Raw genomic sequence first — 72,089 nt, forward strand, 5'->3', positions numbered from 1 at the left:
GAAAGGAAAGATGATGGCAATGCGTTGGCGTGACAAAAAAGACGTGTGCCTAATGAGTACAGTACATAACACCTCCACTGCCACGGTCCACACAAGAGGTGGGAAAGATGTCAAAGCCACAACTTGTGATCGACTATAACAACACCATGGGAGGAGTCGATAGAGCCGATCAGGCGATGACATTCTATCCAGCAATGCGGAAGCAACAAAAAAAATACTACAAAAAAATATTCAGGCATCTCCTGGAACAATGTCTGTGGAATGCCTATATACTGCACGGAGGAAAGAGTGACAAGCCTCTTGTTCACTCTGACTTCATCTGGAAGGTGGCGCAGCAGATTTTTGTGAACTACCAAACGCCATCAGTGGCCGTGAACAGATCTGGACGTCGCGCTGTTGACGTTGTAAACCCAGAGAGGCTGACTGGTCGTCACTTTATGGATTACATCCCGCCAAGCGCAAAAAAGGCAGCACCTACAAGGATGTGTGTAGTTTGCTGCTCAAAGCGAGATGGAAATGGAAAAAAAATCCGAAAGGAAACCAGGTTCCATTGCCCTGATTGTGACGGTGGTCTATGTGCAGTCCCATGCTTCAAAATTTACCACACCCAGGATGTTTACTGAATTTTCTTTTGTTTGACAAATTTCATTATTAATTACATTACTGAATAAAATTATATTATTTATAAGATTATAACTCATGATTTTATTTTTTCGAACTTTATCACATCTGAGAGGTCTACTAGAGTCTTCTTTGGTCAGGTTTAAGTAAGTAATTACTAAGAATTGCAGGCCTACAATACATAACACCAAATTTCCATGCAAAAAAATGGTACCACTTTTGGAACAAAATTCCTGACATAATCATACCGCCAGGGAGGTTAACAAACACAATGGGCTCTGCCTGTGATACAATTAGCAAACACAATGGGCTCTGCCTGTGATACAATTAGCAAACACAATGGGCTCTGCCTGTGATACAATTAGCAAACACAATGGGCTCTGCCTGTGATACAATTAGCAAACACAATGGGCTCTGCCTGTGATACAATTAGCAAACACAATGGGCTCTGCCTGTGATACAATTAGCAAACACAATGGGCTCTGCCTGTGATACAATTAGCAAACACAATGGGCTCTGCCTGTGATACAATTAGCAAACACAATGGGCTCTGCCTGTGATACAATTAGCAAACACAATGGGCTAACTTAATCACTCACAGGCAGAAAACACACGTTTTTCCCAAAACACAGAAACCACCTCAAAACCCCACATATCCCCATGGATAGCTCTGATCTGGGCGAAAAACATATCCAAAAATCACCCAGATCCGAGCAGGGGTTCCCGAATTCTATGGCCGACCGCAAGCGTGGCTTTCCTGTCCAAAACAGTTCCACAGATTTAGGCCTCATGCACACGTTGTTTTTGTCGGCCTCTGTTCTGTTTTGGTTTTTTTTGCGGATAGGATGGGGACCCATTCATTTCAATGGGTCAGCAAAAAAATGCTGATAGTTCATCCGTTTGTGTTCCCCTTCAGCAAAAAATAAAATAGTGCATGTCCTACTTTTTTTTACATTTGTGGACAAAGATTGGCATTTATTTCAAGGGATCTGTGGGAAAAAAACGGATCCTCCCAAAAAAAACGGATGCCGCATCCGTTTTCTTTAGCGGATGCAAAAAACAACTGTCGTGTGCATGAGGCCTTAGGCTGTGCGGCCGGTCTGTCTTCTCCTTCAAAGTTAGTATATGGGCAAGAGGCTGGCAAACGGGCCCCTCCAAAACCCAGTGGCGAGGTTATTTTCGCCACAGGTGCCATAAAAAGGGTCTTGTAAAAATGTACACACCCCTTAAGGGCTCATGCACACGACTGTACGTATTTAGCGGTCGGCAAAAAAAAAAAAAAAAAAAAAAAAAAAAAAGATGATATCCGCATGGCATCCGTTTTTTTGTTTTTTGTTGTGTGGATCCATTGTAATAATGCCTGTCCTTGTCCGGTAAACGGACAAAAATAGGACATGTTATATTATTTTTTTGGCGGAACGGACATACGGACACAGAGTTATTTCCATTTTTTTTCGAGCCCCATTGAAGTGAACGGTTCTACATACAGACCTGTAAAAAAAATAAAAACGGATACGGAAACAAAATCCGTTTGTATGCGTGACCTAGTTCCAGGTGTCACAGGGGCGGCTTATTTTAGGGTCTGAATTACATCTGCAAATAGCAAACCGAAGCTGGAACCTCCATTTAACCCTGTCCTGGCCAGACCCCCGTCTGCAGGTTGTGCCTGGTATTGCAGCTCAGCCCCATGCTCTTAAATTTTTTTTCTTTTTTTTGTTTTAAATAAAATAAATAAATCTTTCCTTTTTAAGCATCCCATCGCCGTGCTCCCCCTGGGCTTGCAGTGGTCCATTGTTTACATGACTGCTGCAGCCAATCACTGGCCTCTGCAGGGACCAGTCCAGTCACGTGACCGATGACAGCTGCAGGGCATTTAAAAAGGGGACTCTACCGCCCCTGCTCTGTGTAATCTGGGAAAACCCCTTTAAATGGGGCAGCGCTGCAGTACCAGACACAACCTGTGGATTAGGTGGCGCTGTTTCTGCAAACAAAAATAAATAAAAGCATTTTTTTTTTTTTATTCCAGTAAAATACCATATTTGTAGTAGTGGTATTTAAGCGGTTAAAAATAAAACGCATCCTTCAGACATGTAAACAAGCGCCTATGAACGAGGACCTCCATATGGGACCGGCCGCCGCCGCCGCCTTCCCGCAGGTTTTCTCGCCCACATTTGCGCCTCCATATCCCAGTTCACCTGCCTCCAGCCAATCGGCTCACGCATCGACCGTGAAAGGGCGTGGTTTATTGTCTCACAACAACACAGCCCGTCTCAGCCAATCAGCAAGCGGCGTGTTGAGGATTGTCACCAATCAAGGAACGCCTTATGTTCGGCGGACCAATCAGGGAGAGCTGTGTGACCTCCACCGTCCAATGAGGTGAAAGGGGCCGGGCTTCTACCCCTTTCGCGTCGGATCGTCTGTACGGTGTCGTCTTCTTGCAGAGGACCGCAGGATGGCGACAGCGGCGAGCAGCGCGGAGCGGGGGGTGCTGGTGAGTGGCCGGGCTGGGGGGGTCCCCTGCGGCTCCGTGACGTCATACAGCGGCCCCCTGGACGTCATTATAGCGCTCCTGGTCTCTGACGCCAGGCACTGGCCTTAGGAGCTGATAGTCTATGAGCTTCCGTTATTTTAAGCCTCCCTGACCTGATTTGCGCAGTCGTCTTCCCAAAAAAACGTAAGCTGCTGCGATAAAACCGCAAGTCACCTCAAATGGTCGCCGTTCCCGTTGTTACAGAGGCCGCCACCCCCTGTAGAAAACGACAGCGCCGCGCAATTCTCCATTAAGCGCACCTGGTATCACGCACTCGTCACCATGGCGACAGTCTGCGCAGAAATGAGCCACCTCTTATTTACCGACGGGCGACCCCATGTTCAATTCCGCCGCAGGGTCTGCGTCCTGTCCGATCGCCGTTACGCCGCCTTCCCCCGCGGTAAACAATGACGACCTCAATGGGCTGGGTTCACGGATTTTACTTCGTTTAACAGAGACGTAGAAGGGGAGAGAATCGTAGGGGCGATCTCATCCGACGTAAATGGCGCATTTTCCGGCGATGTAACAATATTTCAAATTCGAGTCTTTTTAGCCACGCCCGCTTTGGCCAGATTCATGAACTGGCGCAATGTGGGTACTGGTGGTGAGAATAGGAAAAAGGGCATAAATTTAGCGCCATTTTATTTATTGCATGATTGAAATCCTCCCCCCCCCACATTGTCCCGTGGACACCATGAAGCGACCGCCATTGTGTCACCACATCAGACATATCTCCCTCCAACTATCCCCCCCCTCCCCCCCCCCGAGGATTTAAAGGGGCCACTACCCCTGAGCGGCTGATGTCACACGTGATGAGGGGGGAGGTTTCTGTCATTCCTTTATTAAGCCTTTTCCAAATGTGGGGGGGGGGTCTCCTGCTCAGAACTCTGGGCCCATTACACCCCCACCCCACCCCTGATAGTAGGGATATGGCATGTCCACAACACGAGTACAACTACTCCCCCCCATCCCTCAGCGTTCACTTCCAGTCGGCCCAGTTCTGGGACGTTGGGGCTCCGGCTCCTCCCTGTCACCAGTGATCTGCGTGCACTACTACAACCCACAACATGGACTCTGTGTATACAACACACAGCATCCAGTTCACACCAGACACCCCCGGAGGCGACTGGTGCCCAAAATACCGGAGATCTGAATGGAAACTTCGCCGCTGACAGAAACACGGGGGCAGCTGTGCCGAGAGGGAGGGGTAGTTAACTGATTCAGGCCTCTTGCACGCGACCGTATGTATTTTGCGGTCTGCAAAAAATACGGATGACGTCCGCGTGCATTCTGTATTTTGCGGAACGGATTAGCTGGCCCCTAATGGAACAGTCCCATCCTTGTCCGTAATGCGGACAATAATAGGACATGTTCTGTCTTTTTGCAGAACGGAAATACGGCAAGTTTTTTTTTTGCGGACCTATTGAAATAAATGAACGGATGCGGAAAAAAAATGCGTTTGTGTGCAAGAGGCCTCAAGAAGAGATGTGACAGTGTGCAGCATGGCGGACAGCTTTGTAGTAGGTAATAGCAGAGGTCCTGTCATCCGGTGGCAGACGAGGCGCGGCGTTATCAGCTGCCTCCACCTCCGCAGCCGTATTTATATTGCCCGAATGCATGTGAAAAATTCAATCATTTTGCAAAAAGTTCTAGTAAAAAACATAAAAATCCACGTGTTTCTATGGTAACAGACTATAGTCCGCCCCTTCAGTCCTGACAGTCCAGAGGTTAGTATGGAGTAGGGCAGCCATCTCCAACCTGTGGCTCTCCATCTGTTGCGAAACTACAACTCCCAGCATGCCCAGACAGCCAACGGGAGTTGTAGTTTTGCAACAGCTGGAGAGCCGCAGGTTGGAAACCACTTCCACAGCAGGTTAGGGGACGCATCGCTCTGCATAGGAGCTGCAACCCCCAAACGCTAGGAGGCTTTCCATGAGGACTTTGCGCCGGCGCCTGTTTCCACGGTCCGCCCGCCCATTACAGGGGGGCGCGTTCTTATAAATCAGAGGTCAGCCACCTTCCGCACTCCAGCTGTTGTGAAACTACAATTCCCAGCATGCTCTATTCTGTCTATGCAACTAGGCATGCTGGGAGTTGTAGTTTCATCAGCAGCTGGAGTGCCGGAGGTCACCTACACCAGTTATAAATGCTTGAGTCGCGCCGAATTCACGCTGTCCTCCGTTTTCCAGGAAGAAGAGTTCCGGTGGCTCCTGAAGGAGGAGGTGCACTCGGTTCTCAAGCAGCTGCAGGACATCTTAAAGGTGAGGGGGGCAGGAAAATGACCGACTAAGCAAGATGGCCGCCGGGAGCCGCCCAGACACGGGGGGCGTTACCTGGTAAGAGGGCAGCTTTTCTTTCATGGTCCTGATGATTGCTGGATGTCTCCTGCAGGAGGCGTCCCGGAGGTTCACCCTGCCCGGCGGGACAGCGGATGGCGCCACCAAGCAGGAGAACTTTGTATTGGGAAGCTCCAGGTGAGTGCGGGAGGGTGGGGTGAGTGCGGCTGGGGGGGGGAGGGAGGGGGGTTTGGGGGGCGTCGCTCCAGTGTGGCCGTAGCGGTGACTCTGCTCGTTCTTGGTTTCCAGCACGGACCAGGTGAAGGGGGTCCTGACACTGCAAGGAGACACCCTGTGCCAGGCTGTGAGTATGTGACAGCAAGTTATAGAAAACGGAGGCACGGCAACGCCAAAGTCTTCTGAACGTTCACGGCTTCGCGCGTTTTCTTGGCTCCGCAGGAAGTGAACCTGAAGGTGACGAGGACCAATCAGCTGCTTCACTTTGCCTTCCGGGATGACAAGCAGTGGAAGATGCAGCAGGTAGGTCCATCGCCTCCGGGGGGCGCTCACATATTGGAACCAGGGACGTCCCTATGTGTAACCCCGGCCCACGCCCTGACATCGCAGTACGGCCCAGGGCACCAGGTAGTGCCCGTGCAGTCACTGGCGGGAGGACAACCGTAATACACACCGCTGCCCGTCTTCACTGGATCTCATGTATGCCATTACAGCGGATGGTTCTGTCCAATGGTTTAAAGGGCATCTGTCAGCAGTTTTGTACCTATGACACTGGCTGTTACATGTGCACTCGGCAGCTGACGACATCCGTGTTGGTCCCATGTTCATATGTGCTCGCATTGCTGAGAAACATGAGGTTTTATTACATGCGAATGAGCCTCTAGGAGCAACGGGGGCGTGTCCTTTCTGCTCCAGCTCTCTCCCTATAACAGCTCAGGAGGCAGTTGAAGGATGGAACTGAGCATGTGCGACCAGCTCAGCAGGGTGGACAGAGAAATAAGGAAAAGAACAGACAGCAGGTGGCGCTATACGGTTCAGTGGATGTAAGAAATGTTTCGTTACCTGGAATTACAACAGTAACTCCTGACGGAGAAGCTGCTCCCGGGACCAAAGGAGAAGCACAACCTGAAGTGCGAACTCACACCAGTCCCTGTAGGGGTCCACGCGGGACTGATGTGGGAAACTCTGCTTTAACCCCTGAAAGACCGGGCCTATTTTCATTTTTGCATTATAAAAAAACTGTACATTTACGTACGTGTACATACGGTACGTTTACATACTGTACATTTGCATACGTGTACATACGGTACATTTGCATACGTTTACATACTTTACATTTGCATACGTGTACATACGGTACGTTTACATACTGCACATGCCCCTCGTTCGCTGCCTCTCCGTTCATGGTCTGTGGCGCAGAGCGCTGTACGGCGTTAGACTTTGTGTGGAGTGATGGTGGAATCGGGGGGGGGGGGGGAGGCACTCGGGGCTCCACATTCTCGTGATCATGGGGGGGAGAGGGTATAACATCAGCAGAATACAGAGTAAATGCCGCCCTGTATGAGCCCCACATGATGCAGGGAAGCTACTTGTCCCTGGAATGGCGGAATGCAGAATCCCTATCTTTTGTGTGGTCCTGACGGGGTTAAAAGCTCTCTGAGCAGGAATGGAGCCGGATGCTGTGCCGCCATCTTGTCGCCTGTACGTGATGAAAAACGCATTTTGGTTTTTCAGATTCAGGACGCCAGAAATCACGTCAATCAGGCGATCTACCTGCTCACCAACCGGGGGGAGAACTACACCTTCCAGACCGGGTCGGAGGTGCTGAAGGTGAGAGCCGGGGGTGAGTGCTCCCTGTCCCTGTCATCCATGTTGACGTCGCCCGTCCGTGATCTCGCCCTCTTCTCTGCCCCGCAGCTGATGGACGCCGTGATGCTGCAGTTAACCAGAGCCCGCAACCGCCTGACCACGCCGGCGACCATGACTTTACCAGAGGTGGCCACCAGCGGCCTGACGGTAATGTATAAGTTCCTGTCGCACTGCTTCCACCTTGTGGAACTACAAGCCCCAGTGTACAGGTGCAGGACATGCTGGGACTTGTAGTGCCGCAGCCACTGGAGAGCTGCAGCCTGCTGACCCTCCCAGTGCGTGCCTTCTGCCGCTGCGCTCTCTTCCCGTCTCTTACGTTTGCACAGCCTTCAGGCGATTATATATATAGATTTCTATTGCCTGTGGGTCACCCGCCTCACGTTTTATGTGACGTCTCCCGTAGAGAATGTTCACCCCGGCGCTGCCTGCGGACGTTCTGCTGAACTTCTATGTGAACGTGAATAAGCTGTGCCTCCTGGTCTACCAGCTGCACGCCCTGCAGCCCAACTCCGCCAAGGTAAGACACTGAGACGACACCGCTGCTCTGATAAGGGGGGCTCTGCAGCCAGGAGATGCTGTGGAAACAATCAGCAAGCCGATGATACAGATAGTGGCTCCGGCCCCCGCTGCCGTAATCTGACTATGGTTTCCTTTCTTCCTAGAACTTCCGACCAGCGAGCAGCTCCGTCCTGCATAATCCGGGCGCCATGTTGTGAGTATATAGCCTTGAGCGACGTGTGAACCAGGCCATGTGTCGTGCGGGACCCTAAGGGGCGGAGCATGACACTAAAATCCCTGTGTAATGCTCCGCCCCTTTAGGTTATGCACTAGACGCAGGCATGCTCAACTTGTGGTCCTCCAGCTGTTGCAAAACTACAACTCCCATCATTCATGGACAGCCAACAGCTATCAGCCGACAGAAGGGCATGGTGGGAGTTGTAGTTTTACAACAGCTGGAGGGCCGCAGGTTGAGCATCCCTGCACTAGAGATGATCAGTTTTGCCTGAAGCCTCCCTTCATGAGCGGCTATGGGGGGCTCTTCTTCTCTAGTCGCATCCAAAGCTTAACCAAGGATTTGTCCGGTTTCCTGCCCCCCCATGTCTGACAGAGGGGTGGAGCCAAATAATTGCCAAGAGCAATTAGCAGAGTCCTGGACGCAGCTTTGGATGTGATTGGAGAGGAGGACGACCCCTCTTCTGACCGGAGTGCTGTTTTCTGTCGCAGCGAGCTGAACAACCAGCGCTTTGAGGTCAGCCACGTCCATAAGGTGGAGTGCGTGGTGCCGTGGCTGAACGACGCCCTGGTCTTCTTCACCGTGTCCCTGCAGCTCTGCCAGCAGCTGAAGGACAAGGTATGTCTCCCGTCCGTTATACAGCATGGCCACTGGGGGGCGCCGCACAAGTAACGCCCACATTATTTCCTTTGCAGATCTCCATATTTTCCAGTTATTGGAACTTCCGGCCGAATTAAGTCTCGGCTCCAGGCAAGGACTATCCAGGGGCGCCACCAATGGGACCCTCCACACGTCCTCACCCCCAGGGGCCCGCCGCTTCCATGCTCGGACAGTGTGGAAACGCGATGCATGAATGACGTCCGTATTTATTTAGTTTTCTACAAGAAGGGAAATCGTCCTTTACTCTCAGTGCAATAGACTTTTCCTCCCCCACCCCCATCATGCTGGACCAAACATGGTCATTTCCTGCTTCTGGGAAAGCTGGGTGACCACCAATATGGCAGCGGTCAAGGCGCCGAACAAAGGTTGTCACCCAGATTTCCCCGTCTGCACCAGACCGGAGTCACCGTGCACTACATGTCATAGAGATGCTGGGGAATACTTAAAGGGGGCCTCTACATAGTATTATTTACCCTGATTTATTTTTTCTCGTGCTCTGGGATTGCCTTGGAGCGTGCACGTCCTGTCACGTGACCGCCACTCTTTATTCTAAATGGCGGTCACATGAGTGTTGATGCTGCCATGGCAACCCCAGAGCGCGCACGCGCATTTTTTCTAAAACCTTTTCTATATATTATTTTTTTTAAAGGGGCAGAAATGTTTAACTGTTGCTGCACTGGCCTGGTTTTGCCACAGGGTGGCAGTATTGCATGCGCGGCTACAGTGCTCTGTGTAGGGTCTGATGCTGTAAAGCTGCAGTTACTGCACTCGGACACCAGGTGGCGCCACAGTGACATGTTTTTGCCTGCACTGTATTGTCATTCCCTTTTCTTTTATATTTATTCTGTCTGTTTGTTATTTCGTACAATGGAGCTGTTTGTGTGTAGCCATGAGGAACAAGCCGGCGCTCTCCGGCCGTGCCGCCGCCACTTCCACGGCAAACTTCGTTCATGAGTGTTGTGTGTTTCTTCCTTTTGTAAATAGCGTGTCTGAAATAAAGAGAGAAGCCGCACGTCTCAGGTTAAAAACCTTATTGCCTCGTCTTGTCTGTGGCCAAAGCAGATCAGAGCCGAACCACGCGGATACAGGCTGACGGCAGAATGGGAAAGGGTAAAGCAAAAACGGTAAAACAGTTTGTGTGCTGTACCTATATCCACCACCAGGGGGAGCTCACGACTATACAATGAACTGAATCATAACCCTAGACTCGGTATTAAGCTCCCTCTAGTGGTGGCTGCAGGAAGACAGAATATTAGCGAGATGGCCGTGCAGGGGGTTTGGTGCTCTGTATCAGAAAAACGAAAAAAAAATCACAGCCCTTAAAGGGGTTTTCTGACTTATTTTTAACTGATGACCTATCCTCAGTATCTGATCAGTGGGGGTCCGACACCTGGGACCCCCCAGATCAGCTGTTTGAGAAGGCTGAAGTAGTGAAAGGAACACCAGCTTTTCCTAGGCCAGTGACGTCACGTTCATCGGTCACATGGCCTAGGAGCAGCTCAGCCCCATAGAAGCGAATGTGGCCGCGCTGCAATACCAAGCACAGCCACTAGGCAATGTGCGGCGCTGTGAGGAGACCGAGGCGCTTACAGGAGCTCCGGGTCCTCAAACAGCTGATCGGCGGGGGTGCCAGGTGTTGGACCCCCACTGATCAGATACTTAGAATAGGTCATCAGTAAAAAAGGTGGAAAACCCCTTTAATTTTAGGCCTAAAACCCAAGCGCTGTTCACAGTTGGATGAAGGTCGGTCCTTAGACTTCTGCGTATAGAAGAGGCCTAATGAGAATCGCGTCCCCGCTGCTGCTGGTTAGAGAGGTTTTCCTTTGATCTCCGGTTCCTTTGAAGCTGGCGCTCTGCCGTCCTCGTCCTCCTCTTACGCCCCTTTTTTTTGTTTTTTGCAATTTTCTGCCATTTACTTCAGATGGAATTATGAAAAAGGCCCTTTTTTTTGCTTGGCTGGTATGAGGCACACAGCTCCTGCGGATACCGGACTCCAGATTGGGGCCGACTGGACTGGAGCGTATATGGCGTATAAAGTCAAAATTCTGCAGGATCCTTTTTTGGAGGCTGCGGGGATCAGCAACCTCTGTCACTCCAGCTGTGGTGAAACTACGACTCCCAGCATGCACATTTGCTTGGTGGTTCTCACTGCCATAGACAGTAGGAAGCATGCTGGGGGTTGTAGTTGTACAACAGCTGGGGTATATAACGCATCTCTGCTCTCCCTGCGCGGTCATTGTGAGCTCCCACAAGGCTGTGCTCTCTTCCACCAAGATTTGACTTGCAGCTTTCAGTGTGAATGGAGAACAAACCTGTTATCATGTTTATTACAGTCTGCTTGTGGATAATTAACACGTGCGTTCCGTGCTTCTCCCAGAACCTCCGCATTCCAGCTTTTATTAGTGCCGACCTTTGAGATGTGCTGCAGCACCCCTCCCCCGTCAGCGCCCCTCTCCCCCAGTCAAACTCCGTGGCCCCACACAGGAGAACATGGAGCTCACCTGTTATTGACTACTGTGCAGGGAAGTAAAACTCCCATCATGTATCCCATGAGCCACAGTCCCTCAGTTGGAACTGATGAGCACCTCAGGTGGACTGGGCTGCCCCTTGAGATGTGACCGATAAACGCGACGTCCCTGGTTTAGGACGAGACCGCAGCGTTCACTGGAACATCACAGGGGAGGCGCTGGAAGCCGCCACCGATGTCCTGTGGCCATATAGAATCCTAGTACAGTGATGCCCCCTAGTGGCAAACAGGGCAGAACACAGTGATGTTTTCCCCTAAGGCCTCGTGCTCACGACTGTATCCACTTTACAGTCCGTAAACTGCAGATCCGCATTTGCAGACATATTCTTTTTACGTAACGGACATAACGGGTGTGGAAAGTACACGGATCATCCATGTGATTTCTGCAGCCATATGCCTGTTTCACTTGGCCACAAAATGAGGACCACGGATCCATTGACACCAATGGGTCCGCAAAAAATGTGGATGCAGCGCGGACGGTATCTGCATTTTGCGGACCATAAAATACATGCAGTGCATGAGGCCTAGCGGATAGGCTCGCATCCTATTTTCCAGTTGAAAGTCATTCTGGTGACCCCGTTCTCTACCTATTGTGGAGTGAGGGATTCTATAGGACCCACTGCTGCCGCCTGCTGCCAGGATGAGGTACTGCACGATCTGGTCAGGGATGAGAGCTCCTACAGATAATCGCCATCTACAAGGACTCGGAGGTCATCTCTAGAAGATATTTATTCAGCACATCGATAAGACGCATAAATGTGAAACGCAGACGTCTCGATCCCATGTGAGGTTACACATGCAATAAGCACATAGTAGATGCCTACAGATCAGTCTCTGGACAGACGGACGGACCAGACGAGGGACACTACCCCAGTCCTGCTCTTCCTCCATCTTACAGTACAGGAATGTCCACTGCTGCTGCCTACTTTGGACCGAGGTTACAATGCTCACCGTCACAGAATACTAATAAGCTAGGGAACCTATTGCTCAGGCACCCTCTCACAGGGAAAGGTGTCTCGGGTACCCCAAGACTGGAACAGGTAAGGGTACTTATGCGACGGCCCTTTGGGCAGAGAAGGATAGGCCTTGCCAGCATAGAGGGACAGAGCAACCCTAGTGGTCGCGCCCGCCGGGAAGGGGAGAGCAGGAATTAGTCCAAAAACCTGGGACTGGTGAGTTTAGCAGCTATGGGCCGCCACTGTCGCAACGTTGCCTCCACTCTTTATTGACACTGCGGCCACCACCCTCAGGTGTCACCTACTCCTCCTCCGCTCCCCAGGTCCTGTCCAACACACAATTATCACCACTTTTCTCAGACTATGATAAGTCATCATGGGCTCAGTCCCACTCAGAATTCCTTGCTCTTTATTTGCCCCAAATACCACTGCCCCCACCTCCACCACCCCGGCTACGGGTGCTACCCTTTCCTCACCCACCAGCAACACAGCCATGCATGGGGTCCCCAGCCTTCTCCTGAACCTTCTCATCAGCACAGTACAAACAGTGAGGGCCCTCAACTCTCCTGCCTGTCTGCCGTAGGCCGTGCTGGGGTTGTCTTGCCACTTCTTAAGAAAAAGGGAGGCTCCTCTCTAAAAAGAGGCAGTAAAGACTGGGAGGACTCCATAGAAAGCCTTCTCTGGGGCTGCAAGGAGGAGGAGCAGGAGGACCACTGGCTCCACTGCGCGGTGTCAGAGCCCGAAGTCGCCTACACGTCCTCCTGCTGTGACTGAGCCATGGCTCCACCGCGTGGTGTCAGAGCCCGAAGTCACCTCCGCGTCATCCTGCTGTGACTGAGCCATGGCTCCACCGTGCGGTGTCAGAGCCCGAAGTCACCTCCGCGTCATCCTGCTGTGACTGAGCCATGGCTCCACCGCGCGGTGTCAGAGCCCGAAGTCACCTCCACGTCATCCTGCTGTGACTGAGCCATGGCTCCACCGCGCGGTGTCAGAGCCCGAAGTCACCTCCACGTCATCCTGCTGTGACTGAGCCATGGCTCCACCGCGTGGTGTCAGAGCCCGAAGTCACCTCCGCGTCATCCTGCTGTGACTGAGCCATGGCTCCACCGCGCGGTGTCAGAGCCCGAAGTCACCTCCGCGTCATCCTGCTGTGACTGAGCCATCCAATCCACAATCTCATCTTCTTTCAGAAGCCAGGAAAACTGTGTCCTCCTCCTCCTACTACTCCTCCTCCTCTCCCACGTCTGGCGGACAGCTGGTGCTGCTACTGCTGTTCGCGCCACCCACATTCTCACTCGCCGATGACGTGGCCTGGGCCCCTCTTTTATTCATCAGACATTTTATTATGAGGCCTATTTAATCAATCAGAAATCACAGGTTTGGTGCACGGATAAGGAAAGGAGGAAACTTTGCAACAGGTTTTTTTTTTTTAAATAAAGAAGGTGCAATTGGACAAATCTGTGACCAAATTATACGCTGCTGTTTATGCGCTAAAATACACTTATTTGCGCAGTTATAAACAATAGAAAAATTGCATTCGATTTTTGGTGCAAAGATGAATCTCCCAGGGAAAAAGAACCGTCTCACTAGCGCCACCTTGTGGCAGTGGCTCCCTATGAGTCAAAGTTTGACTTTTTCACCAGCCTTGGGACATGACAAGGGAGAATAGCCAAACCAGATATCCATCCGTAGACAGCTATTTCGGGGTATTTTTCCCAGTATGGAGCAGGATTCTGGTTTGCTGAGATGCCTTGGATGCAGCTTGGGGTGGTAGTTCTCTCTCCATTGGAGGTACCTCTTTGCCTATTATTTTCCCAATAAGTCTCCATACGGGGCTGGTCATCACCCTGCCTCCACGACATTGCACTCCAGAATCCTGCTCCATACTGATGAGGGGCAAACACCAGGAAGCAGCGGTCTACAGATGGATATCTGACTCGGCTATTCTCCGTTGTCATGTCCCAAGGCTTGACTTTGACTCAAGGAGCCGCTTGCACAGGGTGGCGCTAGTGAGATGTTTCTCCAGTGTTCAGCCGCAGCGTCCGGTCACATGGGGGATAATTCAGACGGGCAAAATCATCCGTGAAACCTAATCATCCCAAAATACCAGAGAACGTAATGAAGAGGCTGCCGCCAGCAATTAACGGATGACCCGGGGGCAAACCAAATGCAGAACGAAACCCGCCACCGGCCTCGTGTCACTCCCGACCTCGTGAGCGGCAGGGATCCCAGGTGTCAGAACTACTCTGATAATCCATACCCTTGAAGACCCCTCCGTGTAGGTCCCTGTCTGGAGGACTTGAAACTGCGGCCCTCCAGCTGTTGCAAAACTACAACTCCCAGCATGCCCGAACAGCCTACAGGTATCAGCCTACAGCAGGGCATTGTGGGAGTTGTAGTTTTACAACAGCTGGAGGGCCGCAGTTTGAGGATGCCTGATATAGACCAACCATTCATCTCAATGAGAACTGTGCAATGCTTCGTTTCCCCTGTAGGGGCGCTGCAGATTTGCTGCTTGGGAGCATCTCATGATCAGCTTGTCATCAGTGCATTCTTTTATCCAAAGAGGACCACGCCTTTAATGGCTGGAATATCCCTTTAAGGTCTCGTGCATACGACCGTAGGGGGTCTGCAATATACGGGCACTGGCCGCGTGCACTCCGTGGTGCAATAGGCAAGCTACAGCTAAAGATAAGACATGTCCTATCTTCTGCGGAGTGGATGCACAGATCGGAAGTCCACGGAAACACTACACAGCACTTTCAGGTCCGTGTCTCCGCACCGCAAGAGATAAGACGCGTCTTATCTTTTACCATCTCTTGCGGATCGCGGACCCATTCAAGTCAATGGGTACGGACTGCACATGGCCGGTGTGGACCGTATTTGCATATCTGCTCTTCATCCGCAGCATTAACCCTTCATTCTCCAAATGCTAGTGTCTCTCTTTTCTGCTCTCGGGCCCCTCCCCCTTATCGAGGCTCCTCCCCTCTATGTATGGCAATGACCTTATTGGTTATGCCACAATGAAGCTGAGCTGCAGTGTAAAGAATGGGGGTCTGCAGCGGCATTCTGAACCTCTGATAAGACAGGAGGTAGATTTTAGACCACCTCCGGCCCCTGTAGCCGGGCTGGAGTTACTGATCATAGCTGTGTCTTACAAGAGCTAAGCTGCAGTGTAAAGCATGAGGAGGGACACAGCAAGAACGTCTGCAATTAAACCAATGTGTGTGAATATAGTCTTAGAACAGAGAGTCATTCTTGACCTGCAGTGTGGGGGCATTGTGACTGACGCTGTGGGACCCCCGTGTCTCTATGTGCTCCCTAGTCCTTACAAACAAAGCTCACAGACTACAAATGATTTTAAAAAAAAACTTTATTTCAAACATTTTATTTAAACGCAGAACCGGCAGCAGATCCTGAAATCCGCACAGAGGACTGCAACACCAAGCAGTTAATATACGCAGTGAGAGGGTTAATTTTTTTGCAGTTATACTCTAGTCGCATCCAAAGCTGCATTTACAATCCTTCTGTTGCTGCAGTTTAGTTCACCCCTGATATCTGAGCCCACAATGTTCCACTGCTGTCTGTTGTCAAAGGAATTCTGAATGCAGCTCTGGAGGTGACTGGAGAGATATAATCTATCCTCATGACACATAGGTCACTCGTCTAAACCACGAATATTGCATTGAAATAAAATGGACGCGACAGATGCAAAGACGTTTTGGCCTTTTAAGCAACTTAGTCGAAATGTATATAAAAAGAGGAGACCTTGACGTGGTGAGCGGGCTTATGCCTTTTGATCAAAATGTACACTAATGCCTCTTGTACAGCATGCAGTATGGGGGGCTGTAGACTTCAATATGGCGCTGAGAAGCGAGTTTATTTAGATCTAAGCATAGCATTGTGGATGTGCGATCCAGTTCTGTTTCTCCCCCCCATGTATATAAAACACATTATAGCTGTGATAATTCATATCTGCTCATCTATGGAAGTGATTTTTTTATAAAATGTTACAAGATCATAAAATCACAGTAATCCCAAGATAAATAAGTGGTATATATATATTTTCATGAGAATCATTCAGTGACAAAAATCACAGCGCGTGAGAGGATCTCAGTGGTTCAATTTCATCGGCTCCATTAGCTGTCCATCAAACCAGGGATGGGGAGGGTTATGGCTCCATAGCGAGATTATCAACCCCAACCTTTTGTGTGTATTTTTTCTGTAGAAAGAGAGAAAAATATAATTACTATAATACTACCCCTATATACAAGAATATAACTACTATAATACTGCCTCCTATGTACAAGAATATAACTACTATAATACTGCCTCCTATGTACAAGAATATAACTGCTATAATACTGCTCCTATGTACAGGAATATAACTGCTATAATACTTCTCCTATGTACAAGAATATAACTACTATAATACTGCCTCCTATGTACAAGAATATAACTACTATAATACTGCCTCCTATGTACAAGAATATAACTACTATAATACTGCCTCCTATGTACATTAATATAACTACTATAATACTGCCTCCTATGTACAGGAATATAACTACTATAATACTGCTCCTATGTACAAGAATATAACTACTATAATACTGCTCCTATGTACAAGAATATAACTACTATAATACTGCCTCCTATGTACAGGAATATAACTACTATAATACTGCTCCTATGTACAGGAATATAACTACTATAATACTGCCTCCTATGTACAAGAATATAACTACTATAATACTGCCTCCTATGTACAGGAATATAACTACTATAATACTGCCTCCTATGTACAAGAATATAACTACTATAATACTGCCTCCTATGTACAAGAATATAACTACTATAATACTGCTCCTATGTACAAGAATATGACTACTATAATACTGCTCCTATGTACAGGAATATAACTACTATAATACTGCTCCTATGTACAAGAATATAACTACTATAATACTGCCTCCTATGTACAGGAATATAACTACTATAATACTGCTCCTATGTACAGGAATATAACTACTATAATACTGCCTCCTATGTACAAGAATATAACTACTATAATACTGCCTCCTATGTACAGGAATATAACTACTATAATACTGCCTCCTATGTACAAGAATATAACTACTATAATACTGCTCCTATGTACAAGAATATGACTACTATAATACTGCTCCTATGTACAGGAATATAACTACTATAATACTGCTCCTATGTACAAGAATATAACTACTATAATACTGCTCCTATGTACAAGAATATAACTACTATAATACTGCCTCCTATGTACAAGAATATAACTACTATAATACTGCTCCTATGTACAAGAATACAACTACTATAATACTGCCTCCTATGTACAAGAATATAACTACTATAATACTGCCTCCTATGTACAAGAATATAACTACTATAATACTGTTCCTATGTACAAGAATATAACTACTATAATACTGCTCCTATGTACAAGAATATAACTACTATAATACTGCCTCCTATGTACAGGAATATAACTACTATAATACTGCTCCTATGTACAGGAATATAACTACTATAATACTGCCTCCTATGTACAAGAATATAACTACTGTAATACTGCCTCCTATGTACAGGAATATAACTACTATAATACTGCCTCCTATGTACAAGAATATAACTACTGTAATACTGCCTCCTATGTACAAGAATATAACTACTGTAATACTGCTCCTATGTACAAGAATATAACTACTATAATACTGCCTCCTATGTACAAGAATATAACTACTGTAATACTGCCTCCTATGTACAGGAATATAACTACTATAATACTGCCTCCTATGTACAAGAATATAACTACTGTAATACTGCTCCTATGTACAAGAATATAACTACTATAATACTGCCTCCTATGTACAAGAATATAACTACTATAATACTGCCTCCTATGTACAAGGATATAACTACTATAATACTGCCTCCTATGTACAAGAATATAACTACTATAATACTGCCTCCTATGTACAGGAATATAACTACTATAATACTGCTCCTATGTACAGGAATATACTGCTGTCTCGGTGATTACTTATGATTCGCAGTCCAGACGTGCTCCTGTCTGCTCATTATCGTTAGTGATATATTAGGAGCCGTTATCTCTTTTAGTTGATAACACATTATTACGGTGTAGATTATGCAGTCATTCATGTTTCCTTTTTCAGATAAGGAGTCTGTGATGCATGTGAATGTATGTGGCGGTACTGGAGAAGACACAGCATTTGGTCCCTGTGCAAGGAACATGTTTGGGCCCCTTGCTTTCTGATTAGACCCTCTCGTGATTCTTTTAATGATCTCTTATTACTGGGCAAGTTTTCCACCTACCAGTTGACGTCACCGCCACTAATGTAGCCGGTAAAACATCCTACGGCCGCGCTAAAGACTGCCTATTTGTGCTGGTGACATCGCCAGGCTCCCTGGTAGGCGTAAGTCACCGCCTCGCATACTAATGTGGAGCCAGCGGTAGTAAAGAAAAAGTTATAGCGCAGGGCAAGGGGGGGCATCGGAGCTAGAAATGATCACTCATACATATTACATTAGTGAAGGCGAGCTCATGTCCGGGTGCAGCTCTGAACCTGGACAACCCCATTAATTATTAGTTTGTTGGGGCCCCTTGTTTATTGGGCCCCTGTGCAGCTGCATGTTTGATATTCACACTCCTGCTGTATCAGGTTGAATGGCATAACTGATGCCTATGACTCATCCTCTGCGCCATCCTAAGTCGCTAATACAATGTCTGATTTTTTGGGGGCTCGTCCGGGATCGCTGGTCCCCGTAACGGGGGATGATGGGTTTTCAGACATTATCACAGATATCACCGCTTCCCTCAGTCTCTGGAGCCCAAATAATAACATTTTCTTCTATGGCTGAATAACTTGTAAAATAAAGAATGCAACATTATCCGAGGTGGGGGGATGGGGGAGGTAGGGGATGGCGGATGTAATACCGACTGATAGATAATATTATGGGATGTGGTCCATTTGTTGTCCCCAGAGACGTCGATCTTGGATTAGTTGTAGAATTTTCTCGTTATTTGGGGATTTATTAACTCTGACAACATGATAATGACAAATGTGCAGTAAAGCGCCTACGCCACAGGGACCTGCGGTGCGGTATTATACATTTATAATTGTAAAGATGCATTATGTGGTGACTGTATGTAGTATTTTATAGTTACAGTATTTTTTTTTAGAAATGTTGTTCATACACTATATGGCAGTATTGCTTGGATGTTCTTTTGTACTATAATGTGGGCACTATGTGGTAGTATTACTTATGTGCTCTACTGTACTGTACTGTTTGGGCACTGTATGGTAGTATTGCTTAGGTGCACTATTGTTTTATTATTTGGGCAATGTATGGTAGTATTATGTGCTCTACTGTACTGTATGGTAGTATTACTTGGGTGCACTAATGTTTTATTATTTGGGCAATGTGTGGCGGTGTTATTTGGATGTTCTATACTACTATTTGAGCACTTTATGGCGGTATTACTTGGATGCTGTTTGTACTGTTATCTGGGTTCTGTATGGCGGGATTACATGGATGTCTTATGCACTAATATATTTGGGCATTGTATGGTGGTATTACTTGGATGCTCTATTCCGCTATTATTTGGTCAGCGTAAGGCTGTATTTTTTGGGTGCTGCCTTGTACTGTTATTCAGGCACTGAATGGCGGTATTATTTGGGAGCTGCATGGTGGTTTTGTATGGTTTATGTACAGCAGTATCATTATATACCAGTATCGCTCTCAGGCTCTTGATGGTAGTATTATTCCTGTGATGTGTGGCGGTGTTATTTGTGCACTATATGTTAGTAGTTTTTGTATATGATATGATGATACTTTTTAGAATGTTTCTCATACAAGGTTCAATTCTGCATAAAGGATTATTTCAGTTTTTATGTCCGTTTTCAATTTAGGCGCAGTAAGTGAAGGACGGCGCAGGCGCGGGATTTGCAGGGCACGGAGGAGACCTTTACAAGGGCGTGCCAAGCGGTGAGAGGACGGAGCCTCTAGGTGCTGCAGCGACGCCCCACTGGCACCTAGAGGCTCATTTGCATATTATAAAAGTCATTATTTAGCGCGAACGGCGGCGGGCACGGAGATATAAGTCGCACAGTTGTGTTCTGCTGACGTTAGCACATCGCCGATGTCAGAGACCCTTTAATAACCGGGGTGCCCGATGTGCAGCGGAGATGACAACTCGGTCGGAGGGCGCGGCGCTCTCGTCAGGCAGAGACATGCATTACCTTGTCCACTTGGGAATCGCAGTCACAACAACAGCAGCAAAAACATCTGATTAGAACCAGGAGGATGAGGAGGAGGATGAGCCCTGGGGACGGAGATGACAGGAGACAGATGGGTGCGCGGCTACGTAGTAACAAGATGAAGCCACATCAAAGAGGGAAGAAGCAATACGTGACATTGTATCCAGCGCAGGCGCACAGCTCTACTGCTGCTGTCTATGTTCATCCTGCGGCTGGGTGACAACCGGCCATCCGACTTCACCAGCCCTCCGAGGGTCCACTACAGGGACACCCAGTGGCAGTATTATTTGGGCGCTATGTGGCTGCACTGTGAACAAAGGTCACCTTCTTTGGCAATCACGGATTTGCTGCCGACCATATGCAAAGTGAATAGGAAACGAACAATCGTAGCGGCGATCATTCGTCCTCCATTGACTTTACAACGTCACATGTTAAGGGCATGTTAAACGAGCGCCGATCGACTTGAATATGGGTGCTGGTTATTGCGCCCGTTGTTGATAGCGCCTCGTTTCAGGTACCTTTCACACAGCCCGATGCAAAATGAATGGGGGATGAATGATCGCTATTACGATTGTTCATTCCCCATTCACTTTGCATATCCATGGTTACGCAAGGCGACCTGCTGCCGATTTTAGATATCGTGTGAAAGATGCAATCAGCCGCCATATGAGAATGTGGATGAATGATCGTTAGTACGATCATTCCTTCCCCATTCACTTTGCATGTTGTCAGCAGCACATCCTTGTTTACACGAGGCGACCTGACGATGATTTCAGATGCCGTGTGAGAAATGCGATCACCCGTCAAATGAGCGCTTCACTGGTTTGTTGGGTGACCGCCAGCAGCTTTACAGGGGGGGGGGGGGGGGGGGCCCCCCACAACAAAAAAAATATAAAGACAAACAAATTCTCACCAATAAAAACAAAGAAAATGACGAAAGCGGCGATATCCCAGTCTGACTGGAACATCTGCTTGGTGGCAATCCGTCCCACCACATCGTTCCACTGGTCCTGCAGCTCCTGACCGATATTACCGCTGGACATTGTGGGGGCGTTCTCTTCTTTGGCGCCGCAACTTACCTACAAGATCAAAAGAGACAAGTAACGTTACAGCGCAAAGCGCGGCGTCTGCGCAGCAAAATTACGGATCCAGAACATCTCAATAAGGCTACATGCACACGAACGTTTGTTTCCGTGTTCGTTCCGTTTTTTGGGGGGATAGGATGTGGACCTATTTATTTCAATGGGTCCGTAAAAAATGCATGTGCTGTCCGCATCAGTATGTCCGTTCCAATAACAATAGAACATGTCCTATTCTTGTCCGTTTTAAGCATTGTTACAAAAAACACGGATGGCGGACCGCAAAACACATACGGTCGTGTGCATGTAGCCTAAAAAACATAATGGGAAATCCTCACACATGGGGCTCGTTCACACGACCATATGTCTTTTTCAGTGTTTTGCGGGCCGTTTTTCCCGGATCCGTTTTTCCTTTTTTTTTTTTCAGTCATATTTCTGTTCCGTTTTTCCGTATACAGTATACAGTAATTACATAGAAAAAATTGGGCTGGGCATAAAATTTTCAATGGTTCCGCAAAAACGGAACAGATACGGAAGACATATGGAGTACATTCCGTATGTGTTCCGTTTTTTTTTGCGGACCCATTGACTAGAATGGAGCCACGGAACGTGATTTGCGGGCAATAATAGGCCATGTTCTATCTTTGAACGGAAAAACGGAAATACTGAAATGGAATGTATACTGAGTACATTCCGTTTTTTTGCAGGAACCATTGAAATTAATGGTTCCGTATACGGACCGTATACGGAACGCAAAAATCGTTTGTGTGAACCAGCCCTTCTTCTTGTATCTGTTTCTGGGAAAGCTGGGTGACGACCAGTATGACATCATTACGGCTCCAGCTGAGGTTGTCGTACCTCTAGGATCTGTGAGGCTCTATCACTGCGCTCGCCGTGCAGGACCCCGGGAAAGCTGGGTGACGGACCCCGCTGCAGCTGTAAGGGCAGCGGGAAGGACGTTCACCACCCAAGTCGTGACCTCGCTGAGATTTGCATTCAGCCCGACGGGTGACGTTTACTTGTTGTCTTGTTGCCGCGACGAACGAGTTAGAACTAAATGTATCGTTTCCTGTTTTGTTTACGTCATTGTTACTTTATTTCTTTTTTCCATTTATTTATTTTAGGGTATGTTTCTTCCTGGAAACCATCAGCATGCTGCTAGGGAATTATCTATGGTACTGGCTCCCTATTAACACGTCGTATGCAATTAGGTACATTTGCTAATGAGCCTGACTGTCCTAGGTCAGCCATGAACTATGGCAGTGGGATCTGTCAGCAGCGGCGAGCCTGCTTGTTGATGGTTACCATCTAGCAGATTGGAACTGCCCTGGACAGCATCTAGTTGACATGGATCTGACTCTGACACGCTGGCAAAAAGCTGATTTTGATGGGTAAAGCTGCGGCCAGGCGGACATTTCCCCTGATGGACTTCGGACTGTCTGGTTCCCCTCCCATGACGCCTATAATAGTTGTCAGTCTGCCCCCTACTGGTCCTGTAACCGTCTCTGCGCAGCAGTCAGAGAGATGTAATGGTAGGGGCAGGTAAGTGCACCCAGCTCCAGGCGGGTAGGGTTGTCATTTCCACTGGGAGCTCAGGCCTGGCGGTCTGTGTACTGGCTGCACCTTATACCGCAAGATAAATATTAGACGTCCTTGTTGTGTCGCCAGAACATGATTTACCTGCGTCTTTCATTTGTCCCATCAGATGCCGCAGCCCGCAGATTAGAAGTGAGAAGGAGACGAGAGCTATTATGTGTCGGTGTATTATAGGATCTTTGTCTGTGCATGTCATACTACCGCCATATAGTGCTGAAATAACAGAGCGCCAAATATAGTGCATGTCCTACAGAACCCTCAACCTGAGCTGCAATACAGGAGCAGCAGACGCCTTACTGCCCATACAACAGTATCAGATAGTGAGGCTCCTGTAATCATAGGGCCCATGTAAGAGCAGACATATTAGTGCCCATGTAATAGTGCCAACATTAATGATACTTCACATAGCGACCCTATACCAGACACACTGATCATATAATGATGCCAACAGTATGAGACTATAATAATACCAACCATAGTGACCGTATAATACCAACCATAGTGACCGTATAATAATACCAACCATAGTGACCATATAGTAATACCAACCATAGTGACCGTATAGTAATACCAACCATAGTGACCATATAATACCAACCATAGTGACCATATAGTAATACCAACCATAGTGACCGTATAGTAATACCAACCATAGTGACCGTATAGTAATACCAACCATAGTGACCGTATAGTAATACCAACCATAGTGACCATATAGTAATACCAACCATAGTGACCGTATAATATACCAACCATAGTGACCGTATAGTAATACCAACCACAGTGACCATATAGTAATACCAACCATAGTGACCGTATAATATACCAACCATAGTGACCGTATAATATACCAACCATAGTGACCGTATAGTAATACCAACCATAGTGACCATATAGTAATACCAACCATAGTGACCGTATAATATACCAACCATAGTGACCGTATAGTAATACCAACCACAGTGACCATATAGTAATACCAACCATAGTGACCGTATAATATACCAACCATAGTGACCGTATAATATACCAACCATAGCCACCATATAGTAATACCAACCATAGTGACCATATAATATACCAACCATAGTGACCGTATAGTAATACCAACCATAGTGACCATATAATATACCAACCATAGTGACCATATAGCAGTGCCAACCACAGTGACAATACAGGAATGCCTATCATAGTGACAATGTTTAACATGACATGATGGGGGTTGTGATCCCCCCGACCCAGGCGGCCATCATCCTGTTCCTCACAGGTATGCGGTATGTTGTGTGCGGCTCCACTTCCTCCTCCATACCTGCGCGCGCAGTGTTTTTCAGCTCCAGATCTCTGCTTGCTGTCAGCGAATGAGAACATAGTTTGTCCTCACAGCTGGGGGTCCTTTATAGTTGTATCCAGACATTTTCCTGCACTGACACACTGTCACGGGAGAGCTTGTGCTGATGCCTTTAGCTCATTGTCTAATCTGGATGCAATTGTAGCAAACCCTCAGCTGTGAGAAATACTGGGACAGGACGGGTTTTAACCTCTGGATTCACTCATTCACTGACAGTAAGCAGAGGCCTTGAAAATGGTGAAAAACTGGAAGCCCCCTTTAAGGCTGAGGCTATAGGGGATCTCGGGTGCATGAGGCACATAGGTTCTGCTATATGATACCGCAGCGCTGGCGGATGGGCTGTGACATTGTGACGCTCCCTCTCCTGTACACAGAGCAGACATGGCTGTGATTATACCGCAGGGGTCCTACAAGTAATGGGGGGTCCACACACTGGGGGGGTGGGGGGTACGTACCTGCTGAGGAGTGGGCAGCCTGTGTCACAGCTCGTCTTCTTCCTGCTTCCTGCACAGTGGGTAGGTGTGCACAGTGGGTAGGTGTGCCCAGAGCATAACTGACCGCCCAGGTGTGGGAACCTGTATGACAACCTGCGGAGGAGGGGAGGGGGGGGGGGACGAGCTGAGAGCTGCTGCGGGGCGGCCTGACACCTGTGTGAAGCAGGAGAAGCGGCAGGGACCGGGTCCTGCTCCTGCGCAGAACATGAGAAAAGACTGACTCAGAGTCCACTGTTCTCTGTATACTTTGTTTCACTGTCAAAACCTCTGCTTGCTGTCAGTGAATGAGAACGCTCTTGTTTGCCTTCAGAGGTTCCAGTCCTGTGTCCATACAATTGTATGCGGTCTTAGGGCTCGTTCACACGACCGGTTGGCTTTTTTCAGTGTTTTGCGTTCCGTTTTCAACGGATCCGCTTTTCTGTTTTTCTGTTTCAGTAGTGTTTCCGGTTCCGTTCCATTTTTCCGTATGGCATATACAGTATACAGTAATTACATAGAAAAAATTGGGCTGGGCATAACATTTTCAATAGATGGTTCCACAAAAACGGAACAGATGCGGAAGACCTACGGAGTACATTCCGTATGTGTTCCGTTTTTTTTTGCGGACCCATTGACTTGAATTGAGCCACCGAACATGATTTGTGGGCAATAATAGGACATGTTTTATCTTTCAAGGGAACGGAAATACGGAAACGAAATGCATACGGAGTACATTTCGGTTTTTTTTTTTTACGGAACCATTGAAATAAATGGTTCCGTATACGGAGCGCAAAAAACGTTTGTGTGAACGAGCCCTTAGACAAAGGAGTTGTCCTGTGGATAGGTGAGACGTTCCTAGGACGGGGTCACCCCATCCGCAGCTGCTGCACAAGCCTCTCTGATGGTTTGTTACAATGTATCATAGCGGGGGATCCGCGTAGATGTATTGATCGCCTCCTGGCTCAATCGTTGGTTCATCACTAAACCCAACTCTGCCGGAGGCTGTAACGTATGCTCCAGAAGGCAAGGGGTTAATCCAGCCTCCCAAACATGTAACGGGGGTCAGAGCTGCACCTTGGCACATATTGCTCCCCTGGTAAAATTACCACTAGAGGGTGCCCACCGCCTTCTTGTATACATCTGTGGGCAGTGAGCTCCCCCTGGTGGTGACTGCAGGAAACTCAATGAAACCAGTTCAAAGCAATCCTGTGTTCTATGGTAGGTGCGCCCACTGCCTGCCCACTTACCTCACCCTGCCCTCGCTGCCCCTCGTCAGCTTTCTAAAGGAAACACTTTTTTTCACCTTCCGCTTGCTCATTGTATCATGAAAAGTACTGCGACCTTCGTTGCTTCTCCCTTCTTAAGATCACTGCTTGCTGTCTGTGAATGGCAACACTCTTATTTTTTTTGCATAAGGTCACAGCTGACAGTTTGTTACAGTGTAGCACTCATATGAACACTTGTCTTCCATAGAGTTGTAAGGGGCGGCAGCGTGCATGAGTCCTTCTAGTGAGTTGGGATGGGGGGCCCCTGTAGTAGCGCCAGTGGTGGGGCCACCAGTAGGATGAAAATTCCAGGCAGCTGCAGTACTGAGCAGTGTCCAGCAGGTGGTGCTGTGTCATTCAGAATATAATAGAGCAGGGACAGAACCACTGCTTCCAGTATAAGACACAAGGGCCCTAATGTTATCTCTGCGCTGGGCCCTTGACAGCTGATCACTCTGATTAGACATATAATCGTGTGTCTATGGCGTACATCGGAGGCGTAATCAGTGGGGCGGCTGCGTGACGTCTGTGACAGCGGGGTCACCACCACTGCATCACGCGCAGTGCTATGGTGGGGAGGAGGATATAGTGTCTATACATCTTGTACATTGTGGTGCAACCTCTGTGCCAGTATATAGGAAAGGGGGATAGAGCAAGGGCTCCTGCTATGGGGCCCCTAAAAACTAGGGGCCCATTCTAAGTTGGCCTCACCCTCATTTAGGGAGGACCCGCCAAGGGATGCGGTCTCCGCGGGCGCTGCAGCGTCAGCAGACATGGCGGTAGAAGGAATCTCTCTGCTGAAAGGAGGGTTAATTGTATCATGGTCATGGGTGAGGCCGATCTAAGCTTCTAGGAGAATGTTCTCTAACTACAACTCCCAGCATGCCCTGACGGAGGCTGGGAGCTGTAGTTCTAAATCGGCTTGGGTAGGGGACCGAGACTGCATGGTAAACACTCCCTGGGTAATAGGAAACCAATGATCATGGAGGTCAGGGGGCTGCGAGAGAGAGATCTGATGAGAGTTGTAGTCTAGCACACTGGCAGCCGGGGCTTGTATTATTCATATGGTTGTGATTACAGCTCCGCTCTCTTCCAGATTTAATTAAAGTAAATAATTGCAATTCCTTGAAGACGCTTCGCGGTGTCGGTCCCGGGACCGCAGCTGGCGCGTCAGCGCAACATTGTTTAATGTCACTGAGGCTCCGCCGGATGATGTCCCCAGGTATACAGAGCGTGAATTAACCTCTCACAGTCCATAAATAGACTTTGAAGCCAACGCGTTTCGGGCCGTGGATTGAAATGCATCACGGTGACCTTTTACTTTAATATACTGGTAACTATTTGAGGAGACATCCGCTACAGTTACCGAATCAAGTTGGCATTTTTTTTTCAGTCATTAAAAAAAAAAAAAAATCATGCTGGACTGAAACGCATCGCAGCGGCTGGGTATTAGTTTTCAGCGGAAACTCACCAATACACATCAGTCACTGTGGCATGTTTGAAAAAAAATCATGTTGACCAAAATGCGTAAACTTCTAGACCATTTTATTTCCTTCTAAAGTCAGTGTGACGCATTTCGATCCACAGTAGATCTTTGTTAGTCTGATTCTGAAGGGTTAAAAGGTGTTTCAGTGAAATGCATTTTGCTCCAACATGGGTCTTTTTAATCACTTCGACACTCATCACACTAAATGATGATGCGTTTCAGTCCAGCACAGATCAAATGGTCTGTGTGCTGGGTCAAAATGAGTCACACATTATACTCGGCAGTGCACTCAGGGGGGTCTATTATGAAGGGATTGAAACGCATCAATGTGGCTATAATCCCAGTGATTTGAGTGCATGGGGGAGCCTGCAAGGAATCACATCCTCCATTCACTGTGACGCATTTCAGTCTTCAGATCTTATATGGTCTGAATTTTTTTTATTAAGAAAACTGTCCAGTTGCAACGCATTTCAGTCTAGCACAGATCATCTTCAGTCTGTGTGTTAACTCAATGAACACTTCATAATGACTGGAGTCCAGTTGACAAGACGCGTTTCATTTCTATGTAACCTAGTTTTTAGTCGTCTCTTTGAAAAAGATCAGACCCATCACTGAGACTGGGATATATTTTTCCACACATGGGGTCATCAATATACTTCAATCACAGTGACGCATTTCAATCCAGCGCAGGATTATTTGTCTGTTTTAAGAAGACCGGCACATCAAAGTGACAGGGTCATTTATTCTCATTGTCAATCCCTACGATGCGTTTCAGTTCAGCACATATTTGTATATTTTTTTTCCTTACCAGCCCGGAAAGCACTTAAATCACTGATGCATTTTGACCCAAGACAGAATAATAAAAATAAATAAAAAGTCTTGGTGTTGGCTTGAAACGCCTCGCAGTAAGGGCAGTTTTTGCGGACCCATTGAAGTGAATGGTTCCGCATACGGTCTGCAAAAAAACCCGGAATGGAAGCGGAAAGAAAATACGTTTCGTGTGCATGAGCCCTAAAGGAGGATATTTTTTAACTCAGAGTCACCGATGCACATAAGCCACTGGGACGCGTTTCAGTCCGACATGGATCTTTTTATTACAGACCTGTTACAGGGACTGGAGTCTAGTTCAGTCTTCTCCAGTCATTTATTTATTTCCGGCATTGCTTTGACTCCAGCAGGATACTGAATGCAGCCTTGGGTGTGACTAGAGTATAAAACACAATGCAGTTTGTGATCAAAAGTAAAGCGTCTGAAAAACTCTCAGCATTATTGATTTGTGCTGCAGGGAGCATCGCAGCATCGTCATTACCAGTCATTACCAGTCATTACCAGTCATTACTGGTCCTGCTCTCCATCTCTTCTGCAAATCTTCATCACAATTGACATTTTTATAGATTTTTCTTTTCTGTCTTTCTGTTCATTTCCCTTCATTACATCCGATTATAATCTACAAACGTGTTTATCCTCTGCCCCCGGAACCGATACTGGGACCTGACGGAACCGATACTGGGACCCGACGGAACCGATACTGGGACCCGACGGAACCGATACTGGGACCTGACGGAACCGATACTGGGACCTGACGGAACCGATACTGGGACCTGACGGAACCGATACTGGGACCTGACGGAACCGATACTGGGACCTGACTGAACCGATACTGGGACCTGACGGAACCGATACTGCGACCTGACGGAACCGATACTGGGACCTGACGGAACCGATACTGGGACCTGACGGAACCGGGACCTGACGGAACCGATACTGGGACCTGACGGAACCAATACTGGGACCTGACGGAACCGATACTGGGACCTGACGGAACCGATACTGGGAACTGACTGAACCGATACTGGGACCTGACGGAACCGATACTGGGACCTCACGGAACCGATACTGGGAACTGACGGAACAGATACTGGGACCTGACGGAACCGATACTGGGACCTGACGGAACCGATACTGGGACCTGACGGAACCGATACTGGGACCTGACGGAACCGATACTAGGACCTGACGGAACCGATACTGGGACCTGACGGAACCGATACTGGGACCTGACGGAACCGATACTGGGACCTGACGGAACCGATACTGGGAACTGACGGAACCGATACTGGGACCTGACGGAACCGATACTGGGACCTGACGGAACCGATACTGGGACCTGACGGAACCGATACTGGGATCTGACGGAACCGATACTGGGAACTGACGGAACCGATACTGGGACCTGACGGAACCGATACTGGGACCTGACGGAACCGATACTGGGACCTGACGGAACCGATACTGGGATCTGACGGAACCGATACTGGGACCTGACGGAACCGATACTGGGACCTGACAAAATAAGATACAAAGTATTTATCTGTATCACTAAAGGGTATCGGAAACATTGTATCCTGTGTCCTACAATCATAGTCTGTCTCATCCTGTGTCACACAATCATAGTCTGTCTCATCCTGTGTCACACAATCATAGTCTGTCTCATCCTGTGTCACACAATCATAGTCTGTCTCATCCTGTGTCACACAATCATAGTCTGTCTCATCCTGTGTCACACAATCATAGTCTGTCTCATCCTGTGTCCCACAATCATAGTCTGTCTCATCCTGTGTCCTACAATCATAGTCTGTCTCATCCTGTGTCACACAATCATAGTCTGTCTCATCCTGTGTCACACAATCATAGTCTGTCTCATCCTGTGTCACACAATCATAGTCTGTCTCATCCTGTGTCACACAATCACAGTCTGTCTCATCCTGTGTCACACAATCATAGTCTGTCTCATCCTGTGTCACACAATCATAGTCTGTCTAATCCTGTGTCACACAATCATAGTCTGTCTCATCCTGTGTCACACAATCATAGTCTGTCTCATCCTGTGTCACACAATCATAGTCTGTCTAATCCTGTGTCACACAATCATAGTCTGTCTCATCCTGTGTCACACAATCATAGTCTGTCTCATCCTGTGTCACACAATCATAGTCTGTCTAATCCCGTGTCACACAATCATAGTCTGTCTAATCCTGTGTCACACAATCACAGTCTGTCTCATTATGTGTCGCACAATCATAGTCTGTCTCATCCTGTGTCACACAATCCTAGTCTGTCTCATTCTGTGTCACACAATCACAGTCTGTCTAATCCTGTGTCACACAATCATAGTCTGTCTCATCCTGTGTCACACAATCACAGTCTGTCTCATCCCGTGTCACACAATCATAGTCTGTCTCATTATGTGTCACACAATCAGTCTGTCTCATCCCGTGTCGCACAATCATAGTCTGTCTCATTCTGTGTCGCACAATCACAGTCTGTCTCATCCTGTGTCACACAATCATAGTCTGTCTCTTTCTGTGTCACACAATCATAGTCTGTCTCATCCTGTGTCACACAATCATAGTCTGTCTCATCCTGTGTCACACAATCATAGTCTGTCTCATTCTGTGTCACACAATCATAGTCTGTCTCATCCTGTGTCACACAATCATAGTCTGTCTCATTCTGTGTCACACAATCATAGTCTGTCTCATCCTGTGTCACACAATCATAGTCTGTCTCATCCTGTGTCACACAATCATAGTCTGTTTCATCCTGTGTCCCACAATCATAGTCTGTCTCATCCTGTGTCCTACAATCATAGTCTGTCTCATCCTGTGTCACACAATCATAGTCTGTCTCATCCTGTGTCACACAATCATAGTCTGTCTCATCCTGTGTCACACAATCATAGTCTGTCTCATCCTGTGTCACACAATCACAGTCTGTCTCATCCTGTGTCACACAATCATAGTCTGTCTCATCCTGTGTCACACAATCATAGTCTGTCTAATCCTGTGTCACACAATCATAGTCTGTCTCATCCTGTGTCACACAATCATAGTCTGTCTCATCCTGTGTCACACAATCATAGTCTGTCTAATCCTGTGTCACACAATCATAGTCTGTCTCATCCTGTGTCACACAATCATAGTCTGTCTCATCCTGTGTCACACAATCATAGTCTGTCTAATCCCGTGTCACACAATCATAGTCTGTCTAATCCTGTGTCACACAATCACAGTCTGTCTCATTATGTGTCGCACAATCATAGTCTGTCTCATCCTGTGTCACACAATCCTAGTCTGTCTCATTCTGTGTCACACAATCACAGTCTGTCTAATCCTGTGTCACACAATCATAGTCTGTCTCATCCTGTGTCACACAATCACAGTCTGTCTCATCCCGTGTCACACAATCATAGTCTGTCTCATTATGTGTCACACAATCAGTCTGTCTCATCCCGTGTCGCACAATCATAGTCTGTCTCATTCTGTGTCGCACAATCACAGTCTGTCTCATCCTGTGTCACACAATCATAGTCTGTCTCTTTCTGTGTCACACAATCATAGTCTGTCTCATCCTGTGTCACACAATCATAGTCTGTCTCATCCTGTGTCACACAATCATAGTCTGTCTCATTCTGTGTCACACAATCATAGTCTGTCTCATCCTGTGTCACACAATCATAGTCTGTCTCATTCTGTGTCACACAATCATAGTCTGTCTCATCCTGTGTCACACAATCATAGTCTGTCTCATCCTGTGTCACACAATCATAGTCTGTCTCATCCTGTGTCACACAATCACAGTCTGTCTCATCCTGTGTCACACAATCATAGTCTGTCTCATCCTGTGTCACACAATCATAGTCTGTCTCATCCTGTGTCACACAATCATAGTCTGTCTCATCCTGTGTCACACAATCATAGTCTGTCTCATCCTGTGTCACACAATCATAGTCTGTCTCATCCTGTGTCACACAATCGGTCTGTCTCATCCTGTGTCACACAATCACAGTCTGTCTCTTTCTGTGTCACACAATCACAGTCTGTCTCATTCTGTGTCACACAATCACAGTCTGTCTCATCCTGTGTCACACAATCACAGTCTGTCTCATCCTGTGTCACACAATCACAGTCTGTCTCATCCTGTGTCACACAATCACAGTCTGTCTCATTCTGTGTCACACAATCATAGTCTGTCTCATTCTGTGTCACACAATCACAGTCTGTCTCATCCTGTGTCACACAATCATAGTCTGTCTCATTCTGTGTCACACAATCATAGTCTGTCTCATTCTGTGTCACACAATCACAGTCTGTCTCATCCTGTGTCACACAATCATAGTCTGTCTCATCCTGTGTCACACAATCATAGTCTGTCTCATCCTGTGTCACACAATCATAGTCTGTCTCATCCTGTGTCACACAATCATAGTCTGTCTCATCCTGTGTCACACAATCATAGTCTGTCTCATCCTGTGTCACACAATCATAGTCTGTCTCATCTTGTGTCACACAATCATAGTCTGTCTCATCCTGTGTCACACAATCACAGTCTGTCTCATCCTGTGTCACACAATCATAGTCTGTCTCATCCTGTGTCACACAATCCTAGTCTGTCTCATTCTGTGTCACACAATCACAGTCTGTCTAATCCTGTGTCACACAATCACAGTCTGTCTCATCCTGTGTCACACAATCATAGTCTGTCTCATCCTGTGTCACACAATCACAGTCTGTCTCATCCTGTGTCACACAATCATAGTCTGTCTCGCTCTGTGTCACACAATCATAGTCTGTCTCATTCTGTGTCACACAATCACAGTCTGTCTAATCCTGTGTCACACAATCATAGTCTGTCTCATCCTGTGTCACACAATCAGTCTGTCTCATTCTGTGTCACATGTATAACACATGGCGACGTCACGGACCGCGGGCGCGTTTTTCACTTTCTCTCATTCAGACTCCGGGGTCTCTCTTTAGGAGAATTATCCGTGAGGAACTTCCAGGAAAAATAATCTATCCGGAAAAAAATACTGAAAATCAGTGAAACCGGACAGCGATATTAACCCCTGCGGTGCCATCTATAGAAATGGTGCAGCCTACTAGATTTATCGAGGGCGGGGATGTTATATGTGACATCGGCCTGGATGCTGCGAGAGCGACCACAATCAGACCACGTGGACGGGAAACCTAATTCAGTCATTTACTTAATGGCGGTTCCATATTGACTGCGGCCGACACTCTATGTAGTAATGGATTTAAAGGGCCAGTACACCTAAAAGTCCTTGATTTGTCGTCTTCTGTCACTGTGCTATGAATTCTATTTAGCCTTTTAGATTTTCTGCCCCTAGAAAAGCTGGGTGACAGCTTCCTCATACTCCTGAAGGCAAGCCTGAGAATTTGTGTGGTTACTGTCGCTTTAAGAAGGCTGACCTATCAGTAACACTCCCTGCAGGTACTCCTGGGGTATGCCGTTACCTCTCATCACGACCCTGGCTATGATACTCATCATCCCTTGCCCTGGCCGTGAATCTGTGGACGGTGATCAGAAGCGTCAGGACCTCCGGGAGAATAACCAGTTGAGTGTGAAACGCGTGCGGCTCAGCGGCGGGTGATGGTTTGATGTGATGGGATTGGACGGCGCCGGCGTCACCTACAATATGCACTTATTAGGATGCTTGCATGGATGAGGGGGTCGTATAAAAGCGTCGACACCTAGCAGAAAATCGCCCGTCACCTCTAATCCACTGACGCGTTTCACGCTCTCATTCTCCGCGCACTAGACTCCGAACACTGCAGCCATGTAACGTAATATACTGCCGATATCCGTTCTTCACTCTTTTCAAGATCTCTGTTTTCTGTCAGTAAATAGAAACATTCTTTTTGACACCCAGAGGCTGAAAAGCCGACCCCTGACCTAATACATTTAAACAGCTGAGGGTTTGTTACAGTTGTATCCAGTCTGGACTTTGAACTGATACATTGTAACAAACCCTCAGGACAGGAGAGAGCTGAAGTGTTGACCTCACAGAGGATTGGGTTGTAACAAACCCAAAGTATTGTCAGCCTCTGAATGTCATTAAACATGTTCCCATTCACAGGCAGCAAGCAGAGGTATTGAAACTGGGACGAAAAGAAGTGACAAAGTTACTTCTGGTTCTACATGAATTAAAGGAGTTTTGATATTGACGGCCTGTCCTCGGGATACACAGGATATGTCAGTAACATCAGATGGCGGGGGTCCGGACAGCGCACTATATGGCAGTGCTATGTGTTTACCTTATGGAACTGCTCTACAATTACTTTATGCCACCATATGGCACTATTATATAGTCACCTTATAGCACGATATGACTCTGTGATACATCTACCTTATTGTACTCTATGACCCTGTTATATATTTCCCTTATAGCACTATATGGCACTGTTATACAGTGGCATAACGTAGTATATGGCACCATTATATATTTACCTTATGCTATGTATTTACCATATGATACTATATAGCACTATTCTATATTTTCCTTCTAGTACTCTATGACCCTGTTATATATTTCCCTTATAGCACTATATGGCAGTGTTATGTATTTACTTGATGGCATTATATGGCACCAGTGGCATACCGTAGTATATGGCACCATTATATATTTACCTTATGGCACTACAGGGCACTGCTATGTATTTACCATATGATACTATATAGCACTATTCTATATTTTCCTTCTAGTACTCTATGGCACTGTTATATATTTACCTTTAACAGCTATATGGCACTATTATACTGTGTATGTTCCTTAGAGTACTATATGACACTATTATGTATGTTCTGTATGATACTATATAAGAACTATTATATATTTTCCTTACAGTACTCTAAGGAACTGTTATGTATTTATGACACTATATGGCAGTGCTATGTATTTACTGTATGATACTATATAGCACTGGTATATGTTTTCCTTATAGTACTATAGGGCACTGTTATGTAGCGTATTTATGCTATGTATTTACCATATGATGCTATATGGCCCTGTTATCCCACCAATGTAATATCCCATTCTGGCTGCGGTATTATAGTCTGGAGGATCTCATGTATCAGCTCTCTATCCTCCTGTGGATACTTTGTAGCCATTTATAATAAGGCGTCAGGACAGGGACATAACTCCTCCTGACCCCCCCGGGATGAGATATGTACCCATGATGCCCACCAGGTATATGCCGCAGGGTGCTGGGTAGCGGGCATCTTGCTCCCGGCCACACACTTTTCCTCCATTTTCTGTGTTTTTCCCCTGTTCATCACCAAGGAACTAACTCATTATCTGCCTAGATTGTATTTTATACTCCAGTCACATCCAAAGCTGCACTCACAATCATGACGATTTCTTGTTAGCGGAGATCCACACCATATGGTAGCCGTCTGACAATGACCTGTTGACAACCCCAAGGGCAACATGCAGGATTGTGAATGCAGCTCTGGGTGTGACTGGAGTATAATACATGACAAGCGGAGTTATGCTTTAAGGCGATGGTCTCCATCCTTATGGGGGGAGGGGGTCATCACCGAGCGTCACTAATTGTTCTGGGTGTCGGTGATATCTTAAATCACGCAGGATAAAATGGTTGGTGGGGCAACTAAGGATTAAAGGCTCCAGCAATATTACTCTGCAGTGTCCAATAATACCACCATACAGTGCACAATGATACCACCACATAGTGCTTGCATAGCAATGCCATACACTACCCACATAATTAAGTCACGTGCTCTTCATATGCCAGTGCCATGCAGTGTGCAACTAAAACCAGCAAAAAGCACCCAAATAATGCCACCATCTAGTGCCCATGTAGCAATGCCACACAGTGAAACATAATAGCACCAAACAATGCTCAAATAACTAGGTGATATATAATAAAAGCATAAAATATACAGTAACTGTAATGCACATTGCCCACATTTTTTTATGTTATGCAATGCCCTAAAATGCCTACAAATAATTCCACCACATACTGTCAGTATAACTGCCCTACAGTGTAAATAATACCACCCGACGGTTCAAAATAAATAGATATATTGCCCACATAGAAGTCCCATATAGCTTGACCATAAAATGATCAGTGGAACAGCCCTATAGACAGCTCAAAACACACCATTAAATATGCCCGCCATATAGTATCTGCGCTATAACACACTCTGCAATTTACACTAAAAACAAAGTCTAAATATGCAGGGCAAAGGTGAGTGCAGAAAAAGCAGCGCCCAGAGAATAACGTTCAGAGGGAGTCTCTCCTCTCACGTGCCAGATAATACCGCCCTGTTTAACAGTAAGCCTTCAGATGGGGATCTAGGGACATGATGAATCACGAACAAGGCAGCGACAAAGGATTCTGGTTATAATAGCGGTGTATAATAATGAGATTCCACAAACTAAAAAATGAAGACAACAGTCATGTGACTACTGCAGATAACGAGCAGATACATATCATATCACCGCCATAACTACTATATAAATACTGACACAAATATGAGAGGTCTACAAGGAGCAGTATTATAGTAGTTATATTCCTGTACTTAGGAGCAGTATTATAGTAGTTATATTCTTGTACATAGGAGCGGTATTATAGCAGTTATATTATTGTACATAGGAGGCAGTATTATAGTAGTTATATCCTTGTACATAGGAGCAGTATTATAGTAGTTATATTCTTGTACATAGGAGGCAGTATTATAGTAGTTATATTCTTGTACATAGGAGCAGTATTATAGTAGTTATATTCCTGTACATAGGAGCAGTATTATAGTAGTTATATTCTTGTACATAGGAGCAGTATTATAGTAGTTATGTTCTTGTACATAGGAGGCAGTATTATAGTAGTTATATTCTTGTACATAGGAGGTAATATTATAGTAGTTATATTCTTGTACATAGGATCAGTATTATAGTAGTTATATTCTTATACATAGGAGGCAGTATTATAGTAGTTATATTCTTGTACATAGGAGCAGTATTATAGTAGTTATATTCCTGTACATAGGAGGCAGTATTATAGTAGTTATATTCTTGTACATAGGAGGCAGTATTATAGTAGTTATATTCTTGTACATAGGAGCAGTATTATAGTAGTTATATTCTTGTACATAGGAGGAGTATTATAGTAGTTATATTCTTGTACATAGGAGCAGTATTATAGTAGTTATATTCTTGTACATAGGAGGAGTATTATAGTAGTTATATTCTTGTACATAGGAGGCAGTATTATAGTAGTTATATTCTTGTACATAGGAGCAGTATTATAGTAGTTATATTCTGTACATAGGAGCAGTATTATAGTAGTTATATTCTTATACATAGGAGGCAGTATTATAGTAGTTATATTCTTGTACATAGGAGGAGTATTATAGTAGTTATATTCTTGTACATAGGAGGCAGTATTATAGTAGTTATATTCTTGTATATAGGAGGCAGTATTATAGTAGTTATATTCTTGTACATAGGAGCAGTATTATAGTAGTTATATTCCTATACATAGGAGCAGTATTATAGAAGTTATATTCTTGTACATAGGAGCAGTATTATAGTAGTTTTATTCTTATACATAGGAGGCAGTATTATAGTAGTTATATTCTTGTACATAGGAGGCAGTATTATAGTAGTTATATTCCTGTACATAGGAGGCAGTATTATAGTAGTTATATTCTTGTACATAGTAGGCAGTATTATAGTAGTTATATTCTTGTACATAGGAGCAGTATTATAGTAGTTATATTCTTGTACATAGGAGGCAGTATTATAGTAGTTATATTCTTGTACATAGGAGGCAGTATTATAGTAGTTATATTCTTGTACATAGGAGGCAGTATTATAGTAGTTATATTCCTGTATATAGGAGGCAGTATTATAGTAGTTATATTCCTGTACATAGGAGGCAGTATTATAGTAGTTATATTCTTGTACATAGGAGCAGTATTATAGTAGTTATATTCTTGTACATAGGAGGCAGTATTATAGTAGTTATATTCTTGTACATAGGAGCAGTATTATAGTAGTTATATTCTTGTACATAGGAGCAGTATTATAGCAGTTATATTCCTGTACATAGGAGCAGTATTATAGTAGTTCTATTCTTGTACATAGGAGGCAGTATTATAGTAGTTATATTCTTGTACATAGTTTTATACATTGGGGTATTGTTATTCAGGAGGTTTAGCAGCCACACACTATATATATATATATATATATATATATATATACCGTAGATGACGTCCGTATGTTGCCGTTATTATAATTTTCTCTTCTCTGGAATTTTCCGCTCTTGTTTTTTTCGCATATCCGATCTGACCCCTATAGGGATGAGAGCCCCTTCGCTGCCATCCCTTTCTGTCTCTGATGTTTCGTCACCATGGCAAAATGGGTGAGTTTATTGGATATGATAAAGAACCAGTAACGAGGTGAGCTGAGGTTCTGGGTCTGACACATGGAGTTGGATACGAGCCGGAATTAGGCATGTCGCTTTGTTGTCTTTAGAGATGAAAAGAGAAGCTTAAAATGTTGCTGAAATTTTAATTAATAAACTCGTGCCTTTTGTTAATTTATCAATTGAGAAAACTTAACCCCTTCTTACCCAAATATCATAAAATAGCTTTGCTGTAGATCGGCGTTTCCTGTTGGCGGCAGCACCCAGCACAGGAGCCCTCCCCCCCGAGTCCACAGCCAGACATGTCACCTCTTCACGGGGAGCTGCGGGCCCTCCTGTCCTGGGATCCAGGGGTATGATGACATCCACTAGGAGGGGGCCCCATGTTTGGTTGTTTTTTGCCCCCTCCCCCACTCTGGGCTCAGTTTCTGCAGTATTTTCTCCTTTTCTTCCCAGAACTGGATGTTCTCACAGTTATCTTTTAATTCACACTATTTTCATGCCCACAGAGTATCATGGGAGTGAAGCATCTAATCACGTCAGTGGGAGGCTGCGATGCTCTGCACAGCCGTCAATTGTCCGGCTTTTAGGTTGAGAGGTCTATTACATGGTGACTTCCGGGACGTCTTGGTCTCATCTTCATCCACCTGTCCAACCTCTTGGCTGCTCCCGACTCTTCATTACAAAACAAGCCACAGCAATGTCATGGGGCAACTTTATTTAAAGGGCAACTCCACCTTAGAGCCCAATGAGTATATAAGGTGACTGCATGAACAGCAATTCCCTCCTGCAATACTTCTATCTGTATGTCTTCTGGATACACTTCTGCAGGAGCTGCTACTGGAATGATATTATGGAGTTGCTATTCATGCAGTTCTCCCAGGAGGCTTCTTTCTGCTGATTTTGCTAAAAAGATCTGAAGGTTTGCGATTACTTAATGTATTTCTCTAGCGCTCAGAGCTACAACCCCCTGCCTAGATCTATAGTTATACGATACATCACCACTAGGGGGAGCTCACTGCACACTCGTTATACATTAATGTCTTCAGTAAGCTCTTAAGCTCCCCCTAGTGGTGGCTCCAGGCACAGCCTGATTGTTATCTTGTGCCTGCAGGGGGTTTGGAGCTCTATAGACCATTGATGGAAGAGTGAGGTGGTGGTCACTCTTGAGGAAGCCCCTTTCAAATGCTACATACTACTACACAAATAAGGATTGGTGGTGTTAACATACTCTGTGCTGCTGTTAGACGACTCATTCTGTGTTTTAAAAAGCGTTTCATGTATAAAATGGGCAGAAAATGGCATGGAGATGAAGACAGAGTATGGAGACAGCACAGAGTATTTGAGCTTTTGACTGTGGTAAATGTGTAATGACCCAGAGTGCCATTACCACTCTTTTGCACCTTGCTACTGTCTTTAATATGCTAACTTATGTCACCAGAATGTATTTTATGTCATTCCTGTATAATGTGCATATTTATTCTATGCAACTGTTCATGCAATTGCCTGTTTCACCAGCAGGTGGCAGCAACATTGGCAGTGTGATCGTTTCTTGAAGAGGAACCTTCCTGTTCCTTCCAGCCCTCTCTAGAGAGTGAGGAGTTTAGTGTTAGTGAGTCAGTGTCTATTCTGTGCGTTGACCAGCAGAGCACCTTCTGCTCCACTGGGCCTGCAGGCCTTGCCTGCAAAACTGCTACATGGTTGCTTGTCCCCTCCTGGGCTTGCATTGCTTATAAAGCCAAGCCAAGTAAGCTTGAAGCCAGGAAGAAGTTCCTAGGACTAAAGATAAAGTAAGAGACAGACTACAGCTAAACTAAGTTCCAGCAGAAGAGGAAAAGTTCCTATTTACGCCAGCTAGCATAGCAGAGCTGAGAAATCTACAGCATAGCAGAGCTGAGATTGTTGCAGGATTGTTTGCCTGCCAAAGTTAAGCCAATACCTGCTGATGACCAAGATACCGTTTGGAAACTGTTTGGATTACCGTTTATGCCAAGTAAAGTTGTGTTTAACGTTAATACAAAGTCTGGACTCCGTTAATTCTACCTCCTTCATCATCCAAGTTATTCAGCCCTTTTTGCACTGCTTCGGACCACCACGTCTGGGATCCAAGGATATCCAGGTAGGAGCACCGTGACACGTGTTTATAACATCTACAGAGAAACTATAGTCCCCTCTACACCACTCTGGCAATCCTACTCTGGGTACCACCAATACCATCTACAAAGGGGACTCCTTGTCCTCGTTGCTTCACTGCAAATGGCGTCACGATTACTTGCTCTATAAGAACGACATATTTCGTAGAAACCTCCTAAGGGGCAAGGGATGCAGCAGACGCCCCCCCCCCCCCCCCCCCGGTGGGCTCGTTGCAGATGGACCTTGAGTAATGTATGTCAGGGATGCCCAACCCTCCAGCTGTTGCAAAACTCCAGCTACCAGCATGCCTGCGCAGCCTATAGCTATTAGGGCATGCTGGGAGTTGTAGTTTTTGAACAGTTGGAGGGACACAGGTTGAGCACCCCGGTGTATGTGTTTCTGCCCATGAGCCTGTGGCCTCATACGTGGCCGAGCTCCGCTGATCGGTACGCCGCAGCAGCTGAGACCTGCCCCCCACGTCTTCATCTTCATCATTTGTCACATAAAATGCAGTTTTCCACATGAGCGCTTGAGCGCACTTCTCATAACTGACCTTTCAGTCGCTTCCACTTCGGCGTCCCTGTCGCGGCGCACAATCCCCGTCTGACTCTTCCATCTTCACAAGGAATGGAAATGATTCAATTAAAGGTGAAGCTGCATCTTAATCTCCATTATCACCACCTCCATCTCCGCTGTCCTATACCTGGACGTCACCCGATGACGTCATCTGTTACCACAGCCTGATATCATCATTGTGCAATTAGTATGCCACCCATAAAGGCTTGATTTGCCTCATTAGCAGGAGCCAGTGAGAGGCTGACCCCCCAGGTGAAGAAGAGGCCGTGTGATTGGCATGGCTGGACATCTCGCCCAGTCCTGACTTCTGCCCCCCAGACACAAAGGCTCTGCCTCTGCCATTCCTCGTATGTCTTCCGTTTCCGTTCCGTTTTTTGCGGAACTATCTATTGAAAATGTTATGCCCAGCCCAATTTTATCTATGTCATTACTGTATACTGTATATGCCATACGGAAAAACGAAACAGAAACGGAAACACAACAGAAACAAAAAACGGAACAACGGATCCGTGAAAAATGGACCGCAAAACACTGAAAAAGCCATGCGGTCGTGTGCAGGAGGCCTGACCCTGAGCTTTCTGGGGCCGATTTGCAGGGCGTTATTCACATGTGGTGTGCCAACACGTGGCACAATATCAGCGGCAGCTTCCTGACTCCCAGCCCCCGCCACCCCACACCACGGCCTCAGCTGCTCCATTTTTATATTTTTTGCTCCCAAGAATTTCTCCTCCTCTGTCGGCCCCGGCGGCGCTCTCATCTCAGGTTTACTGCAATATCACACACACCCTGTGGCTCCTAATGTCTAGAAACAGCGCCACACCTGTCCACAGGTTATGCCTGGTATTGCAGCTCAGCTCCCCTGAAGTGAAGGTGGCTGTAGTGTAATACCACACTCAACCTGCGGACAGGTGTGGCGCCCTTTAGGATTCTAATTCCTGGTGCATCAATCACCTTGAAGAACATTTCCTGGTTGTGCATTGATATGGACTTTTCATTGCATATTTAAGGAGTCTGGGAAAGCTGGGTGACCAGGTGCATGAGAGCCTCGGGATCCTATATCCTAAGAGTTGATTGGATCTGAAATACCATCACGATGGCTTCTCCTCTGTGGACGGGCCTCATCCAAAACCTTGCCCATGACCCTCCACTAATCTTCCTCCGGCCCTGATTGTCCCTATGGATACACAGCATATCCGTCGCTATAGTATAAGGCTAGCCATATGCATTAGATACCTGCTGGCGTCTTCAGCCGGCCCCCCATACACATGTATGCTCAGCTCGGCCGAGCATGCACGTGGAAAAGAAATCTGCCGCTATCCACCTCTGGCAGGATTGGGCATGTTGAAATCAAACTGCCCAATCCTTATCTTCTCCTCCTGCCATCTGAGAAGAATCAGGAAGCCCCCTCCCCCCCAATAGCATTAGATGGTCAGTGAGTCCCCCCAAAATCAGGTTCAGACAATATACATCCACCTTCCCCCAATTCTGAAGCTACCCATCCCCCAATCCCAGGGTTTACCTTAAAGGGGTACCTTTACCTTAAAGACCTTGATGGCATATCACTAGGATATTCCATCAATGTCAGATATGGGAAGGTCCCACCTCTTGGAGTTGCTCCTGTCTCCAGGTGGGGCCCCCTGAAGTGAAGGAGAGCGCACCGCACGAGCATGGCCACCTCTCCACTCACCGCACCACTAGGGGGTTACCGGATATAGCCGGGCTTGGCTGTTTCCGGCAGTCCCATAGCGGTGAATGGAGAGGTGGCCCCTCATGGGCCGTGCACTTGGGGGGGGTCCAGTACCGAACAGCAAACCTGTGCAGCTGAGAAGTGGATACAATTGCACACAGTTCTCTGTCTCTTTGATACATTGTATCGATCTGAGGCTCACAGACTGGATACAATTGTATCTGCCTCTCAGGTGACAGCAGCACCAGCCATGTGCAGAGTTACTGCCTCTGCGCGTAGAGTCTACAGCAAGCAGAGATGCTGAAGCTATTAGAAACCTGCAGGACATAATACTGGACCCTCCCTGCCATCCAGCCCACATAAAGGTCAGTGAACAGACAGAATGAGTGACATCACAGCAGAGGACGATGATGTCAGAAGTACTTATGACCGATGACATGAACTCCATGAAGCGCAACATGGGCGCCCGTCCCAGTAGAGTCTCCAGCCTGAACTGGGATAATTGCTCTTGGATTTCAAAAGACAGGACAGTTGCTGGGAGTTGTAGTCTCATAACAGCTGGAGAGCCCCGCTCATGTAGACTGTCCATACATGTCTATGTAAATCACGTGTACAAGTGACCTTTTCCATTTCACCGGAGCTTGAATGTTAATGTAATCCCCCCTCGCCCGCCCCTTTAAGGGGTCATTATTACAGCATTTATGGTCAGCACATACCGTACATCCCCTCATTGTACTGGAATCACCTGGATGAATCCCCGGAGCAACCCCGACCCCCTGACAGCGGAGCCTCCGGTCTTCACACTAATTACCACTAATTAGCTCCTTGTGTGTCTCTCAGGGGCTCCGAAAATGTGCGGAAAATGACAAATTAGTTCCGTAAGCGCAACCTGGGTGCCAAAGTGTAGAGGGAAGAATGCACAAATGTCCTATTCTTTTGGAAGTAGTCTCTGTCCAATGATGAGAGTAGTCACTTCATTGCCCATCAACCTTTAGGAACGGCTGTCACCCTTATTAGGGTCAGAGAGGAACCCACTGGGCTGCACCATCCAACTATAGACCCCCCGATTCCAAAAGACTTGATACAGCTGGCACCGGGGCTTGAGTCAAGGCTATTGTTGAATACATGTGGCCATGGGGGGTCCAGCTCAACATAAGCCCTGGGGCCCCTTTTGCTGACACCACCCTCGACTTGCATACATGGAGGGTCGGCGCTATTTTTCGCCCATGGATCTTATGGGGCAAATGCTAATGAAGCGCTTCCATGGCTGACATGGGGGCTTATGGCTGTCATGGGGGGCTGATCGCTGACCTGGGGGGCTTATGGCTGTCATGGGGGGTTGATGGCTGACATGGGGGGCTTATGGCTGTCATGGGGGGCTGATGGCTGACATGGGGGGCTGATGGCTGTCATGGGGGGCTTATGGCTGACATGGGGGGCTTATGGCTGTCATGGGGGGCTGGTGGCTGTCATGGGGGGCTTATGGCTGTCATGGGGGGCTGATAGCTGACATGGGGGGCTTATGGCTGTCATGGGGGGCTGGTGGCTGACATGGGGGGCTTATGGCTGTCATGGGGGGGCTGATGGCTGACATGGTAGGCTTATGGCTGTCATGGGGGGCTGATGGCTGACATGGGGGGCTTATGGCTGTCATGGGGGGCTGATAGCTGACATGGGGGGCTTATGGCTGTCATGGGGGGCTGATGGCTGACATGGGGGGCTTATGGCTGTCATGGGGGGCTTCTGGCTGACATGGTAGGCTTATGGCTGACATGGGGGGCTGATGGCTGACATGGGGGGCTGATGGCTGACATGGGGGGCTGATGGCTGACATGGGGGGCTTATGGCTGTCATGGGGGGCTTCTGGCTGACATGGTAGGCTTATGGCTGACATGGGGGGCTGATGGCTGACATGGGGGCATGATGGCTGTCATGGGGGGCATGATGGCTGTTATGGGGGGCATGATGGCTGTTATGGGGGGCATGATGGCTGTCATGGGGGGCATGATGGCTGACATGGGGGGCGGATCCGAGGCATTGGGGGTCTGATCTGAGGTCTGATTAACATTGGGGGTCTGATTGCTGGTCTGACCTGAGGTGCAATGGAAAATATTTTTTTCTTATTATCCTCCTCTAAAACCTAGGTGCGTCTTAGAGGGCGAAAAATATGGGGCTTCGCTTGTGTTGGCAAAAATCCTTGCACCGGCCCTGCATACATGGAGGGTGACCCTAAGCAGGAATTCCCTCGAAAAAGATGGAGTCCATGGACAGGGTCAGCAGCGCTTGGCTGTGTGGGGCACCAGGCGGCAAGATAAAAGAAGAGGTCAGCTGGGTCCACATGCAAGGTTGGAAGATCAGGACGACATGGAGGGGCCTAAAACCAGTATCTGAATGTTATAATGGGCGCCATATTGTTGTTAGAGCCTCACCTTCCGCCCAGCCTGTTGTCCCCCTTCACCCTGTCCCCAAAAATATCTGTCAGCTGTAATACAGTAACGTAGATGAGGAGGGGAGAGGAGGGGGATGCAGCTGCATTTTTAGAGGGGAGGGGGGAACAGAAAAAGGGATTGGCTGAGACTATAGGGCGAAGCTGTGACGTCACACCAGGAAGAGCCCACCCAGGTATGAGGCATGGAGGGAGAGAATATGCATCTAAGGCGTCTAAAGGTGAGGAGCAACGGAGAATAGTTTTGTACAGGACCATAGCATTTCATGGTGAGGAAACCATAGGGGTGTGTAGGGCTTCCCACAGCAGTATCCTGACACGTCTCAGTACCCCTATTATAGATATAACTGGGGGGGGGGGGGGGGGGGGGAGACTTTGCTGTGTTATATCCTACATGAAGATAATCCCATCTGTATTCTCCTGGCATCTCATGTCTGAAGATGGAAGTGTCATGTGGAGTAATGTTCTCACCAGGACATCTCTAATGTACATCGGAGAGGACTGCAGCGATTACATGTGACGGCTGCTAAGTAATGTCCACAGGACTCCTGCAGAGCAATGGTATCATTACATGAGCCACGGGCTCTGCATTATAGTAATGTGAGTATATACAGTAATGTGAGTATATACAGTATATACAGTAATGTGAGTATATACAGTATATACAGTAATGTGAGTATATACAGTATATACAGTAATGTAAGTATATACAGTATATACAGTAATGTGAGTATATACAGCATATACAGTAATGTGAGTATATACAGCATACACAGTAATGTGAGTATTTACAGTATATACAGTAATGTGAGTATATACAGCATATACAGTAATGTGAGTATATACAGCATACACAGTAATGTGAGTATATACAGTACATACAGTAATGTGAGTATATACAGTACATACAGTAATGTGAGTATTTACAGTATATACAGTAATGTGAGTATATACAGTAATGTAAGTATATACAGTATACACAGTAATGTGAGTATATACAGTATATACAGTAATGTGAGTATATACAGTAATGTAAGTATATACAGTAATGTGAGTATATACAGCATATACAGTAATGTGAGTATATACAGCATACACAGTAATGTAAGTATATACAGTATATACAGTAATGTGAGTATATACAGTATATACAGTAATGTGAGTATATACAGCATATACAGTAATGTGAGTATATACAGTACATACAGTAATGTGAGTATATACAGTACATACAGTAATGTGAGTATTTACAGTATATACAGTAATGTGAGTATATACAGTAATGTGAGTATATACAGTACATACAGTAATGTGAGTATATACAGCATATACAGTAATGTGAGTATATACAGTATATACAGTAATGTGAGTATATACAGCATATACAGTAATGTGAGTATATACAGTACATACAGTAATGTGAGTATATACAGTACATACAGTAATGTGAGTATTTACAGTATATACAGTAATGTGAGTATATACAGTAATGTAAGTATATACAGTATACACCATAATATGAGTATATACAGTATATACAGTAATGTGAGTATATACAGTAATGTAAGTATATACAGTATATACAGTAACATGAGTATATACAGTAATGTGAGTATATACAGTATATACAGTAATGTGAGTATATACAGTAATGTGAGTATATACAGCATACACAGTAATGTGAGTATATACAGTATATACAGTAATGTGAGTATATACAGTAATGTAAGTATATACAGTATACACAGTAATGGGAGTATATACAGTATATACAGTAATGTGAGTATATACAGTAATGTAAGTTTATACAGTATATACAGTAATGTGAGTATATACAGTAATGTAAGTATATACAGTATACACAGTAATGGGAGTATATACAGTATACACAGTAATGGGAGTATATACAGAATGCCAGGATGTTATAGCGTGTATAGGACTGTAAGCAGATCTGATAAGTGACATCATCCTCTGTCCATGGTGCTATAAGTGACATCATCCTCTGTCCATGGCGCTATAAGTGACATCATCCTTGTCCATAACGTTATAAGGGACGCTGCTACATGTTGGGTGTATGGCACAGAGATGCTCTGCACTATGGCACTGTTGCTGTATGTGTGGGCACTGTACGGTACTATTATGTGGGCACCATGTGGCGTGTATTATTATTTCGGCCATTATACATGCAGGATTTGTTGAATTGTCCTCGGCTCAGTTTCTATTTCACGTAAAATCCTTTAATATAGGAAATTTGGTTGACATGAAATGGTTAATGTCCTCCAGGAGGATGAGGCATAAGTTCTCTTCTACATGAAGTAAGAGCTCTGACCTACGGCAAGAATCCCCCGGTGCCCCATGTATTCCCTGCCCACGCCGCGCCCACAATTTTAGACCTGGCATGAGCGAGGAGAAGTCGCAGACAGCTGCGCAACTAAGCACCGCACCGCTATCTGCGGCTGAAATACGACTGATAGATATAGAGTATACAGAGGATGCAGCAGGTGACAACACAGGAACCACTGCGAAGATTAGACCAATGAAAAAAAAATATGGACAATCCCTTTAAGAGATGCTGCCTTTCCATCTTCCGGTTAGGGCTCATTCAGACGGCCATATGCTATCCGCAAAAATGTGGATCAATTTTTTTGCGGATTAGATGCTGACCCATTCACTTCTATGGGGCCCTTTTCTATTCCACGGTTCCGCAAAACAAATGAAACATGTCCTATACTTGTCCGTGAAAATCATAACATGGCCCCATTGAAGTCTATGGGCCCGCAAAAATACTGAATGCTATCCGTTTTTTTTGCGGATCGGTTTTATTGCAGATCCGAAAAAAAACGTATAGCATTCAGTATTTCTGTGGACAGCATGCGGCCGTCTGAATGAGCCCTTATAGACACATTTATACTGCTAGTCAAAGGGTTAAACCAGCAGCTTTACTTCATAGGGAAATTCTGCAAGGACGCAGAGGTCGGCCATGACAGGTGTCACCACCGGGGCCGATCAGATGTCATCCACAGTGACGCGTCCCTCTTTCCTTCAGCCTCATAACACATCACCTTCCCGCTCAGCCCTTCCCCCATCCAGCATTAAGTGGGAATTTCAATAATCTAAGTGCCCCGCACTAAATGTTTGTCAGGACCAATGTCGTCAGTGGGAGATGCGCTCCTCGCCCACCGATTGGCTGTGACACCCACTGGATATCCGCGGTGCTATACCTGCCTTCAGGGGCTGAGAAGCCATTATAATACAATTCCCCGCACGATCGTCCTCAGTCGGTATAAACAGGGGCGCTAATATATATGCAACCCCTGGAAACTACAGCAGCCAAATACATTTTGTCCATTTCCAACATGAGCCTTGACTGTTATCTTTATGGGGTACTATAGAGACCTATGTCCCGTCCAGCTGAAGTTTCGGAGGTCTGAGAGTTGGGGCGGTACACAGTGTGACAGTCTCATCCTTATGGCTCCGCAAAGACCCTTCTGTGATTCCTTCATTACTCTGATAGTTTCCCATCCAGACCTAGGTCACCTTGCCGTGGTGGATGGGCACAGATATTTTTTGCCTAGCATGTTTATATGTCTAGCATAGTAAATGTGGTATTAGTGTATATGTATCATGTAGTTTACATTTATAGAGTGTGTATATACATTGCTTTCCTTTTTAAATATTTGCTTGTTAATCCCTTCGACATGTATGGCGAAAGTACAAGGTTTAAAGGTTGGGCCTGCTCCTGAGCGAAGTGGACATCCATAGCCACCAAGTGTCTGTCGGTGACAGGTGCCGTGGTCAAATGTGAAGCGCGCTCTTCCCGGTCCAGGACGCCTTCCCTGGCTGAGATTGGGGAAGGCGTTCTGTGGTAGTAATAGGCCTGGGCCTGTACAAGGCTTCTGGGCCAATTGCTGGTATATTCCAATGCTGGCCTACAGAATTCTAAAAAAAATGTATCATAGATTACAAACGGCAATCTAATGATTTCATGGTATAGTCACCTAGGGTGACCTAACAAAAAGTGGAAGGGGTTAATTTTCAGTTGTTTGTGTTTGCAGTACCTCCATGTTGGTTGCTAACAATGGTAGCAGACACAATGTATGTGTAGGTCCTGCATTTCTTGAATTTAGATGCCCATACTGCATAGAGATAGGTATTACATAAGAGTAGGTTCCCATCCTGAGTTCACCTTGCCGTCGTGGAGGGGCACAGATATTAGTGATTGAAATATATTTGCTAAGCACCTCATGCTTCTATGCATAGTAAATGTGGTATTAGTATGATATTTAATGTTTATGGAGTGAGGATATATGTTTTTTCACATTTATACTGCTAGTCAAAGGGTTAAACCAGCAGCGAGAATTCTGCAAGAACGTAGACAGGTATCACCACCAGGGTCCATCGGACGTCATCCACAGCGATGCGTAATAACATATCATCTTCCCGCTCAGCCCTTCCTCCATCCAGTATTAAGTAGGAATTTTAATATTCTAAAATGCCCCTCACTAAATGTTCGTCAGAACCAATGTCTGTGACGTCCCCACGACAGACATTCCTGTCGCCTCAATGTCATCAGTGGGAGCACGAAGATTGGCTGTGACACCCACTGGATATCCGCTGTGCCGCTGAGATGTCGTTATAATACTATTCACTGTGTGATTGTCTTCAGTCTGTATAAATAGGGGCGCTATCAATGGATGACGTGTATCGCATCTGACACTGCACCACATAAAAGGTTAGTATATAAAATAAAAATGCTCGGACTGGGAGAACATGTCTGTATGTGGGTAAGTAACTGGCTGAGGGATAGAAAACAGGGTGGGTATTAACGGTACACACTCAGATTGGGTCACTGTCACTAGTGGGGTACCTCAGGGGTCAGTATTGGGCCCTATTCTCTTCAATATATTTATTAATGATCTTGTAGAAGGCTTGCATAGCAAAATATCAATGTTTGCAGATGACACTAAACTGTGTAAAGTAATTAACACTGAAGAGGACAGTATACGGTATATATACTACAGAGGACAGTATACTGTGTATATATACTACAGAGGACAGTATACGGTATATATATATGTTACAGAGGACAGTATACGGTATATATACTACAGAGGACAGTATACGGTATATATACTACAGAGGACAGTATACTGTATATATACTACAGAGGACAGTATACGGTATATATATATGTTACAGAGGACAGTATACGGTATATATACTACAGAGGACAGTATACGGTATATATACTACAGAGGACAGTATACTGCTACAGAGGGCTCTGGATAGATTGGAGGCTTGGGCAGATAAGTGGCAGATGAGGTTTTACACTGACAAATGTAAGGTTATGCACATGGGAAGGAATAATGCAAGTCACCCGTACATACTAAATGGTAAAACACTGGGTAACACTGACATGGAAAGGACCCAGGAATTTTAATAAATAGCAAACTAAGCTGTAGAAACCAGTGTCAGGCAGCTGCTGCCAAGGCCAATAAGATAATGGGTTACATCAAAAGGGGCATAGATGGTGGTGATGAGAACATAGTTCTACCACTTTACAAATCATTACTCAGACCACACATGGAGGACTGTGTACAGTTCTGGGCTCCTGTGAACAAGGCAGACATAGCAGAGCTGGAGAGGGTCCAGAGGAGGGCAACTAAAGTAATAACTGGAATGGGGCAACTACAGTACCCTGAAAGATTATCATTAGGGTTATTCACTTTAGAAAAAAGACGACTGAGGGGAGATCTAATAACTATGTATAAATATATCAGGGGTCAGTACAGAGATCACTCCCATCATCTATTTATCCCCAGGACGGTGACTGTGACGAGGGGACATCCTCTGCATCTGGAGGAAAGAAGGTTTGTACACAAACATAGAAGAGGATTCTTTACGGTAAGAGCAGTGAGACTATGGAACTCTCTGCCTGAGGAGGTGGTGATGGCGAGTACAATAAAGGAATTCAAGAGGGGCCTGGATGTATTTCTGGAGCGTAATAATATTACAGGCTATAGCTTCTAGAGAGGGGTCGCTGATCCAGGGAGTTATTGTGATGCCTGATTGGAGTCGGGAAGGAATTTTTCCCCCTAAAAAGAGGAAAATTGGCTTCTACCTCATGGGGTTCTTTGCCTTCCTCTGGATCAACTTGCAGGATAACAGGCCGAACTGGATGGACAAATGTATTTTTTCGGCCTTATGTACTATGTTACTATGTTACTAATATATATGCAACCCCTGGAAAATGTAGCCAAATTGTGAGAGTCTCATGTGATTCCGTTATTGACACCATAAAAACTTATTTTTGCTTTTCCTCTTTCTCTGACATCCCTGCTTGTGGAGCTGCAAGTTCAGAGCTCAATGGGCGTTTATGGCTTGTGCAACTGACAGTTCAGAGCTCAGTGTGTGTTCCCTTTGAAGCTGCTCCCACTACCTCTCAGTGCTCTAGCCTGTGTGCCTTTGTTTTCCCTTCCCCTCCCTCAGGGAAATAACATTGATTTGCACTCACCTGCCATGACCATAGAAGCCTTTAAGGGACACGGGATGAGGTTACCTAGAAGCCGGCAGAGAACACATTGCAGGGTGGATAAAGACATCCAAGGAGATATATGTCAGCCTAGAAGCTTCATAAACAAAACGGGAAGAGATTATTATTCAAAACTTTTTGCAGGGTTGCTGCCTTTTATGTGTGTGACACATTGGAGTGAATGGTTGCATAAATGTACACATCCTATAAAACCAGTTATTAGAAGCGCACAGTGACCCTGATAGCATTTACAGAGACTGCTGAATGATGTCTGCTCACCTTTTGGAATTTACGTCCCGCTGAGAGTCGATTTCTGCAGCTCAGCAGCAGCTCATTGACTCTGAGCTAAACTCACACAACTCACCTCCACAGAATCAATATCTGGCTGGAGGCTTTTGCTTTAAAATACCAGAGTTGACTGCGGTTCCTTAGAGGTTTGGGGACGAGCTCCGGATTTCTCTGTTCATTTTCTTGTTTTCCAAGACATTCCAGCAGGGGGCACTATATATACAGGGGCAAGCTGGGGTGCTGAAGGGTGCTGACCCCTGGTTTTCACCTTATCAATGTATGGTGAAAACATGTCTGTGCTGCCACCTGTCGGCCAGAGGTATTACTGCAGCCTAGGATTAATGCCCTGCAGGCAAGAGCTTGCTACAGAGGCTGTCGGATATGTGTCAGTGGAGACTGAATAGAATGAAATTATGTAAATATGGTCCTGTGCAAAACCACGGATAATGTATTGTGATAGCCTCAGCTCAGCTCTGCTACATATGATAAACTCAGCTCTGCTCAGTCCACTTTCGTCAGCTCTGCTTTAGCGGACCGTCGGCGATGCCTGCACAGAGCAGTGTCATCTCGTGATTCCGTTCTTTCCCGTTTATTATTCTGATTTGTAGAAAATGTGACAGCGATGAAGACTTTATGCTTATTAATTGCAGATTTCATTTATCGAGGTCCCAGCGGAAATCTCCGGACAGATTATTACATTCTAGAAGTGAAGCTTCCGCCATCCAAAACCGTACAGGCGATTAAATCCGCAGAACACATAAAGTGCGCGAGGAGATGGAGAGACTCGAGGAGTAAGAACGCAACGACAAACCCGAAAGAGACCACAGAGCTGCAGGCTCAAATAATAGGACGGTATATTACAGAGCAGGATATTATAGAGCGGGTTATTATAGAGCAGGATATTATAGAGCGGGTTATTATAGAGCGGGTTATTATAGAGCAGAATATTATAGAGCAGGATATTATAGAGCGGGTTATTATAGAGCAGGATATTATAGAGCAGGATATTATAGAGCGGGTTATTATAGAGCAGGATATTATAGAGCGGGTTATTACAGAGCAGTATATTATAGAGCGGGATATTATACAGCAGGATAATATAGAAGAGGTTATTATAGAGCAGTGTATTACAGAGCAGGATATTTTAGAACAGGTTGTTATAGAGCAGGTTATTACTAGTGTTTAGCGCAAATATTTATATTGCAAATTTTTATCACGAATATTGGCACTTTGAGCATTCGTGAATATTTAGAATATAGCGCTATATATTCGTAATCTCGAATATTAATTTTATTTTAAACAGTACACATGATCCCTCCCTGCTTCTTGCTTGTGGGCCAATGGGGAGGCTGTAATGTCTTTGTCTGAGCTTAGCAACATCCCTAGCAACCAATAGGAAAGCTGCCTCCCCCTTACTAGATAAGATCCTCCCCAGCCGCCCCATTTCATCTCAGGACGCCGAGGCAGTTGTGTCATTCGTGACACAAGCTAGTGGCACGGAGTCCTCTGCCCCGGCTCTGAGCACCAGCAGCTCTCCACCTCCTGCAGGACCAACCCCCAAGACTCATCCCTGATGCTGGGAGGAAATGCTCAAACCCCAAATACTTCAGCGTATTTATAACCGGGGGAGGAGATCCTCCGCATGTGATCCGTTGCTAACGGCAATCCCCAGCAAAAGTGCATACAATGGAGGATGCCGGCAGCGGAGCACTTTATCGCCCTTGGACTTTATCAACTATCGAGTATTAGAATCCTCTTAACCTGCTGCGCACGCTTCATTTTTGCTCATGTGCTCTGTTCATCATATATTGTCAATATTTATACATATATATATATAAAGATTCATTTGAATAAAATACAATCATGCGGTGTTACGCTTCAGTCACCATAAACATATTTTTTTTTACTTTATTTCATATGTTATAATTTTGCTTTGCTTGGGTTTTGGGCGGCCTTGTTGTGATTCTTACTAAAACTAGGTGGGGACCGCATGTGGGCTTCCCCTGTCAAAGGTCTTGTGCGGTTAACATTGTACAGGACTGATTGGGGAAAATAATTACATTTTATTATTTTATTGTTTGTTTTAATCAGGATTTAGGTTCGAACGCGCTGCTGTCTGTCGCCCTGAACAGGATGCCTGACTTCCATGTTGACCTCTCCACATGGTTGGGTGTGACTGGCGTTATACTCATCCGTGTGGTAATCCGGTTTTGGGAATGGAGCGTTATTGCCACATGTATAGATCTATATATATACATTTACATTTTATGTGACAACTATGTAACGATAATTTGCACATGCGATTTTTATATAATCACAGCTTTTTACTTTGCAATATAAACTGTGGTGTATATATAATATTCTTGAAGCCATGTCACCATTTTGGGAGTTATTCTTCTCATTTCCATGGTTGCTTCATGTGACCGCATAGACAGGATGCGTTTGTGGCTCAGCTTGCGTTCAATTTCAGGTGCGAACACGTGATCTGTTATCATGTGAACGCCCTGTCTATGGACACTCGCGGCCTGTGTGTGTTCCTCCTTCGATGCGATCATGTGATTGCGTCACATGTTTCTTAATGTAATGCGGAAGCAATGCGCCGACATGCGCAGTTTAACCAAATGTTTTTTATCGGTACACTTGATATTGTAATGACACAATTGGTTTTGGACATCATTTTTTTAATGTCATTATGATGAATTAAGCACATATTATGAATTCACATAGTTTAATTGAAGTTATTAATCTCGTCACAATATGGATACTTGTATATTATGTAAAAAAAATAATTAAACAGGGTTTTTTATTTTTAGACACAATACTAATCAAACAAATTAATTGTAATTCAATTACTAATAGTTTTTGTGGTGGGGGCCCATTCCTGTGAACATATTCCTGTTACAAACAAAGAACAGGATCCTGTCTGTTCTGACTGAGTTTGGCCGAGCTATGTGTAGCCTTTATACTACCCTGTTACTATTTACATGCTGCTGCTGTCTGTCCTGATGATTTTTGGCCGAGATATGTATAGGCCTTATACTACCCCGTTACCATTTACATGCTGCTGCTGTCTGTCCTGATGAGTTTGGCCGAGATATGTGTAGGCCTTATTCTACCCCGTTACCACTTACATGCTGCTGCTGCCTGTCCTTCTGAGTTTGGCCAAGCTATGTGTAGGCCTTATACTACCCCGTTACTATTTACATACTGCTACTGTCTATCCTGATGAGTTTGGCCAAGCTATGTGTAGGCCTCATACTATGCCGTTACCACTTACATGCTGCTGCTGTCTATCCTGATGAGTTTGTCCGAGCTATGTGTAGGCATTATACTAGGCCGTTACCACTTGCCTACTGCTGCTGCTGTCTGTCCTGCTGAGTTTGGCCCAGCTCTGTGTAGGCATTATACTACACCATTACCATTTACATGCTGTTGCTGTCTGTCCTTCTGAGTTTGACTAAGCTATGTGTAGGCCTTATACTACCCCGTTACCACTTACCTGCTGCTGCTGTCTGTCCTGCTGAGTTTGGCCAAGCTATGTGTAGGCCTTATACTACCCCGTTACCATTTATATGCTGCTGCTGTCTGTCCTGATGAGTATGGCCGAGCTATATGTAGGTCTTATACTATGCTGTTACCACTAAACTGCTGCTGCTGTCTGTCCTGCTGAGTTTGGCCCAGCTATGCGTAGGCCTTATATTACCCCGTTACCATTTACATACTGCTGCTGCTGTCTGTCCTGATGAGTTTGGTCGAGCTACGTGTAGGCCTTATACTACCCCATTACCATTTATATGCTGATATTGTCTGTCCTGATGATTTTGGCCGAGGTATGTGTAGGCCTTATACTAACCCGTTGCCATTTACATGCTGCTGCCGCTGCTGTCTGTCCTGATGATTTTGGACCAGCTATGTGTAGGCCTTATACTACACAATTACCATTTACCTTCTGCTGCTACTGTCTGTCCTAATCCTGATGAGTTTGACCCTGGACTAAAGGGGCCTTCCTGCAACCTTACTACCCCATGCAGTGCCTTCATCTTCTGCATCTGCTTGCACATCAGCCTCCGCATCTTGTGCATGCTGGCTTCATGCTTCTGCTGCATCTGGCAATTTTTATTTATTTTATTAATCAGTACTGTTAAGATAAACAAATATATGAAAATTACTTGCAATTCAAATTAAGTGCCATGGATGCAGAATTATATTGCTATGTGCACATATTTACTCTCCTAGTGGGGGCTGGTGACATCCTCCTCGTCATCAGGCCGGGAGGGGGGAATCTCGGGGCTGGGAGGGTCCAGCCTCTTCCACCTCTTCGCCCATATCAGATGGGGCTGGCGCCTCATGCTGCTGCTGGGAGGGTCTGCTCTCCCTCATCCTCCTCAGCGGACAACACCTCCAGATTCTCTGTCGAAGGCCTGCGGCGGACGGAGGGAACGGGAACCCCTGTAATCACACAATGTTCAGAACTCAGAACTCATAACAAATGCAAAGTAAATGGGGGATGTATCTAATGTAATGATGGACGGGGCCTTTTACTGTAATACAGAATGATGATGGCAGTTTATGTATACACACACACATATATATATATTTCTGTGTGTGTAAAATGCACAAAATCAGCTGGTTACATCATACATCTGTACCTCGCTGTGTGTATATATATATATATATACTCATGGTGAGGTAGAGATGTATGATGTAACCTGCTGATTTTCTATGTGTCATACCAGGTAATAATGAATCATTTGTAAAGGGTTGAAATACTTATTTTCATAACTGTATATGCACATTACAGAGTGTTGGCGAGAGATACAAAAGTAATGTAAACATTGTACCTGGGCATGTGCGGTCACGGATCTCTCTGATCCGCTCCGACCATTTCTTTAATATGGCCATCCTAGGGTGCCTGCCATTAAACTTCCTTAAGAGCTCAAAACGGATCCTCTTCTTCTCAGCCTGGACCCGGGTCCGGTCATAGCCCCGCTCCAACATGCGCTGCAGGATAAAGACACAAACATATAATCCCAATTTTTCTTAATTATGTAAGTATTGTAAATAACGTCCTCAACAAAACATCAAAAAGTATTTAAGTCTTCGAAGGGGAAATATTAGATTTAATGTTACCGTTATAAGATGGGATTGTATTGCGATTGTATGTGTGTGGGGTCTGAGCAATCGGATATTGGCCGGCTGAGCAGAGATGTACCTGTCTAGTGACGGTATGGTATGGGGTGTGCAGCTGGTTCGCCTCCCCGTGGTGCACCCTGGGTAACTCTAAATGAACCAGCAAATACTGGCGGTGAGACAAAGAAAGCTTCTCCTGAGTCCTGACCAACAGGATACAAACTACAATCTATAGACTGTGTGTGTGTGTGTGTGTACGGTATATAGTGTGCAGTATATAGAGTGTGCGGTATATAGTGTGCGGTATATAGTGTGCAGTATATAGTGTGTGCGGTATATAGTGTGTGCGGTATATAGTGTGTGCGGTATATAGTGTGCAGTATATAGAGTGTGCGGTATATAGTGTGTGCGGTATATAGTGTGTGCGGTATATAGAGTGTGCGGTATATAGTGTGTGCGGTATATAGTGTGCGGTATTTAGTGTGCGGTATATAGTGTATGCGGTATATAGTGTGCGGTATATAGTGTGCGGCAGGAAAATGGATGTGCAATGTACATGTGAGAGATACTTCTCTGCGGTCCGTACACACAGCTACAGACATAGCGCTGTGATGTCACAACTATACTTCGTGCACCAATCCGTAATATCTACTCGGACCTGATAAAATGTGAAGTTGTTGGTATTGCAAAAAAGATATTCACATCACAAGTGATTATTTTCGCAATCGTGAATGTTTTCTAACACTCTATCTGCATGTAAAGCGATTGTTCTGACATGTATGTAACATGTAACCAAATACTCTGCTCTAAAGTAATGGCCGGACTGAAGAAGGGGGCAGAGCCCTTGAGGGGAGGCCCACATAACGGGGGTTTGGTTTAGGGAGCCCCCGAAAGTATAGGATTGGTGGGCGGGGGAAATGGGGTTGATTAGGGGACACTGGGATAGTGGGATTGGGTAGTTTAAGGAAGGGGGAGGAGTGAAGGGGTTAAATACAGGAGGCAGGGGGAAGACAGTAGCCATTTTGGTGAGAGTGAGAAGCTCCCACCCTCCCTCCCTATGTTGGTGAAGGTTGTTATGGTTTGGACGGGGTTTAGCAATGGGGGTTGTGCATGTCGCGGCGGCTGTGGCGGTGGGGGGTCCTTGGAGTTGGGTACATTGGAACTTGAGGACATTGGGAGGGCTCCACGGTTGGGGCTGGACTCCCATGATGGGCGAGCTGTTGTGGTGGATCCAGGGGGCCATTATATGGAGTTGGGGGGTAACGGCTGGAAGCAAAGTGTCTCACCCCGGGTCGGAAGCTCAGGGTTTTTCCCCCGTTAGGTTGTTATGGTGAATTTATGGTTATTTATGTATTAATGTATTTTATGTTAATAAACGGCTGCTGTGGCTGATACATTCCATTCGGTTGTCAGAGTTTTATTTGGGGGTTTATGTGGGTAGATGGGTTACAGGGGGGGCGGGATGTATTGGTGGTCAGTGGTTAAGTGTAATAATGGAAGGGGCGAGCGACATATAACCAATACCCCCGTCATGTCAAATTACTTACAGTGGTCAGGAGTAGAGTTGAGCGAACACCTGGATGTTCGGGTTCGAGAAGTTCGGCCGAACTTCCCGGAAATGTTCGGGTTCGGGATCCGAACCCGACCCGAACTTCGTCCCGAACCCGAACCCCATTGAAGTCAATGGGGACCCGAACTTTTCTGCACTAAAAAGGCTGTAAAACAGCCCAGGAAAGGGCTAGAGGGCTGCAAAAGGCAGCAACATGTAGGTAAATCCCCTGCAAACAAATGTGGATAGGGAAATGAATAAAATAAAAATGAACCAATATCAATTGGAGAAAGGTCCCATAGCAGAGAATCTGGCTTCACGTCACCCAACACTGGAACAGTCCATTGTCAGATATTTAGGCCCCGGCACCCAGACAGTAGAGAGAGGAGAGAGGCGCTGGGTGACAGGTATAGGTTTACTGACAGAATTAGACTTGGAATTGCACAGTAGCGTGTGTGTGAAGTTATTCAGAATGACCCTATGTGCACCTTGAATCTAATATACCCTTTTAATGAATAGATTTAAAGTAGCCCTGATACAGCAGAAACCACTAATTTAGGGAATTGCTAAGTTGGGAATTGTATTTCAACCCAGAACAAAAATATATCCTTTGCCAGACAGCAGACAGTATTACAATTGGCTGGCCACAGCTGAAACACCAGATTTAGGGTACTGCTATTTTGGCAATTGTATTTCACCCCTCAATAAAATAGCAAGCACAGCCAAGCCCCTGATGTAGGATATAGCCAAAAAATAACCACACTATTGAGGGTTAAATGCACTTGGTGGCAGCTTGTGCTGGCGCACCACAAGACACAAAATGGCCGCCGATCACCCCAGAAAAAAGTGACTGAAAAACACTCTGGGCAGCCTAAAAACAGTGAGCAATTGAATAGCAGCAGTTCAATCATCCACAGCTGCAGATCGATCAATGGATGGAGTCTTTTGGAGGAGTTAATCACTACCTAATCTCGCCCTAACGTCGCGGCTGCAACCTCTCCCTATACTGATCAGAGCAGAGTGACGGGCGGCGCTATGTGACTCCAGCTTAAATAGAGGCTGGGTCACATGGTGCTCTGGCCAATCACAGCCATGCCAATAGTAGGCATGGCTGTGACGGCCTCTTGGGGCAAGTAGTATGACGCTTGTTGATTGGCTGCTTTGCAGCCTTTCAAAAAGCGCCAAGAAAGCGACGAACACCGAACCCGAACTTTTACGAAAATGTTCGGGTTCGGGTCCGTGTCACGGACACCCCAAAATTCGGTACGAACCCGAACTATACAGTTCGGGTTCGCTCATCCCTAGTCAGGAGTTCTTCCTCACTGTCACGAAAATTGCTTCCAACCATCTGTTCCGATCTCCTCAAACTTCGGGTAGTTTGAAAACAGTTGCTAAACTAGACCACTTCCTTTTTTGCATGCGCAGTAAGCAAATTTTACATTGCGATTTTTGCATTGAAGAAAAAGAATGAATAGAGATAGCGAATTCGCGAATATATGACGAATATTTGCCAAAATATTTGTGAAATATAGCAAATTCAAATATAGCCCCTGCTGCTCGTCACTAGTTATTGCAGAGCAGGATATCATAGAAGAGGTTATTAAAGAACAGTATATACGGAGCAGGATATTATATAATGGAGCAGTATATTACAGAGCAGGATATTATATAATGGAGCAGTATATTACAGAGCAGGATATTATATAATGGAGCAGTATATTACAGAGCAGGATATTATATAATGGAGCAGTATATTACAGAGCAGGATATTATATAATGGAGCAGTATATTACGGAGCAGGATATTATATAATGGAGCAGTATATTACAGAGCAGGATATTATATTATGGAGCAGTATATTACAGAGCAGGATATTATATAATGGAGCAGTATATTACGGAGCTGGATATTATATAATGGAGCAGTATATTACGGAGCAGGATATTATATAATGGAGCAGTATATTACAGAGCAGGATATTATATAATGGAGCAGTATATTACGGAGCAGGATATTATATAATGGAGCAGTATATTACGGAGCAGGATATTATATAATGGAGCAGTATATTACAGAGCAGGATATTATATAATGGAGCAGTATATTACAGAGCAGGATATTATATAATGGAGCAGTATATTACAGAGCAGGATATTATATAATGGAGCAGTATATTACGGAGCAGGATATTATATAATGGAGCAGTATATTACAGAGCAGGATATTATATTATGGAGCAGTATATTACAGAGCAGGATATTATATAATGGAGCAGTATATTACGGAGCTGGATATTATATAATGGAGCAGTATATTACGGAGCAGGATATTATATAATGGAGCAGTATATTACAGAGCAGGATATTATATAATGGAGCAGTATATTACGGAGCAGGATATTATATAATGGAGCAGTATATTACGGAGCTGGATATTATATAATGGAGCAGTATATTACGGAGCTGGATATTATATAATGGAGCAGTATATTACAGAGCAGGATATTATATAATGGAGCAGTATATTACGGAGCAGGATATTATATAATGGAGCAGTATATTACAGAGCAGGATATTATATAATGGAGCAGTATATTACGGAGCAGGATATTATATAATGGAGCAGTATATTACGGAGCTGGATATTATATAATGGAGCAGTATATTACGGAGCTGGATATTATATAATGGAGCAGTATATTACGGAGCAGGATATTATATAATGGAGCAGTATATTACAGAGCAGGATATTATATAATGGAGCAGTATATTACGGAGCAGGATATCATATTATGGAGCAGTATATTACAGCACAGGGTATTATAATGCGGTTAACCCCTCCTCTTCCAGGATGCTTTTGGTGAGTTCCATGAATTACTGCACCTATAAGACCTCTTTGACATGTCATGTTTTTGGGCCGGATAAGATGCGGGTGCGTCGTGGGAAAATGCACGATTTTTCAGCGCAAGTGCAAAACATTTTAATGCGTTTTGCACGCGCGTGAGAAAAATCGGCATGTTTGGTACCCAAACCCGGACTTCTTCACAGAAGTTCGGGTTTGGGATCGGTGTTGTGTAGATTGTATTATAACATGGTAATAAGGGAAAATAATAGCATTCTGAATACAGAATGCATAGTATAATAGTGCTGGAGGGGTTAAAAAAAAAATAATAATAATTTAACTCACCATAATCCACTTGTTCGCGCAGCCGGCATCTCTTCTGTCTTCAGGACCTGGTAAAGGACCTTTGATGACATCACTGCGCTCATCACATGGTCCATCACCATGGTGATGGATCATGTGACGGACCATGTGATGAACGCAGTGACGTCACCACAGGTCCTTTTCCTACTGCACAGCAAAGAAGAAGACAGAAGAGAAGCCGGGCTGCGCGAACAAGTGGATTAAGGTGATTTAAATCTACTTTTTTTTTTTAACCCCTCCAGCCCTATTTTACTAAGCATTCCCGATCGTCTCCTAGCAAGAGTGCGTGAAAATCACACCGCATCCGCACTTGCGTGCATTTTCACGCAGCCCCATTCACTTCTATGGGGCCTGCGTTGCGTGAAAAACGCACAAAGTAGAACATGCTGCGATTTTCACGGAACGCACAAGTGATGCGTGAAAATCACCGCTCATGTGCACAGCCCCATAGAAGTGAATGGGTCCGGATTCAGTGCGGGTGCAATGCGTTCAACTCACGCATTGCACCCGCGCGGAAATCTCGCCCATGTGAAAGAGGCCTAAGGGGGATTTCACACTCGGCGGATATGATTCAGACATTTCCTCTACGTAAATGACTTCCCGTCATCTCAGCGGGGTGTTAGCAGGGATTTCTGCAGTCCGTAGTCAGGTGAATGGGAAAGTCTCAGAAATGGCTGCTGCACATCTGCCCTGCGTGAATATTCCCTAAACTCTCCATGTTGTCAGATTTAATATATCCCCCCTCCCCCTTCCTCCATTCCCCATAACCCCTCATAGATGACATGGCTATTATAAGTCAATGAACGGCCTATGATCTGCAGGACGGACCCATCTCCATATCCATCCAGCCGCGTCCTCGTCTCCATCACCCGCCTCTCAGCTCCACACATGGCGCTTGCAGCCCCTATAATGGCATGTGGGTGATGATGGCATTCACAGGGCACATCATGGCACCTACATCTGATATAAGGCTGCCGAGGACACTGCAAAACCACTGCTTACAGGGGGCCCCAGAGCCCAGGACTGTGCATTGTATATAAGGAGGGACTCCTACCACGAACATCCTGAGTTCCCTCATCTATTAGACCAGAGCACATCACACTCTGGGTCAATGGACTTTGCGCAATACCCACTTTCGCCTATGGTGGCGCTGCAGGTCAATTGCCACGTACCCCACAGATTACAACTGGGGGTCCCAGTAGCCAGTCGTCCTGTGATCCACATCATTGGGGACCCTTTTAACAAGCTGGATCCCCTTCAATTAGCATCAATTACTGCGCAACTGTCTAATAAACTTTTCATTTTTTTTTCACCATTTGCAAGATCTCTGCTGCTGTCAGTGAATGGGAATACTCGTGCCTACATGCAAAGGCTGAAAACATGTCAGGATTTAATGCTTCCCACAGCTGAGAGTTTGCTACAGTTGCATCCAGTCTAAAAAAATCTACTCGGACCAAAATGGTGTGGACTGAAATATTGTAAAAAGCGGTGGTTTTCTGCAGGTTGGAAACTATAGATGGCAGCAAACCCTCAGCATCTGGGTGAAGAATGCTTCCATTTGCTGACAGCAAGCAGAGATCTTTAAGTGGTAAGAAACTGCAACACAACGTATATTAGAAAGCTGGAGAACTTTTCAATATGCGGTGATTAATAGTGAACGCAGGAGATGATGAGGGTTATACTTCTACAAGTGATATCAGATGCGGTCACCGATAATAGAAAGGCCAGATAATTAATAGATGTGGCCCCAAGAGGGTTAGGGCCCCATTGTCCATCATTGCTCATGTTATAGCAGCTGTGGTATTGTGTGTGAAGAGCGGCTGCTGACAGCTCCTCTGTATACACGTCATGTCTGGTTACACACAGCACGAGCCCCGGGGAAATCATCTGCAGATCCCACCATCTGTGAGTCCTACAGGACCAGCGCCTCGGCCCAGAACATGACACCATCATCATCATCATCACTGAATTATATAGAAAGCTCAGATCTGGCGGGAAGGAAAAGTGTCAGCAGACAGCAGGCTCTCCCGACAACCCATAACACACAATCTGATCATCCGGGCGTCTATGAGTTGTCGAAAAATGTTGGCTTATCTCCTGGATGAAATGAAGAATCAGGTGAAAAGATTCAGTCCTCCCGATCCTTCTCCGCCCCGACATCATCTGTCCCTGAGGAGTCAGGAACGGCAGCATGCACGCTACACTCATCTCTGCACCCACAGGATCTGAATACTGTAGTATCGTCACTGTATCTGTATAGCGCCACCTGCTGATTGTTCTTTTCCTCATCTCTCTGTCCACCTAGCCAAGGTGGACACACATGCTCAATTCCAAACTTCCACTGCTGCCAACCCCTTGTGACAGTTACAGGACACAACCCCTGAGAAATTACACACCAGTATTATAGTAGTTATATTCTTGTACATAGGAGGCAGTATTATAGTAGTTATATTCTTGTACATAGGAGGCAGTATTATAGTAGTTATATTCTTGTACATAGGAGGCAGTATTATAGTAGTTATATTCTTGTACATAGGAGCAGTATTATAGTAGTTATATTCTTGTACATAGGAGGCAGTATTATAGTAGTTATATCCCTGTACATAGGGGGCAGTATTATAGTAGTTATATTCTTGTACATAGGAGCAGTATTATAGTAGTTATATTCTTGTACATAGGGGGCAGTATTATAGTAGTTATATTTCTGTACATAGGAGCAGTATTATAGTAGGTATATTCTTGTACATAGGAGGCAGTATTATAGTAGTTATATTCTTGTACATAGGAGCAGTATTATAGTAGTTATATTCTTGTACATAGGAGACAGTATTATAGTAGTTATATCCTTGTACATAGGAGCAGTATTATAGTAGTTATATTCTTGTACATATGGAGCAGTATTATAGCAGTTATATTCCTGTACATAGGAGACAGTATTATAGTAGTTATATTCCTGTACATAGGAGACAGTATTATAGTAGTTATATTCCTGTACATAGGAGCAGTATTATAGTAGTTATATTCCTGTACATAGGAGACAGTATTATAGTAGTTATATTCTTGTACATAGGAGCAGTATTATAGTAGTTATATTCTTGTACATAGGAGCAGTATTATAGTAGTTATATTCTTGTACATAGGAGGCAGTATTATAGTAGTTATATTCCTGTACATAGGAGCAGTATTATAGTAGTTATATTCTTGTACATAGGAGGCAGTATTATAGTAGCTATATTCTTGTACATAGGAGGCAGTATTATAGTAGTTATATTCTTGTACTTAGGAGCAGTATTATAGCAGTTATATTCTTGTACATAGGAGCAGTATTATAGCAGTTATATTCTTGCACATAGGAGGCAGTATTATCGTAGTTATATTCTTGTACATAGGAGCAGTATTATAGTAGTTATATTCTTGTACATAGGAGCAGTATTATAGTAGTTATATTCTTGTACATAGGAGCAGTATTATAGTAGTTATATTCTTGTACATAAGAGACAGTATTATAGTAGTTATATTCTTGTACATAGGAGGCAGTAGTATAGTCGTTATATTCTTGTACATAGGAGCAGTATTATAGTAGTTATATTCTTGTACATAGGAGGCAGTATTATAGTAGTTATATTCTTGTACATAGGAGCAGTATTATAGTAGTTATATTCTTGTACATAGGAGGCAGTATTATAGTAGTTATATTCTTGTACACAGGAGCAGTATTATAGTAGTTATATTCTTGTACATATGGAGCAGTATTATAGCAGTTATATTCCTGTACATAGCAGCAGTATTATAGTAGTTATATTCTTGTACATAGCAGCAGTATTATAGTAGTTATATTCTTGTACATAGGAGGCAGTATTATAGTAGTTATATTCCTGTACATAGGAGGCAGTATTGTAGTAGTTATATTCTTGTACATAGGAGCAGTATTATAGTAGTTATATTCCTGTATATAGGAGGCAGTATTATAGTAGTTATATTCTTGTACATAGGAGCAGTATTATACTAGTTATATTCTTGTACACAGGAGCAGTATTATAGTAGTTATATTCTTGTACATATGGAATATACAGTCATGTGAAAAAATTAGGACACCCTTTGAAAGCATGTGGTTTTTTGTAACATTTTTAATAAAAGGTTATTTCATCTCCGTTTCAACAATACAGAGAGATTAAAGTAATCCAACTAAACAAAGAAAACTGAAGAAAAGTCTTTTCAAGATCTTCTGTAAATGTCATTCTACAAAAATGCCTATTCTAACTGAGGAAAAAGATAGGACACCCTCACATGTATTCCCTCTTAAATTGGCTCAGATCTCACACAGGTATATCACACCAGGTGCACATAATTAGTAGATCGTTACTCTGCATGTTGAATGAGGCTTGCCCTATTTAAACCTCAGACATTTAGTTTGGTGTGCTCCTGACTGTTGAAGTGAGAGTGAGCACCATGGTGAGAGCAAAAGAGCTGTCAGAGGACTTCAGAAAAAAGATTGTAGCAGCCTATGAGTCTGGGAAGGGATTTAAAAAGATCTCAAAAGATTTTGAAATCAGCCATTCCACTGTCCGGAAGATAGTCTACAAGTGGAGGGCTTTCAAAACAACTGCCAACATGCCCAGGACTGGTCGCCCCAGCAAGTTCACCCCAAGAGCAGACCGCAAGATGCTAAAAGAGGTCTCCAAAAACCCTAAAGTGTTATCTCGAGAACTACAGCAGGCTCTGGCTACTGTTGATGTAGAAGTACATGCCTCTACAATCAGAAAGAGACTGTACAAGTTTAACTTGCATGGGAGGTGTGCAAGGAGGAAACCTTTGCTTTCCAAGAGAAACATCGAGGCCAGACTGACATTTGCCAGAGATAAAGTTGACAAAGACCAGGACTTCTGGAATAATGTTCTTTGGACAGATGAGTCCAAAATTGAATTATTTGGACACAACAGCAGAGGACATGTTTGGCGTAAACCAAACACAGCATTCCAAGAAAAGAACCTCATACCAACTGTGAAGCATGGAGGTGGAAGTGTCATGGTTTGGGGCTGCTTTGCTGCAGCAGGACCTGGTCAGCTCACCATCATAGAATCCACGATAAATTCTACTGTGTATCAGAAGGTGCTTGAAGAACATGTGAGACCATCAGTTAGAAAATTAAAGCTGAAGCGGAACTGGACCATGCAACATGACAATGACCCAAAACATACTAGTAAATCAACCAAAGATTGGCTGAAAAAGAAGAAATGGAGAGTCCTGGAATGCACAAGTCAAAGTCCAGATTTGAATCCCATTGAGATGCTGTGGGGTGACTTGAAAAGGGCTGTACGTGCAAGAAACCCCTCAAACATCTCACAGCTGAAAAAGTTCTGCATTGAGGAGTGGGGTAAAATTTCCTCAGACCGATGTCGAAGACTGGTAGATGGCTACAAGAACCGTCTCACTGCAGTTATTTCAGCCAAAGGAGGTAACACTCGCTATTAGGGGCAAGGGTGTCCTATCTTTTTCCTCAGTTAGAATAGGCATTTTTGTAGAATGACATTTACAGAAGATCTTGAAAAGACTTTTCTTCAGTTTTCTTTGTTTAGTCGGATTACTTTAATCTCTCTGTATTGTTGAAACGGAGATGAAATAACCTTTTATTAAAAATGTTACAAAAAACCACATGCTTTCAAAGGGTGTCCTAATTTTTTCACATGACTGTATATTCCTGTACATAGCAGCAGTATTATAGTAGTTATATTCTTGTACATAGGGGCAGTATTATAGTAGTTATATTCTTGTACATAGGAGCAGTATTATAGTAGTTATATTCTTGTACATAGGAGGCAGTATTATAGTAGTTATATTCTTATACATAGGAGGCAGTATTATAGTAGTTATATTCTTGTACATAGGAGGCGGTATTATAGTAGTTATATTCTTGTACATAGGAGCAGTATTATAGTAGTTATATTCTTGCACATAGGAGCAGTATTATAGTAGTTATATTCTTGTACATAGGAGCAGTATTATAGTAGTTATATTCTTGTACATAGGAGGCGGTATTATAGTAGTTATATTCTTGTACATAGGAGCAGTATTATAGTAGTTATATTCTTGTACATAGCAGCAGTATTATAGTAGTTTGTTGTTGGAGGATCCTGAACAATTGTACACTGCCCGTCCCAAAAAAAAGTCGCCACCAAAAATATTTTGTTGGACCGCCTTTAGCTTTGATTACGGCGCGCATTCGCTGTGGCATTGTTTCGATAAGCTTCTGCAATGTCACAAGATTTATTTCCATCCAGTGTTGCTTTAATTTTTCACCAAGATCTTGCATTGATGATGGTAGAGTCTGACCACTGCACAAAGCCTTCTCCAGCACATCCCAAAGGTTCTCAATGGGGTTAAGGTCTGGACTCTGTGGTGGCCAATCCATGTGTGACAATGATGTCTCCTGCTCCCTGAACCACTCTTTCACAATCTGAGCCTGATGAATCCTGGCATTGTCATCTTGGAATATGCCCGTGCCATCAGGGAAGAACATATCCATTGCTGGAATAACCTGGTCATTCAGTACGTTCAGGTAGTCGCTGACCTCATTCTTGGAGCACATACTGAACCTAGACCTGACCAACTGCAGCAACCCCAGATCATAGCGCTGCCCACACAGGCTGGTACAGGAGGCACTAGGCATGATGGGGGCATCACCTCATCTGCCTTTCTTCTTACCCTGATGCGCCCATCACTCTGGAACAGAGTAAATCTGGAATCATCAGACCACATGACCTTCTTCCATTGCTCAGGGCCGGCGCTTCCATAGAGGCAAGTGGGGCAATTGCCCCCCGGGCCCCCGACTCCTTAGGGGCCCCAAGCACCGGCCCGCAACTACTATTCTATAATTCTATTTCTCTGTGGAACAACTGTGTCGGTGCTGCAGACAGTGATAATAATAACCCCCCACAGGAGTTCCGGGCAGTCCGGTCTAGAGAGAGTAATGTAAGTAAGCTGTCTGGTCTGGTCTGGAGGGGCCCCCCCCGCCACTCTGCCTGCACTGCGCCGCCTGTCTCTTTAAAAGATTTGAGAGTGGAGCAGCATGCACGGCACAGGCAGGCGCCGCCACAGGCTCCGCCCCCCAGAGCAGAGAACTTGAAGAAGGGTAGCAAGCACCATTGGCAGCCAGCCACAGTCTGACTCTGTCTCTGCCAGCGCCAGGGAAGGCCCACGGCCCGCCACCAACAGAAGACTGAAGACAGGCAGCCAAGTTCCACTTCCACGACCACAAGTACAGTCTACATCTACAGACCAATTCTCTCTGGTAGGTTGGTTGGTTTGGTTAAACTTATTGTTAATTAAACTGGATTGGATCCATCCATTCCCAGTTTCCCAAATCCCACTCACTTAGTCCCAGTGTACTACTAGCCCGCCCTGGTTCTGTTTGGAGTCAGTTGGACTGAAGAAATGTGCATTTGGGGGGGGGGGGGGCAGTTACTGGTACTACCAGTAACTGGCCACCTCCCCCCACCCCAAATGCACATTTCTCCAGTCCAACTGACTCCAAACAGAACCAGGGTGGGCTAGGTTGGTTGATTGAACTGGATCGGATCCATCCCAGGCACCATCTCACCCGTGCCAGTGTACTAGCCCGCCCTGGTTCTGTTTGGAGTCAGTTAGACTGGAGAAATGTGCATTTGGGGGTGGGGGGCCCCTTATTGTTTTTCGCCCCAGGGCCCCATTTCACCTAGAACCGGCCCTGCCATTGCTCCAGAGTCCAATCTTTATGCTCCCCAGCAAATTAAAGCCTTTTTTTTCTGGTTTTCCTCACTGATGAGTGATTTTCTTACGGCTACACAGCAGTTCCGTCCCAATCCCTTGAGTTCCCTTCACATTGTGCGTGTGGACATGCTCTTACTTTCACTATTAAACATAGCCCTGAGTTCTACTGTTGTTTTTCTTCGATTTGATTTCTCCAAACGTTTAAGTGATCGCCGATCGCCATCATTCGGGATTTTTTTCCGGCCACATTTCTTCCTCGAATGCGATGGGTCCGCACTATCCTTCCAGTGTCTAATAATGCGTTGGACAGTTCTTAACCCAATTTAGTAGTTTCTGCAATCTCCTTAGATGTATCCTCTGCTTGATGCCAATGATTTGACCCTTCTCCAACAGACTGACATCTTTTCCACGACCACGAGATGTGGTTGTTTAAGAAATGAGAAGCAACTCATTGCACCTGTCGGGGTTAAATAACGTATCGCTGACAGATAATCGCCCGGCAGTAATTATCCTATAGGCGGCTCAGAACTATTTGCTTAGTTAAATCCAAGTGGCGATTTAAAAAAAAAAATATTTTTTGGGACAGGCAGTGTATCTTTCCCTCATGATATGAGCTATCATATGGCCAGAAAGGGTTAATTCATCATCGATCGTTTAGTGTGAATTACTGATACAGCTGATGGGAAGCAATAATGAGGAGTATTACTGGCGGGGGAGGGGTAAGGACGCCTGTGGGGGGACGATGGCTGGTGGCAGTTATTATTAATCCTCTTCATCTTCTTTTAATAACTTGTTTAGTTTTTATTTTCTTGTCTTCATTTGGAGAAGTAATAATAACCTGAAGATGGTAATGTTCATCGTCACCCACAGGAGATGAATCCGCGGATTCAGCGAGAACGTTTTAAGAAGGAAATGGATTTGGGTTTATTTCAGTAATAATAAATCAAGATGAAGGATGATGAGGATATTGATATTTTATTGCCTCCAGTTTGCATTCGGGGATCTGCACATTTCTTCCTTTAAACTCTAATTGTGTTACATTATGATGTGATGGCGGCTTCAGTGTAAAACCCGGGACTGCTCTGCGGGATATTCCACTTCTATCGCCCCAAGCATGGCCGACACTGAAAACCCTGGAATGTCACCGCCCTGACGTTATATTAAATATGTATATTAATATTGTAGATATTACAACATGTCTCAGAGAGTTGAGCCGCTAACACTCGGGGTACAGGATAATGACACTGACACTTGGGGTACAGGATAATGACGCTGACACTTGGGGTACAGGATAATGACGCTGACACTCGGGGTACAGGATGATGACGCTGACACTTGGGGTACAGGATAATGACACTGACACTTGGGGTACAGGACAATGACACTGACACTTGGGGTACAGGACAATGACGCTGACACTCGGGGTACAGGACAATGACGCTGACACTCGGGGTACAGGATAATGACGCTGACACTTGGGGTACAGGATAATGACGCTTACACTTGGGGTACAGGATAATGACGCTGACACTCGGGGTACAGGATGATGACGCTGACACTTGGGGTACAGGATAATGACACTGACACTTGGGGTACGGGATAATGACGCCGACACTCGGGGTACAGGCTAATGACGCAGACACTTGGGGTACAGGACAATGACGCTGATACTTGGGGTACAGGATAATGACACTGACACTCAGGGTACAGGACAATGACGCTGACACTTGGGGTACAGGATAATGACACTGACACTTGGGGTACAGGATAATGACGCTGACACTTGGGGTACAGGAT

General features: G+C 45.3%; 2 protein-coding genes across 2 annotated transcripts; one reads left to right on the forward strand and one right to left on the reverse strand.

Moving 5' to 3' along the window:
• The first annotated feature begins 3,013 nt into the window (after positions 1-3,013).
• Positions 3,014-9,740, forward strand: ROGDI (rogdi atypical leucine zipper). The gene is made up of 11 exons (XM_044303571.1): positions 3,014-3,112; positions 5,341-5,412; positions 5,543-5,625; positions 5,737-5,791; positions 5,887-5,967; positions 7,180-7,275; positions 7,363-7,461; positions 7,718-7,831; positions 7,977-8,026; positions 8,539-8,665; positions 8,743-9,740. The coding sequence occupies exons 1-11, from the start codon at positions 3,074-3,076 to the stop codon at positions 8,782-8,784; spliced, it is 858 nt and encodes a 285-aa protein (XP_044159506.1). The 5' UTR covers positions 3,014-3,073; the 3' UTR covers positions 8,785-9,740.
• Positions 9,741-15,545: 5,805 nt separating this feature from the next.
• SMIM22 (small integral membrane protein 22) lies at positions 15,546-25,118 on the reverse strand. The gene is made up of 4 exons (XM_044304121.1): positions 24,987-25,118; positions 21,422-21,587; positions 20,491-20,573; positions 15,546-16,412 (listed from the first exon to the last, which is right to left on the reverse strand). The coding sequence occupies exons 2-4, from the start codon at positions 21,549-21,551 to the stop codon at positions 16,362-16,364; spliced, it is 264 nt and encodes an 87-aa protein (XP_044160056.1). The 5' UTR covers positions 21,552-21,587; positions 24,987-25,118; the 3' UTR covers positions 15,546-16,361.
• Positions 25,119-72,089: the final 46,971 nt, after the last annotated feature.

The sequence above is a fragment of the Bufo gargarizans genome, chromosome 8 (assembly GCF_014858855.1).
Source record: "Bufo gargarizans isolate SCDJY-AF-19 chromosome 8, ASM1485885v1, whole genome shotgun sequence".
NCBI lineage: Eukaryota > Metazoa > Chordata > Amphibia > Anura > Bufonidae > Bufo > Bufo gargarizans.

Excerpts from the sequence above, each read along its gene's own strand:
- ROGDI (XM_044303571.1), top strand. The coding sequence starts at position 3,074 with ATGGCGACAGCGGCGAGCAGCGCGGAGCGGGGGGTGCTG. Across the intron at positions 5,626-5,736 it reads TTTGTATTGGGAAGCTCCAG|CACGGACCAGGTGAAGGGGG; the intron begins GTGAGTGCGGGA and ends CTTGGTTTCCAG. Across the intron at positions 8,027-8,538 it reads CATAATCCGGGCGCCATGTT|CGAGCTGAACAACCAGCGCT; the intron begins GTGAGTATATAG and ends TTTCTGTCGCAG.
- SMIM22 (XM_044304121.1), bottom strand. The coding sequence starts at position 21,551 with ATGTCCAGCGGTAATATCGGTCAGGAGCTGCAGGACCAGTGGAACGAT. Across the intron at positions 20,574-21,421 it reads CATTTTCTTTGTTTTTATTG|GGCTCATCCTCCTCCTCATC; the intron begins GTGAGAATTTGT and ends CTCCGTCCCCAG. Across the intron at positions 16,413-20,490 it reads GCGATTCCCAAGTGGACAAG|AAAAAATACACACAAAAGGT; the intron begins GTAATGCATGTC and ends CTCTTTCTACAG.